Source organism: Mchenga conophoros, linkage group LG8 (assembly GCF_057382185.1).
Source record: "Mchenga conophoros isolate Kocher_MC1m ecotype Shallow Benthic linkage group LG8, M_conophoros_male_GT1.1, whole genome shotgun sequence".
NCBI lineage: Eukaryota > Metazoa > Chordata > Actinopteri > Cichliformes > Cichlidae > Mchenga > Mchenga conophoros.
Genome location: NC_140533.1, coordinates 12,843,468 through 12,911,568, shown reverse-complemented (window position 1 = coordinate 12,911,568; position 68,101 = coordinate 12,843,468). Strand labels below are relative to the sequence as shown.

Sequence of the window (68,101 nt, the reverse complement as noted above, 5' to 3'; positions counted from 1 at the left end):
CTGTGCGATTTTTGGCCCATTTTCAGCCGATTTTTCAGTTGCGCAACCGTTTTGGGGATCGGCCCAAGTTTTGCCTTAATAGTGTGTGCATCGTGTAGTATACATGGGGTAACGAAAAGCAGTTAACACCTCACGACCAGCTCCCAATCATCAATCGTATGGTCGCAAGACAATCAAACCTGTTTGAAATCCTGTCGCGCCTCAACGCAGCCTCTCACACAAACACAGAAATGAAAGAGAAAAAGGTGGAGCAGCACGGCAGTGCAGCGTGTGATCGGGACACAGGAGATGGAGGCACAACTTGTAGGACTTTGGCAAGCTCATCCGAATACGTAAGCGTAGAGCTGCCACCCAGGCAAAAGAAAAATAGAGCTATATTACTTTATAACGTGAAAAGTTTATTGTCATAACGATATACTTTTCATGTTCGTGCAATATACCTTTCACGTTTGAACAATATAATATCACATTCGTACAATATAATATTTATATTGTACGAACGTGATAATTATGTATATTGTAATTAGAGCAGGGCGATATGGCCAAAAATATTTATCACGATATATATTTGAAATTTGCGATAACGATATAACTGACAATATAATTGATGCGAGACAAAATACAACTCCACAACATTACTAGCGCAAAAAGACAACCTTCCATTTATTTTCACTTAAACAAGAAGCTGGTTTTTATGTACATTAAAGCTTTATAAAAATGTAACAGTGCAAATGCAAATTCCTTGCTGAAAGTTTAACCAAAAGTCATTTCCAGTAGAAATGGGCTGACATATCCTGAGCATAACCATGTATAATATCCACTGAAGTTAAAAAGAGGTGCTTTGCAACATTAAACTGCAGTGTGCAGTACGCATTTTTCGGACCATAAGGTGCAAGGGATTATAAGGCACATTAAGCGAAACAAAGCAGTCAGATAAATCAAACTTTATTAAACTCATTCTTCTTGCTTCCTCCACTTCTGTACCATTGATTCATTAATGTTGAATTCTCTGGCAGCTGCTCTATTCCCATGTTGTTGCAGTAATGACTAACCTCGTATTGTGGATGGATTATCTCAGTTGTTCTCCTGACTGAAGTTTGGTCCGTTTACAGTATCCTGCCATGCGATTGCATTTGTCTCTAACTATCAGGAACCTTAACGTTAACTTTTATAAGTGGAAAAGTGTTAGTGTTTGTCCTCCAGCTTCACTGTTTATGTTATGCTAACATAGCTGTGTCACTAGCGATCACGTAGCACATCATTATATACCAGCTAGCCCAACTTCAGTAACCCTACAAACGTCACTGCTGTTTAGTTTCCTGTCTTCATTTATGTTGGAAGTGATAGCAGAGCTGTACGTTTGAATTTTTTCAGAAATCTCTCAGTCAGAACATGCAATATCATGCTTACGTAACTAGCGAAACTAGCGAGCTAACTTCCGCTAGCTTCCTGCTAACTTCTAACTCCGTTAAATGTAATAAATTTTGTTTTCATGGATGCCTGGAAGTTAAACTTCATAGTTACACCTGGTAAAGCAGCAATGCTGATCGTTTTATTAAAGATGAAAGAATTTAGACAGTTTTTAACTCTCAGTGGTGCTGCAGTGTTGTTTGACCTGAAAATTACAGAGTTTTGGACCCAGATTACTCCCAGATTTAAGAGCATCTTAGTCCGACAAATACGACAATAATGACGGCCGCTTGCATGTTCTGCAAAAAAATGTGCTTTGTTGTGTATCTGACGGACAAACACCAAACCAGTTCCACATCACGGAAGTTGCACCATTTTTACAAACCAATTCTGGTTCATCTGTTTCACTCAACAATCGGCCATGTGCGTATGAAAACAAAGGCACTGCGCATGCGCGTTTTACTCATATTCTATCGCGATATTTCATTTTCCTATCGTTGCCTAACATTATACCGGTATTACCGTGAACGGTATAATATGGCCCAGCCCTAATTGTAATAACGTGATATTATATTGTTCAAACATGAAAGGTATATTGTACTAACATGGTAGTATATTGTTAGAACAATAATAATATACTTTTCATGTTATAACGTGATATAGCTCTATTTTTCTTTTGCCTGGGTGGCAGCTCTACGCTTCCGTATCCGAGGCTTTTCAATGTGGCCTCACAAAATTATCACGACTACAACAACCACAAAAAGAGTTGGATGGACATTGCTGCTCAATCACAGCTGCCTGGTCAATGTTTTTCATTCACTCGCAGCTCGAACTCGACACAGCTGCTGTAACATAAGACTGACATCCAGCTAACCACAGCTAAAAAGATATTTAGAGAAAACTTACCGTTTCCTCAGGTTACACGAGTTTGTTTGTTTTGGCTCTCACTAAAGACACCGACACTGAAGACATAGCTGTTCTTTTGTACTGCGTTTAAGAGAAACATTCTTTGTATGTGAGGAAAATGCTGTTCATCCTCTTCAGCTCTAGCGTAGACTCTGCCATGTTTTCGTGTTTCTTCTTTCCGTGTGTCTGCTACTTTGAAACGCTTGGGCTGCTCTGACCGCCACAGTTTCAAACTGGTCATGTGACTGCATGGCCACATCTTACTGGTAAAAAAGTTACCGGAAACTCCACTGCCGGCATGTTATCTAATGTGTTAAATGAATTATTTTTTAAAAAGTAACGAGTCGAATTTTGCAAATGTAGCGGAGTAAAAGTACCGTTTCTTCTTCATAAATGTACTCAAGTAAAAGTAAAAAGTATCGTGCAAAAAAGGTACTTTAAAAGTACGTTTTTTTCAAAAACTTACTCAAGTAAATGTAACGGAGTAAATGTAACTCGTTACTAGCCACCTCTGCTTGCAGGAATGGGGTCTAAAAGACACGTTGATGGTTTGGAGGAAGCAATTACTGAAGTTAACTCAGAAAGATCAATTGGAGAAAAAATACCTTAAAGAAATAATGTTATTTGTATAACACCTTTCAAGATCAAAATCAAAGTCCTTCACAGAAAAGCTAAAACAAAAAACAAAAACAAGAATTAACCAAAAGCAAGTTTAAAAAGATGAGTTTTTAGCCTTTTTTTTTTTTATTTAAAGAGACCACTGAGTCCACAGATCTCAAGCTCAAAGGGAGAGAGTTCCAGAGTCTGACAAAAGATGGTTTTCAGGAAATATTATTAAGTTTTCAGTTTCTATGCCATATGTCAGAAAAAGATCTAGAGTTCGACATGGTCGTGAAAATCACCCACGACAATCATTTTATCTGAGCTGAGCACTAAATCAGATAAAAAGTCTGAGAAATATGGCACAAACTCTTAAGTAGGTCCCAGGTGGATGATAGATAACAAAAAATAAAAAAAGGTTTTTGTGTGTTCCAGCTGGGGTGGAAAAGGCTAAGCATCAGGCTTTCGAATGAATTAAGACTCTGTCTGGGTCTTTGGTTGATTAACAAGGTGGACTTAAGATTGCAGATTTTATGTGTAAATTTAACAGGGGGAAAGAAGCTGCAGAGAGGCAGGTAAGTCTGCAACACTTATTCCTAGTCCCAACTCTGGATAGGCACGTTTACGCAACAGTATAATATACACTCAACAAAAATGTAAACGCAACACCTTTGTTACTGCTCCCATTCCCCATGGGATGGACGTAGAGACCTAAAATTCATTCCAGATACACAATATAACCATCCCTCCCAAACAGTGGTCACAAATCAGTCCAAATGTGTGGTAGTGGGCACATCTGCTATATTGAGATAATCCATCCCACCTCACAGGTGTGCCACATCAGGATGCTGATCTGACATCATGAGTAGTGCACAGGTGTACCTCAGACTGCCCACAACAAAAGGCCACCCTGGAATGTGCAGTTTTGTCTCACAGCAAAATGCCACAGATGCCACAAGCAATGAGGGAGCGTGCAATTGGCATGCTGACAGCAGGAATGTCAACCAGATCTGTCGCCCGTGCATTGAATGTTCATTTCTCAACCATAAGCCGTCTCCACAGGCGTTTCAGAGAATATGGTGTAGCCAGATGGGCTACTCGCCTTCCGTTGTTTTTCTTCTCTCATTCTCTCTCTCTCTCGCTCGCTCTACCACCCTCGCTCTCTTTCCACTGCACTCGCTCCTTGTATCAGGTGATCGGGTTAATTGGGAACCCACCTGCACATTGATTGCAGGGTGGCGCTAGCCTGTATAAAGCTAAGCCGATGTCTTGTTGGATTAATTCCTCCCGAGCTTCTGGTACGATACAGCAGTAAATGCTGGCGTACTGCGACGGATTGATCAGCAAGAGCCGATTATACGACAGCTACAGGTATGCTCTCGCTTAACCTTGGATTCCCTCCGAATACTGGAATTGGTGTTAATATCCTTTTCCGGCCTGTTGTAGCGCAGCAGTCTGTTTAATTCTGCCATTGCGGAGAGAGGTGTTCGTGGTATCTCCACCAATGAGAGTATAGTGCCTCCGGTCCTGGGGTAAGCTGTTAGAACTACTTTTATTAGCATTCATAGCTATAAGAGTTTAAGGTTACACTTATCTGTTTCAGGGTTCACTGCTGTACTCACCTCTCCATGGTAAATTGTCCAACCTAAATTGGAAGAGTGGACTGCCTTCTCAGTTGCTGTTGTGAACTCCTCCTTGGTGGAGTCTGCTGTCTTGTCTCGTTTTGTCTTATCTTGTTTTTATTAAGTAGGCTTACCTTTTTTTGGGTTCGCCTGGTGTTCTATTTTACCCTGGACTGTTGCTCGTACCCACACTTCTGTGATCGGGCTGAAGTGATTCTCTGCCCGAGTGTCGTGCTGGGACTCTAAATCGCCTGGGTGGCCGGTCTCAGCCGGTGGGGAGCCAGACCGGCCTACGCCTGAGAATAATTATTACCAGCACGAGTGGTAGTTTGACCCGTGGGGAATAAGCCTTTCCCGTGTGTGTGTGTGTGTGTGTGTGTGTGTGTGTGTGTGTGATTTCTTTTATTAAAGTTATTAACGTGTGTTTTAGTCTTTTTATGATTTGTAGCGAGCCTGACGCTCAGTGTCCTTTTATTCTTTTAACATACTTTTCTGTGTTTTATTTCAGTGAAGGAGGACGAGCCAGTGGCCCTGGGACCTCAGGTGGTGGGTCGTTTTCACACTTTCTTTTGTACAGCACTGGGTGGTCTGCAGTGATTCTTTTGGTGTGATTTTCTTTTGGTTCCACGGCTGCTGGTAAGTCCAAGTTCCACGATTGTTTATTTTTACTGTAGGACACTGTCAATAATGACGCTACATCTTGACTTTTAATATTTTATTTATAAAATATTATTTATAATATTTTATTTATTTCTATAAATAAAACTGTTTTAATATTGGAAGCCAACCTGCCTCAGTGTGCATCCTTGAATCTGTGCGGTCTTCTTTTATTCCTTTTATTTATTTTTTTTAAATATATTTCCTGGGGGTGTAATTCCCCTAGGTGGCGTTGTCAAGTTTATTTATTTTATTCATAACCCCGCCGACCACTTGGTCACATACTTGGCGCTGTCGACAGGATGCACGTTTGAGGTAGATGTTTGGTTTTGTAAATTGTTTTATTTTTTTTGCAACGAGTCTAGTTCACCTGTTTGAAGGCTCTATTTGTTTTAGAGTGTGATTATAGACAAGACAGCAGTATCCAGGTAGAAGGAAGAATAATAGGATTTTAGCACCTTGCTGATTTAATTTTCTCTTTTTTTGGGGTCAAAATTTATTATGGAGGAAGAATTGCAGCAACTTAGAGACTTGGTAGCGCAGTTAAGGGCAGATAATGAGCAATTGCGCCGGGATGGGGGCGCTGTGCTCGAGTCTGGTGGCGGGGCCGCGTCGTCCTCTTTCGTACCAGCTGGTTGCATACCAAATGTTGGTAGCCAGGCCGCCGTTACAGAGCGTCTGGTGGTGGTGCCTAGGGACCGTAAATGTCCCATGTTCAATGGTAGAACAGGCATCAATATAGCTGAATGGGTCGAAGAGGTTCAAGCATGCATGCGTGCCCGGCACCTGTCTGTTGCTGATCAAGCTTTCTTTATTTTTGACCATTTAGAGGGAGAAGCAAGGGAGGAGATCAAATTTCGCCCTAATTTAGAGCGAGGGGATCCTGCTCGGGTGTTGACCATTTTAAAGGAACTGTATGGCAATGCGCAGTCCTATGTCACTCTGCAGCAGGCTTTCTTTTCGAGGAGACAACGGGAGGAAGAGACTTTGCAGGAGTTTTCCTTAGCGCTAATGGCTCTGATGGAGCAAGTAAAACAAAGTGCACCTGATGGTATGCGTAACGCAGAGGTGCTGCTCCGAGACCAATTTGTAGAACATGTTGTTGATAGTGGTCTCCGCAGAGAGCTTAAACAATACGTTCGCCGTGTGCCCACTGCCACCTTGTTAGAGGTGCGCGGGGAAGCAATTAGATGGGAAAGAGAAGGGTTTTCAGGCGGTGTTCGCGACCGTGGCTATTCTCAACCATCGGCATATGGTTTTCAGTGTGGAGTGCACACTAGCCCTAGGTTCGCTCCTGTTGGTACACCCGAGTCAGAGTGGCGTGAGCTAAAGGAACTCCTAAAGCGCCAACAAGAGCAGTTAAATCAGCTCACTGAGACAGTGGCTTCTTTACAGAACCCCCGAAGAAGTGTTCGGCCTTCACGGGCTGGCTCGGTGATTTGTCGCCGGTGTCAGCAGCCAGGACACTTTGCTAGGGAGTGCACTGGGGAGCGGGCTTCACGCCGCCCTAGAGCAGGTTCTGATTCAGGCCCTCCTTACGCCGCAGTTGGCAATCATCTTCCCGCTACCCAGTCGGAAAACTAACGCCATCTGTGCTGCAGAGTCACAGTTCAGGTGGGGAGTTCACTGGCTCACAGAAAGATAGGATTGGCAGGCTAATTTCATCGTGTCCAAAGATGGATGTGCTTATTAGTGGGGTAACTGTCCCTTGTTTGGTGGATACTGGGTCCATGGTTTCCACCATCACAGAAAGTTTCTTTTTGGCACATTTTGCCCCTTGGGGACAAGAACGCCTTCAGTCATGTCATTGGCTACAGCTTCGGGCTGCCAATGGGCTTGCCATCCCTTACATTGGCTATTTGGAGCTCAGTGTACTCCTGTGTGGCAAGGAAATGCCCTCGTGTGGAATCCTTATAGTGAAGGACCCTCCTGGGGCTACGCCCTCTGTCCCTGGCATCTTAGGAATGAACGTAATCCGCCGCTGTTATCAAGAACTGTTTGGGGCTTTCGGTGGCTCCTTGTTTAATTCTCCTTCTGTGTCACAGGCACCGAGACCAGTTTTGGAGGCCTTACATCAGTGTCACCAGTCTGCAGCCCAAGCCCCAGAGGACCCTGTCGGTACCGTTAAGGTACAGGGCCCGCGGGCCGTGCGGATACCTGGTGGTGTTATGCAGCTGGTGGCCACTACTTGTTCTCAGCAGTTGTCAGGTCAGGCTGTGCTTTTTGAACCTTCTGAGTCCGGGTTGCCAGTTGGGTTGCTGGCCTCTCCATGTTTGGTTCAGGTGGATAAGGGCGTTGCCTACATCCCAGTCACCAATGTAGGGACAGCGGAAGCTGTTCTCCACCCGCGGACCCGTTTGGGAGTGATAAGCAAAGCTACTGTTGTTAGCCTCCCTGCCGGTGTTAGCGAGGAACACTCTTTTCCCGTTACCGTTTCCTCCCATACAACCAGCAGCCCTGCTCAAGAGATGGTGGATACGATTGACCTGTCTGCTCTCGCTGAGTCAGAGCAACACGAGGTACGGTTACTTTTGCGGAAGTACCGCTCTGTTTTCTCCACTTATGAGGGAGACTTGGGCTGCACAAACCTCATTTCGCACGACATACCGCTACTCGATGACGCACCTGTCCGGCAGAGGTACAGGCGAATTCCTCCTTCTGATTATGAGGCTGTCAGGGCTCATATCAACCAGCTACTGGAGGCCCAGGTAATTAGGGAAAGTAGCAGCCCTTATGCCTCTCCCATCGTGTTGGTCCGCAAGAAGGATGGAAGCCTCCGGCTGTGCGTTGACTATCGTTTGCTGAATAGCAAAACAAGGAAGGACGCCTTCCCCTTACCTCGCATCGAGGAAAGTCTGGATGCCCTAGCTGGCGCACGCTGGTTTTCTACCATCGACCTGGCCAGCGGGTACAACCAGGTGCCAGTTTCTGAGCAGGATAAGCCCAAGACCGCTTTTTGCACGCCGTTTGGCCTGTTCGAGTGGAATCGTATGCCATTTGGGCTGTGCAATGCTCCTGGTACCTTTCAGCGCCTAATGCAGAGGATGTTCGGGGATCAGCAGTGCCAGTCATTACTGCTGTACCTAGACGACATCATTGTGTTCTCCTCGTCTGTCTCTCAGCACCTGCAACGGCTAGAGATGGTGATGGCAAGGCTGCAGCAACAGGGGCTCAAGGCTAAGTTAGAAAAGTGTGCCTTTTTCCAGCAGAAGGTTAACTACTTGGGCCATGTAATCTCCTGTGAGGGTGTCTCGACCGATCCAGCCAAGGTTGACGCAGTAGCCAAATGGCAGTGTCCTCGTTCCGTGTCAGAGTTGCGATCCTTTTTGGGTTTCGCCAGCTATTACCGGCGCTTTGTGGAGGGGTTTGCCGCATTGGCGGCTCCCCTGCATCAAGTGGTGGCTAAATCGGCTGGCACAAAGACAAAGAAGGGCTCGGGACAGAGTTTGAGTGCTATTTGGACCCCTCAGTGTGAGGAGAGCTTTGAGGCCCTGAAAGCAAAGCTTGTGTCTGCACCTGTGCTAGCATATGCTGACTTTACGCGCCCATTTATCTTGGAGATTGACGCCAGCCACAGTGGTTTAGGTGCAGTTCTCTCCCAAGATGTAGAAGGTGTCGTTAGGCCAGTGGCTTATGCTAGTCGAGGTCTTCGGCCACATGAGCGCAATATGGACAATTACAGCTCCATGAAGCTGGAGTTTCTTGCACTCAAGTGGGCCATGGCCGAGAAGTTCCGGGAGTACCTGCTGGGGCAGAAGTGTGTGGTTTACACCGATAACAATCCACTCAGTTACCTCTCTTCAGCTAAGCTGGGTGCCACCGAGCAGAGGTGGGCCTCCCAGCTGGCGGCATTCGATTTTGAGATCAAGTATCGCTCAGGCCGCAGTAATAGGAATGCTGATGCTCTCTCTCGACAGTATGAGACGAGCTCCAGCTTGGCCGAGGGTGTGTTGCCTGGGACTTGTGTCCCGACTTCACTTCGGCAGGCTCAGTGTCCAGCCGTTTTGCCCTCCGTTACTCAGTTGGAGATTGGGGCCTTTCCATCTCACTCCCTGGAGGATATTCGTGCTTTGCAGGAGGCTGACCCCCTCCTCAAGGATTTCTTGGTACACTGGAGGAGGCACACCCTGCCCTCTTCGGAGGAAAGGAATCAGCTCCCCAAACCAGTCATGGTTCTGCTGCGTCAGTGGGATCGTCTGGTGGAGAAGGATGGCATCCTTTATCGCCGTATTTTGCGTCCAGGTGGAGGTGAGGAAGCCCTCCAACTTGTTCTCCCAGAGGCTCTGAAGCCTGAGACCTTGAGGCAGCTGCACCAGGACCATGGGCACCAAGGTATTGAGCGCACCACTGAACTGGTCAGGCAGCGTTGCTATTGGCCCGGGATGTCCTCTGACATCAAGCAATGGGTTCAGCGTTGTGAACGCTGTCAGGTCGCAAAGGACTCAGGGTTGGGGCCTCATAGTTATATGGGTCACCTGTTGGCGTCTAGGCCAAATGAAATCCTGGCCATAGACTTCACGGTGTTGGAACCTTCCCGTAGTGGAGTTGAAAACGTTTTGGTTATGACTGACGTTTTTAGCAAATACACTGTTGCAGTCCCTACCCGGGACCAGCGGGCCTCTACTGTGGCCCAGGCCCTGTTAACAGAGTGGTTTTTTAAGTTTGGCGTTCCAAGCCGCCTCCACTCTGACCAGGGTAGAAATTTTGAGAGTTTGGTGATGCAACAGTTATGCGAATTGTATCGGGTAGCCAAGTCCCGTACAACCCCTTACCACCCAGCGGGTAATGGGCAGTGCGAACGGTTTAACCGAACCCTCCATAACCTCCTCCGGACTCTGCCATCATCTCAGAAACGCGACTGGGCTGCATGCTTACCGCATGTGCTCTTTTGCTATAATAGCACGCCACATCAGGGCACCGGAGAGTCACCGTTTCTCTTGATGTTTGGCAGGGATCCTAGGCTGCCTATTGATTTCCTTCTAGGCCGCGTTCAGGACCCAGTGCCTGGAGAGGTACAGGACTGGGTGGCCGAGCACCAAGCCAGGTTAATGGTGGCTTTTGAGGGAGCTCGGGCACGGTTGTCGCTGGCCGCTGACCGCCGTAAGGAACGGCATGACCAGAGAGTCCACCCTGTTCCTTTAAAGGTCGGTCAGCTGGTGTATCTTCGAGATCATAGCACCCGGGGCCGGCACAAGATCCAGGACCTTTGGAGCTCTGTGGTCTATCAGGTGTTGAGGGCACCCCAAGAGAACGGGGCTGTTTATACCATTGCCCCCGTGGGAGACTTGGAGAAGGTTCGACATGTCCATCGTGACATGTTAAAGGCACAGGTCCGCCTAGGACCACCTACACCTGGTCCACCGGTTCCACCCCCACCTGTACCCGCTGACTCAGAGCAGACCTCTCTGAGTGACGACGAGTTGTGGCTCCTTGTCCCTGAGGTACCCTCACACCCTGTCGCACCTGTGGTGTCACTTCCCGATGCCTCTAGAGTTCCATCGGTGGAGCTCAGGTCTACTCCCAGTGTGATTGTAGCACCCTCGACCTCTGCTCCCCCAGGTTCTTCCTCAGGCTCTGTTGAACAGTCTGAGGTGAGTGGGCCACATTTGCGGAGAACAGCACGTTCAACAGCTGGTCATCACTCAAATGTTTATCACTTGCCACGTCCTGTTGAATCTGCGTCAGTTGCTAATGCTCAGCTTGCCATATTCAGGCCATGGTGTTAGGTTCCTTGAGTTATTGTCGGGGCGCCAATACAAAAAAGGGGGGTAGATGTAGCCAGATGGGCTACTCGCCTTCCGTTGTTTTTCTTCTCTCATTCTCTCTCTCTCTCGCTCGCTCTACCACCCTCGCTCTCTTTCCACTGCACTCGCTCCTTGTATCAGGTGATCGGGTTAATTGGGAACCCACCTGCACATTGATTGCAGGGTGGCGCTAGCCTGTATAAAGCTAAGCCGATGTCTTGTTGGATTAATTCCTCCCGAGCTTCTGGTACGATACAGCAGTAAATGCTGGCGTACTGCGACGGATTGATCAGCAAGAGCCGATTATACGACAGCTACAGGTATGCTCTCGCTTAACCTTGGATTCCCTCCGAATACTGGAATTGGTGTTAATATCCTTTTCCGGCCTGTTGTAGCGCAGCAGTCTGTTTAATTCTGCCATTGCGGAGAGAGGTGTTCGTGGTATCTCCACCAATGAGAGTATAGTGCCTCCGGTCCTGGGGTAAGCTGTTAGAACTACTTTTATTAGCATTCATAGCTATAAGAGTTTAAGGTTACACTTATCTGTTTCAGGGTTCACTGCTGTACTCACCTCTCCATGGTAAATTGTCCAACCTAAATTGGAAGAGTGGACTGCCTTCTCAGTTGCTGTTGTGAACTCCTCCTTGGTGGAGTCTGCTGTCTTGTCTCGTTTTGTCTTATCTTGTTTTTATTAAGTAGGCTTACCTTTTTTTGGGTTCGCCTGGTGTTCTATTTTACCCTGGACTGTTGCTCGTACCCACACTTCTGTGATCGGGCTGAAGTGATTCTCTGCCCGAGTGTCGTGCTGGGACTCTAAATCGCCTGGGTGGCCGGTCTCAGCCGGTGGGGAGCCAGACCGGCCTACGCCTGAGAATAATTATTACCAGCACGAGTGGTAGTTTGACCCGTGGGGAATAAGCCTTTCCCGTGTGTGTGTGTGTGTGTGTGTGTGTGTGTGTGTGTGTGATTTCTTTTATTAAAGTTATTAACGTGTGTTTTAGTCTTTTTATGATTTGTAGCGAGCCTGACGCTCAGTGTCCTTTTATTCTTTTAACATACTTTTCTGTGTTTTATTTCAGTGAAGGAGGACGAGCCAGTGGCCCTGGGACCTCAGGTGGTGGGTCGTTTTCACACTTTCTTTTGTACAGCACTGGGTGGTCTGCAGTGATTCTTTTGGTGTGATTTTCTTTTGGTTCCACGGCTGCTGGTAAGTCCAAGTTCCACGATTGTTTATTTTTACTGTAGAACACTGTCAATAATGACGCTACATCTTGACTTTTAATATTTTATTTATAAAATATTATTTATAATATTTTATTTATTTCTATAAATAAAACTGTTTTAATATTGGAAGCCAACCTGCCTCAGTGTGCATCCTTGAATCTGTGCGGTCTTCTTTTATTCCTTTTATTTATTTTTTTTAAATATATTTCCTGGGGGTGTAATTCCCCTAGGTGGCGTTGTCAAGTTTATTTATTTTATTCATAACCCCGCCGACCACTTGGTCACAATGGCAGCACATCCAACCGGCCTCACAACCGCAGACCTCGTGTATCCTCAACTCCACACTTGCTCTCGCAAAGAGACGACTCACCGATTCATCGCTCAGAACCTTTCTCTATGAAGCAGCTGCAATAGTAAACAGCCGCCCGTTGACGACAGACAAGCTCAATGATCCAAACAGTTTGAAACCAATAACTCCAAATCATCTCCTAACTATGAAAACCACAACAGCTTTGCCTCCTCCAGGACAGTTTGTTAAAGAGGATCTGTACGCTTGGAAGCAATGGCGTCAGGTACAATACCTAACGGAGCAATTTTGGAGAATATCTTCACAACATCAGGGTTCGGCAGAGATGGCATGCTGCTAAAAGGAATATGCAAGTAGGTGACATAGTGATGGACAAGGAAGAAATACTGCCACGATCCCAATGGAGACTTGGTAGGGTTGTGGACACCATAACAGACGAAGATGGACTTGTGAGAAAGGTCAAAGTAACCTTTGCAGACAGAAACCTTAGTAAAAGGGGTGAACGTTTGCATAAGATGTCTACAGTGGAACGCCCAGTTCATAAGTTGGTTCTACTGTTAGAAAGTTGTCAAAAGCAAGATGCACTAAGCAGTTAAAATGCAATGAGAATTAGTTGTTGCATATACAAAGGTATTATCATTGTTAAGTTACCTGTTTAGAAATTATTTGTGTTTTATTTTGTTTGTAACAGCAAATAATTTGGTGGGAGTGTAAAGGCGGATATGTAAAGCTAGCGCATATTCACGTAATATAAAATTTGTACTTTTATTGTGGTAACTTCCTGTGTGACCGGAAGTGAATGATGTAACGGTAAACAACTTGATGTGCAAAAGAGATGGAAGAAAACGGAAAACTAATGCTAACGGAGAAAAGGGAGAGAAGAATATAGTTAAATTGTACAAAAACGAATGGTTCTAGCTACAGTCGACAGGGGAACAAGGTTTGTAATGTATGTGATTTAATTTGAGCAATCTGAAATGCATAATATGTTTTATATAGTTTAATAGAAAACGGTTAGACCAGCGTAATGAGCGGTTAAGATGCTGTTACATGAATAATATGGTAATTGTTTTATTTGTTTGTCTAGCTCTTACGTTGGTTCGTTGTCTGATACACGGCAAGGAATAATAAAGGTCATTCAACAACCATCAGTTCTGGCCTTCTCAGTTCGACTGGATGCTACACTGGGTTTTCAGCATTAATAAAGAAACCTGCAACAAGGTGAGTAATGTTTGAGGTCCAAAAGAAATCAACACAGAGAAATTTTTACAGTGCTTTTCTACTCTACCTGAACATTCAAAGCGCTCTATACAGGTTGCCTCATTCACACCTGTTCATAGAAGCCCTTTTTCTGTGCTTTCTATCTAACATTCACACACATTCATACTCTGATGAATGCATCAGAGAGTGGCTTGGGGTTAATGTCTTGCCCAAGGACAGTTAGCATGCAGTCTGGAGCAGCCAGGGATCGACCCAAAAACCATCTGATTAGTAGATGACCTGCTCCACCTCCTGAGCCACAGCCACCCCTTTCAGAGGTAAAGAATGATTTAGAAAGTAAGTACAGTAATTTTTTGAGGTGATTTGATTTTTAAAAAAATCATTTTTGCTTCTAATTACATAATTAAGGTGTAATTACATCTTCCAACAAATTGATACATAAACGTATCATTTATCTACTAAAAATACATAGGAGCTGGCGTCATGTTGTGGAAGCTGCCATCTTGCCCCACCATCATACACTGGCTGAGATGGGCATCGCTGCGCCGCCTTTTCATGTTTTATGTAAGTGGATTTATACATTACTTTGAATTTAAAGATGTCAAATAGCTCTTTCACACTACATATGACTATTTCACATTTGTACATGTATATTTTGGTGATCTCTTTCTCAGTATGTTTTTCTTCTTATGGAAATAAGCTAATTTTAAACCAGTTAATGTTAGGCTCCAGTGTCCTCCACCATTTGACCTTAGAACTGAAGAAGCTTCTCGGATGAGAGGTGAAACGTCTTCAAGCAACTTAAAGAAGTCCAGACGCTTTTCTTTGCAAGCTCCTTTGACTACGATGACCTGGAAGACTGAGAACCTTCACAGACATATCATTCAGATTGTCTACATTGGAAAGAACTACTCCCTCTTCCGCCTTTTATAGTCATGTGTGAAATACGGCTGTATAAATGTGTGGCAGCCTGTGGCGTGCGCACTCACAACAATGGCTGAGCGTAACTGGAGTCATGTGCGCACGTATTTTACATCCACAAACAGCCCAGACGTGGTTTGCGATACATGTGGCAAGAAAGTGAGGTGTTGTGGCAACACCACTAACCTTGTCAAACACCTCAAAGTAAATCATATCACAGAATATGACGAGCTTATGTTGAGGCAAACTGAAGAGGAGGAGAAGGACGGGTGCTGCTAGGGTGAGACAGACGTCTCTCAGGGAGTCCTTTAGTGCTGCAGGCAGGCAAGGTGTTCACATAGTGCACAACTTCAGGTTTTTGATTTCTATATGATGAATTCTGCATTATTAAGTGATAAGAACAAGTAATCTGATGTCCTGTAATGATTATGACGCTATAATTTGAGATACAATAAAAGAGTAAAGTTTTTGTACAAAGTATCGGAGCAGTATCGTCGATACCACCCTGAATTTTACTTGGTATGGGATCGGAAAGGAAATCAGTGGTATCACACATCACTAGTGATCAAATGTCAGGCCAAGCTGGAACTGATTCCTGTCTTCTGTAACTTCTACAACACTGTCCAATAGAGACACATGAATGAACTGCAGCGTCATTAAAAACACTGATGATCTTTATTTAAAAATGTAATACATTTACATCTGAATAAACTTTTAGGCATTACGCTGACGGAGGGATGGATGGACCATGAATGCTTTCTCATCCTTCTTGTCATGCACCATGGAAGTGTCTGAGGGGCTTTTCCACTTGGAATGGGGATACTGTGTCCACACTTCAGAGGTGGAGTTTCCAGCATCTCACCTGGGCCTCATCTGCAAACAATCAGCAGGAGGGCTTCTTAAACCAGCGCTGCCTGCTACTCCTCGCCAGTTTGTTCTGCCATCTCCAGTGGTAACTAGGCTTCCCCTCTGCTCCAGTTCTGGCGTGCTCCTTCCCTGTGTTTAACCTTGTTTTCCCTGTGTTTAGGTCTCCTCTGCCAACATACTCATCCTACCCTCAAACTCCCTTACCCGTCCAGCAACTTCTTCTCCCTCTGTTGCAGAATTCCCGTTGGATTGTTCCCATCAGGAGCCAGGTGTTCAGTCTCTCGATAGCTTTTCCTCTGGTTCCTGCTGTCTGCTGACACTCCTAGCTCGAGCCACGTTCTCCATTCCCTCTCTAAAGTCTCATAAATAGTTTAACCATGTGCATTGAATCTGCATTTGGGTCTAAGCTTTCTATGCAGGGAAGAAATCATCACAGTGACATCTATTTAATTTTCAATTCAATTTTATTTAAAGAGCGCCAAATGACAGCAACAGTCACCTGAAGGCGCTTTATATTGTAAGATATACTTACAAAGAAAACCCCAACAATCATATGACCCCCTATGAGCAAGCACTTTGGCGACAGTGGGAAGGAAAAACTCCCTTTTAACAGGAAGAAACCTCCAGCAGAACCAGGCTCAGGGAGGGGCGGCCATCTGCTGCGACCGGTTGGGGAGGGGCAAGGAAAATAGTATAAAGACATGGAACAGAGACAGAGGTTAATAACAAGTACCATTCAGTGCAGAGAGGTCTATTAAACATAGTGGGTGAAGAAGAAACACCCAGTGCATCATGGGAATCCCCCCGCAGCCTAATGCTGGGCATACACTGTGCGATTTTTGGCCCATTTTGAGCCGATTTTTCAGTCGTGCGATCGTTTTGGGGATCGTCCCGAGTTTGGCCTTGATCAAACTTCTCACCCCTGCGAGTCAATCCTACAGTTTGATCAGGAGCCGAATAACGCGACTGAAAAATCGCAGCACAGTGTATGCCCAGCTTATTGCAGCATAGAGGATTCAGGATCACCTGAGTAGGCCATCAGATTACTGAAAGGATACTGAAAAAACCCGTCGAAGTAGTCTTAGTCTTCATTGCTGCTGGTCGACTCAATTGAACACCTCTGAAGTTTGCACACAGGCAAGTATTCCTCTTCTTGCTCAAAATCCTCTCGGGAACGCTTCCTCGAGCCTCCAGTTTCGTGTTCAAGCTCTTCGTGCGCATCTTCAAATACTTCAGAGTCATCATCGCTCCATCTCATTCTTTTGTTTGCTCCTAAATCTTCTTCATCCCTCTCTCTAGACCTCTTCCTGGAAACACCTGGCTGAGGGTCCTCTTCTGGGATGTACTGGCGAACATCCATGCGGCCTTCAAATGCCTCCTCATTTTCAATGCCACCAACATTGAAAATGATCACAACCACATCATTGTGATCCCCGTGCTGTTCATCGTTGTCACCATTGGCATTATTGTCCCTCACATGAATATTTTGAACATCGTCGTCGTCGTCGTCGTCGTCATTGTCATCGTTGCCGTCGCCGTCGCCGCCGTCATCGTCGTCGTCGTCATCGTCGTCGTCGTCATCGTTGTCGCCGTCATCGTCGTCGCCGTCATCGTCGTTGTCGTCGTCATCGTCGTCGTCGTCGTCGTCATCGTCGTCGTCGTCATCGTCTTCGTCCCCGTAAAGGTAATTGTCATATTGTGCCAGTACTGAAGCTATTAGCTCATCTAGATAGCAACAATATTCATGGAGAGCGCGATACAGTCTGTTCAGGAAGCCATTAGCAGGTTCCTGATCTCCATTTGCCAACATTCGTGGGTTAACCTGTTGGCCTGCAAGATCATTAAATCTTTTAATTAACATCCATAACTATCTGCTGAAAATCTGTTTTTCATCAATTTCAAGACTGAGTACATGTGCTTACCGTTTTGGTTATTTTGTGGTCCGTCTCCACTTGCACTCATTTTGACTACAAGGAACACAAAACAACAATGATCACTAAACCTCAACCCAGAATGTTCAGAGAATTTGCTTTTTTTGTGATGACTTTAGGCTGCGTCCAAACGTACACGGCTATGTTTGAAAACGGACGTTTTTCCTTTTTCGTTTAAAAAAAATAAAAATCCAGTCCACATGTGCAGTTTTGAAAAAATATCTCCTTCCACATCTAAACACTAAAAACAAAGTGAAACGCTGTCAAGAACACGCCAAATCTTAACCGTGTAGAAATGTTGGCCAATCAGAAGTCTAGAAGCCTGGGTGGGAAAACCTCATAAAACCTTACGTACTTCTGAGAAGTTTTTGTCTTTTTCTGGAAAAGCAGCTAATTTTGTGTTACTTTCACGTGCCTTCATCGTTTCAAATGTTAATAACTAAAGACAGACTCACAACTTTGGAATGGACTAAATGCATACAGCATACATAAATGTCATTTTTTAAAATTACATTTATTCCAAACCGACGTCAGGATTTGGGTTGGGAGAGCGTCTGTGTTGAATGTAGAATCCACGTCTGATGTAAGCGTGTAAAAACTGCAGATACTAAGATTAACAGACACAGTATGTTGTCTACATCTGCCATTGTAGAAATTGATCTCATGTAAACAATAACGTGGCCACAGCGTGACTTCAACAGCGGCGCACACTTTTGACATTGCCTGAGTAAATGTCCGTTTTCCTCGTCCACACCTGAACACAAAAACGTCCTTTTTAAAAATCTCACCTTTCAGTGACTCAATCTGCTGTTTAGGTGTGGACGAAAGGCCCAAATGCAGAGACAAAGCTGCGCTTTCAAAAATAGCCGTGTACATGTGCACGTAGGCTCAGTTTCTCAGAAATTCTAATAGTTTGTTTGAGAACAAAACTTACGTCTTCTCTATTTTCCTAAATGAACAAAATAATCTGAGAAATAATCGTGTTAAAAAGAGCTTCTGTCACTCTAAGATATGATTAAGAACATTTTCTAATTTATGTATCATTTGTCAAATATTACATCAGCTGACAAATAGTTAAGTCTTCATTTGTTTTCCTGAATAATAGATCCACATCATCCTCTCTATGATGGAAAATATAGTCTAGTCTTGCACAATGTAAAGTACATAAATACTGTCCTGGCAAGCAGGGAAATCAGGCTTTATATATTTAAGTAAATGATCTTGAGTTTATAAACTGAAATTTGAGCTTACTTTAGTTCTTGGTAGATTACACAGCAGTTAATCCTCAGGGAAACGTCCAAATGTCACTAAATAGTGGTCTGCTTTCATTCGGTTGCAGTGTCTCTTCAGTTTTGTGTTCATATGCTGATGTTTTCATTCAAACATGTTTAAATGCTGTGATGTCACTTTAGCAGCAAAGACTGCGGAATGTGCAGAGATTCTTTTGACATCAAGTTGTTTGCTCAGATTTTGATATCTTTTAAATGGAGACAAAACAAAACGCTATGGCAACAAAACAACAAGCTGTTTCCAGTGCTTAATATTTAACATGTCTTTGTTATAAATTTTATTTGTACAAATCTGTGATGTTGATGTGCACAACGTGGGATTTAGACCTCGGAGGGTTAATCAACAAATCACGAAAAATTAGGTTTAAATTTCTGTTCATGACGGTGCAGATTTCTGACATTTTGTGTACTTGAAGCATTTAACAATTTGATTGTTTTCTAATAAAAACTGTGTGAAACTCAAGTTAGAACTGTGTTTGTAAATGAACCGCCCCATGTTGTGTAGCTTTCTGGATTTTATACTTATTGGGCTACATATTAATTTACTATACAGGCTATACAGTAGATAAAATCTAAACTCACATGTTTTATGTAACTAAAGTGTTTAATCATGTGGGCTACAGACAGTAATCAAGTTATGGACTATATTGATATGAAAAACATGCATACTTAGTGCATTTGAATCATTTTAACCATATGTAACCACCTGCATGTCATGGTCCTGGGACTTCTACCTGGTTTTTTGTGTGTCTTGTATTGTTGTTGTTTGATGTCAGCTTTAGGGTCCCTCGGTTGTTCTGTTAAGATGTTGCTTATTTGATTTCCCCTCGTGACTTTACCCCCTGTGTGCCCCCTCTGTGTATCTGCCAGCCCCCATGCCTCGTTTCTCCTCCTTGTGTTTTATTCCATGTTTTCCCAGCCCGCTATGTCTGTGTTCTCTTCCAATCTGGTCTGCGTCTCTGTGTGCTTCCTGTTTTACTTTGATAGTCTCCCGTCAGTGTTGTGTTACTCCTGCCGTGTCTCGTTATGATTATCAGTGTCGCCTGTGTTCCCCGTGTGCTCCCACTTCCCTCGTTAACCCTCTGTGTATTTGTGTCCACGTCTCCTACATTACCTACATAATAGAGCTATAATAAATGTTTGTTTGGGGTTTTTTTAAGTACAGAAATCAGCTGCTAAAATAATTGTTTTGACTTTTTGGGAATGCTTTACGGTCTGTTCTGTAGGAACGCTGAATTAATATATTGACTGTCTGGCCCCTTCTGGCTATTTAATAGTTGCTGAAGGAGATTTTGTTCATCCCCAGCTAATCTCATCCATATTTATATAAAATCTAGCATACTCCACACCACACAAAGTCAGAAGCCAGTTAAAATCTGTATGTGGTACCTGAGGCGGTGCTGCACTGACCAGTTGTTTCTGGCTATTTGCTGGTTCAGCCTGCCTATCACTGCAACTCTTGGCTCTTATTGGTCAGGCTGGTGTGTGTGTGTGTGTGTGTGTGTGTGTGTGTGTGTGTGTGTGTGTGTGTGTGTGTGTGTGTGTGTGCGTATTGTAAAGACTTGATTCCCACAGTCCAAGTCAGGGTTTTAAAATGCGTTGCTGTCTCCATCCAGCATCAAAGCTGCATTGAAATTTCCTTCAATGAAATTTTGGCTCAAAGAAAAACAGTGTTGTTACTGTCAATCTCCAGTTAAAATAAAAGTGTAATTAAACCAAACGAAAGTAATGTACTAATGCTGGTCAAGACATTACCTGTAGCTGAGTGACATTTCCTCCAATTTCTGTTGGTGTCTGCAGTTTCCACTGGGGCTTAGTGTCACCTCTACTGCTACCCGACTGCACCACCATCCTCCACATTGCTATGCGTCCATTGGTGGTGCCAGCTGCTAGGATTTCTGAGTGTTGCAGAATTTTTAAAAAAGCAACGAGTTTTTTTTTTTTTAACCTATGCATTTGCAAACATTCAGGAATATGGTGATGGGAAAGAAAAAGCTTCTTTTCATTTACAATTCTGTGCAAACTTTTGCCTTTGCCTGCACAGTATGAAACACAGTTGATCATCTCTCCCCTCTCATATCCCAGAGTCTCATCAAGAGACAAAACATAGTTATGTAGCACGTAGCATGTAGAGAAGTTTCTTGATGGAGCCCTCCACACTGAGAAGGACACTCGTCTTACAATACTCATCCACACTATGGACTTTACCTATATGCATAAGACATGGGATTAAAGATGAAATAAGTGGAATATCTGACAGCTCAAACCACAAAGTGTTCATATTTATTAAAGATCAGACTGGATTCTGGATCAATAGCATTATAGCTTGTTGTATTTTCCCCTTTCTGGAGACTCCCACAGCATTACTGCTTCACAGAGGCAAAATACACTTTTGATATAATTTTCAACAAGTCTGCTGGATTAATCAGACTTTCTAAAACCATGAATACTTTAGTCATACTGTTCTTCGTAACTGTTCAAAAATAAAGCAAAGTATCATCAATGCAATTTACAGAACAAACAAATAAAATAAACAGCCTTTATACATTGAGGGCTGTGACTGCAGAAGACTGCTGGCCTCAGACAAAATTATACAAGGCAATGAAAAAACAAATTGTGTCTTAAAGAAAGTATGGTCAAATGCATTGAAAATAACAAATGATTTAATTTTCCAAACTCCAACAGGAATCACAAACTCCTACCATCTGCAGTGCAGATAAAGAATCCAAGTCCCTCCTGTGGCCCCATCTTCAGAGGTGCCCCCTTCCAGCTAAACTTGTCCAGCGCACGCTCATCTCCTCTCACAGATGCTCGAGCTAGCATTGCCACATCACTATAATAAAATACAAAAAATAGTATTTGATTAAAAAAATGTCATACTCTTCCACTTGATATGGGACTTCGAAGGCTGCTTACTCTCCAGGTGTGGACGGTCTGAAGATGCAGCAAGTTAAAGGTTTCTTGTATTCATGTTTTACAAGGTGGTTTCCATGAAGTCTCCCTCTCGCATCCACCTTCCATACTGCCAAAGCTCCAGACTGTCAATAACAATAATAACAGTAATAGTTAACAGTTAATTTGCCTAGCACTTTCAAAACAGTTACAAAGTGTGTTAAAGAACACAATAAAATCTTAGTTAAAAACACAAAAGAAAAGTTCAAAGAGTTAAAACACGAAACGGTTTGTTTTCTTTTTGCATTGAGCCAGGCTGCACAGACAGCTAAGAGTGTCTGATGTGCAGAATGCAGGCAGTGACTTGGTTCATAAAAAGTGACCAAATCTGTAACAAGGCTTGTACCCATGTATCGTATACCCAAAAGGTTGTGAGGAGGAGAATGATGATTTATTTCTTTGAATTTGTTATAAGTCTGGCAGCTGAGATTTAAATGAGCTGGAGGTGAAAGATGGACTTCTGGCTGAGATCCCAGTAGAAGGAATTACAATTATTCAAACACAATGAGATAAAAGGATTTAATGGGTGTGATAAATGTGGTTGCACTCACCTGTTCACGGCACCTGATGTTAATGAGCAGAAAGGTAGGGTGAGCATGAGGCGAAACCTTCTGTTGACTGCAGCTTGAGCGCAGCTTGAATCATTTTGATGCATCTTTTGGTTTATGTATACTTCTGCACTAAGTTATGCAATAGGCCAATGTTGAAATTTGGCATAGTAAATGGTGCAGTTATTTGTGCAGTCTGTGCATTTGTTTAATGGTTTGAGCCCGTGTGCCGATTTGTACAGTGGACAGTTGTATGTGGAATAAAAGTAGCAAATAGTACAGAGGTGTATCTCATGTGTTTACTGTTGCACGTCATCTGTGTCCTCATGTTTAGCCTGCCGCGGCCGTTGGTTGGAGGAGCCGCAATAGTTTGGAAAGGAAGGAAGCAGTAAGGTCAGTTTCCATTCTGGGTTTTCAGCATTAATAAAGAAACCTGCAACAAGGTGAGTAATGTTTGAGGTCCAAAAGAAATCAACACAGAGAAATTTTTACAGTGCTTTTCTACTCTACCTGAACATTCAAAGCGCTCTATACAGGTTGCCTCATTCACACCTGTGCCCTTTTTCTGTGCTTTCTACCTAACATTCACACACATTCATACTCTGATGAATGCATCAGAGAGTGACTTGGGGTTAATGTCTTGCCCAAGGACAGTTAGCATGCAGTCTGGAGCAGCCAGGGATCGATCCAAAAACCATCTGATTAGTAGATGACCTGCTCCACCTCCTGAGCCACAGCCACCCCTTTCAGAGGTAAAGAATGATTTAGAAAGTAAGTACAGTAATTTTTTGAGGTGATTTGATTAAAAAAAATCATTTTTGCTTCTAATTACATAATTAAGGTGTAATTACATCTTCCAACAAATTGATACATAAACGTATCATTTATCTACTAAAAATACATAGGAGCTGGCGTCATGTTGTGGAAGCTGCCATCTTGCCCCACCATCATACACTGGCTGAGATGGGCATCGCTGCGCCGCCTTTTCATGTTTTATGTAAGTGGATTTATACATTACTTTGAATTTAAAGATGTCAAATAGCTCTTTCACACTACATATGACTATTTCACATTTGTACATGTATATTTTGGTGATCTCTTTCTCAGTATGTTTTTCTTCTTATGGAAATAAGCTAATTTTAAACCAGTTAATGTTAGGCTCCAGTGTCCTAAGAAATCACACCTTTCCCCTGATAAACAAATTGATTGGATTCTCTCATTGTGTGGGAATTGATTATCAATTACAACTTCAATGAGCCACTTCAAAGAAAGTTTCACCCGCGTGGGCAGCAACAGAAAGTCCAGATGTGGAAACAGAAGGTTTCCACATTAAAATATCGATATTTGAATCATTTTGGGGTAAATTGTAGTTTTTCATTAACAGGAACACAGTGGAAAGAAACTATCATTCAGATTGTCTACATTGGAAAGAACTACTCCCTCTTCCGCCTTTTATAGTCATGTGTGAAATACGGCTGTATAAATGTGTGGCAGCCTGTGGCGTGCGCACTCACAACAATGGCTGAGCGTAACTGGAGTCATGTGCGCACGTATTTTACATCCACAAACAGCCCAGACGTGGTTTGCGATACATGTGGCAAGAAAGTGAGGTGTTGTGGCAACACCACTAACCTTGTCAAACACCTCAAAGTAAATCATATCACAGAATATGACGAGCTTATGTTGAGGCAAACTGAAGAGGAGGAGAAGGACGGGTGCTGCTAGGGTGAGACAGACGTCTCTCAGGGAGTCCTTTAGTGCTGCAGGCAGGCAAGGTGTTCACATAGTGCACAACTTCAGGTTTTTGATTTCTATATGATGAATTCTGCATTATTAAGTGATAAGAACAAGTAATCTGATGTCCTGTAATGATTATGACGCTATAATTTGAGATACAATAAAAGAGTAAAGTTTTTGTACAAAGTATCGGAGCAGTATCGTCGATACCACCCTGAATTTTACTTGGTATGGGATCGGAAAGGAAATCAGTGGTATCACACATCACTAGTGATCAAATGTCAGGCCAAGCTGGAACTGATTCCTGTCTTCTGTAACTTCTACAACACTGTCCAATAGAGACACATGAATGAACTGCAGCGTCATTAAAAACACTGATGATCTTTATTTAAAAATGTAATACATTTACATCTGAATAAACTTTTAGGCATTACGCTGACGGAGGGATGGATGGACCATGAATGCTTTCTCATCCTTCTTGTCATGCACCATGGAAGTGTCTGAGGGGCTTTTCCACTTGGAATGGGGATACTGTGTCCACACTTCAGAGGTGGAGTTTCCAGCATCTCACCTGGGCCTCATCTGCAAACAATCAGCAGGAGGGCTTCTTAAACCAGCGCTGCCTGCTACTCCTCGCCAGTTTGTTCTGCCATCTCCAGTGGTAACTAGGCTTCCCCTCTGCTCCAGTTCTGGCGTGCTCCTTCCCTGTGTTTAACCTTGTTTTCCCTGTGTTTAGGTCTCCTCTGCCAACGTACTCATCCTACCCTCAAACTCCCTTACCCGTCCAGCAACTTCTTCTCCCTCTGTTGCAGAATTCCCGTTGGATTGTTCCCATCAGGAGCCAGGTGTTCAGTCTCTCGATAGCTTTTCCTCTGGTTCCTGCTGTCTGCTGACACTCCTAGCTCGAGCCACGTTCTCCATTCCCTCTCTAAAGTCTCATAAATAGTTTAACCATGTGCATTGAATCTGCATTTGGGTCTAAGCTTTCTACGCAGGGAAGAAATCATCACAGTGACATCTATTTAATTTTCAATTCAATTTTATTTAAAGAGCGCCAAATGACAGCAACAGTCACCTGAAGGCGCTTTATATTGTAAGATATACTTACAAAGAAAACCCCAACAATCATATGACCCCCTATGAGCAAGCACTTTGGCGACAGTGGGAAGGAAAAACTCCCTTTTAACAGGAAGAAACCTCCAGCAGAACCAGGCTCAGGGAGGGGCGGCCATCTGCTGCGACCGGTTGGGGAGGGGCAAGGAAAATAGTATAAAGACATGGAACAGAGACAGAGGTTAATAACAAGTACCATTCAGTGCAGAGAGGTCTATTAAACATAGTGGGTGAAGAAGAAACACCCAGTGCATCATGGGAATCCCCCGGCAGCCTAATGCTGGGCATACACTGTGCGATTTTTGGCCCATTTTGAGCCGATTTTTCAGTCGTGCGATCGTTTTGGGGATCGTCCCGAGTTTGGCCTTGATCAAACTTCTCACCCCTGCGAGTCAATCCTACAGTTTGATCAGGAGCCGAATAACGCGACTGAAAAATCGCAGCACAGTGTATGCCCAGCTTATTGCAGCATAGAGGATTCAGGATCACCTGAGTAGGCCATCAGATTACTGAAAGGATACTGAAAAAACCCGTCGAAGTAGTCTTAGTCTTCATTGCTGCTGGTCGACTCAATTGAACACCTCTGAAGTTTGCACACAGGCAAGTATTCCTCTTCTTGCTCAAAATCCTCTCGGGAACGCTTCCTCGAGCCTCCAGTTTCGTGTTCAAGCTCTTCGTGCGCATCTTCAAATACTTCAGAGTCATCATCGCTCCATCTCATTCTTTTGTTTGCTCCTAAATCTTCTTCATCCCTCTCTCTAGACCTCTTCCTGGAAACACCTGGCTGAGGGTCCTCTTCTGGGATGTACTGGCGACCATCCATGCGGCCTTCAAATGCCTCCTCATTTTCAATGCCACCAACATTGAAAATGATCACAACCACATCATTGTGATCCCCGTGCTGTTCATCGTTGTCACCATTGGCATTATTGTCCCTCACATGAATATTTTGAACATCGTTGTCGTCGTCGTCGTCGTCGTCGTCGTCATCGTCATCGTTGCCGTCGCCGTCGCCGCCGTCATCGTCGTCGTCGTCATCGTTGTCGCCGTCATCGTCGTCGCCGTCATCGTCGTTGTCGTCGTCATCGTCATCGTCGTCATCGTCATCGTCATCGTCTTCGTCCCCGTAAAGGTAATTGTCATATTGTGCCAGTACTGAAGCTATTAGCTCATGTAGAAAGCAACAACAATCACAGAGAGCGAGATACAGATCGTTCAGGAAGCCATTAGCAGGTTCCTGATCTCCATTTGCCAACATTCGTGGGTTAACCTGTTGGCCTGCAAGATCATTAAATCTTTTAATTAACATCCATAACTATCTGCTGAAAATCTGTTTTTCATCAATTTCAAGACTGAGTACATGTGCTTACCGTTTTGGTTATTTTGTGGTCCGTCTCCACTTGCACTCATTTTGACTACAAGGAACACAAAACAACAATGATCACTAAACCTCAACCCAGAATGTTCAGAGAATTTGCTTTTTTTGTGATGACTTTAGGCTGCGTCCAAACGTACACGGCTATGTTTGAAAACGGACGTTTTTCCTTTTTCGTTTAAAAAAAAATAATCCAGTCCACATGTGCAGTTTTGAAAAAATATCTCCTTCCACATCTAAACACTAAAAACAAAGTGAAACGCTGTCAAGAACACGCCAAATCTTAACCGTGTAGAAATGTTGGCCAATCAGAAGTCTAGAAGCCTGGGTGGGAAAACCTCATAAAACCTTACGTACTTCTGAGAAGTTTTTGTCTTTTTCTGGAAAAGCAGCTAATTTTGTGTCACTTTCACGTGCCTTCATCGTTTCAAATGTTAATAACTAAAGACAGACTCACAACTTTGGAATGGACTAAATGCATACAGCATACATAAATGTCATTTTTTAAAATTACATTTCTTCCAAACCGACGTCAGGATTTGGGTTGGGAGAGCGTCTGTGTTGAATGTAGAATCCACGTCTGATGTAAGCGTGTAAAAACTGCAGATACTAAGATTAACAGACACAGTATGTTGTCTACATCTGCCATTGTAGAAATTGATCTCACGTAAACAATAACGTGGCCACAGCGTGACTTCAACAGCGGCGCACACTTTTGACATTGCCTGAGTAAATGTCCGTTTTCCTCGTCCACACCTGAACACAAAAACGTGCTTTTTAAAAATCTCACCTTTCAGTGACTCAATCTGCTGTTTAGGTGTGGACGAAAGGCCCAAATGCAGAGACAAAGCTGCGCTTTCAAAAATAGCCGTGTACATGTGCACGTAGGCTCAGTTTCTCAGAAATTCTAATAGTTTGTTTGAGAACAAAACTTACGTCTTCTCTATTTTCCTAAATGAACAAAATAATCTGAGAAATAATCGTGTTAAAAAGAGCTTCTGTCACTCTAAGATATGATTAAGAACATTTTCTAATTTATGTATCATTTGTCAAATATTACATCAGCTGACAAATAGTTAAGTCTTCATTTGTTTTCCTGAATAATAGATCCACATCATCCTCTCTATGATGGAAAATATAGTCTAGTCTTGCACAATGTAAAGTACATAAATACTGTCCTGGCAAGCAGGGAAATCAGGCTTTATATATTTAAGTAAATGATCTTGAGTTTATAAACTGAAATTTGAGCTTACTTTAGTTCTTGGTAGATTACACAGCAGTTAATCCTCAGGGAAACGTCCAAATGTCACTAAATAGTGGTCTGCTTTCATTCGGTTGCAGTGTCTCTTCAGTTTTGTGTTCATATGCTGATGTTTTCATTCAAACATGTTTAAATGCTGTGATGTCACTTTAGCAGCAAAGACTGCGGAATGTGCAGAGATTCTTTTGACATCAAGTTGTTTGCTCAGATTTTGATATCTTTTAAATGGAGACAAAACAAAACGCTATGGCAACAAAACAACAAGCTGTTTCCAGTGCTTAATATTTAACATGTCTTTGTTATAAATTTTATTTGTACAAATCTGTGATGTTGATGTGCACAACGTGGGATTTAGACCTCGGAGGGTTAATCAACAAATCACGAAAAATTAGGTTTAAATTTCTGTTCATGACGGTGCAGATTTCTGACATTTTGTGTACTTGAAGCATTTAACAATTTGATTGTTTTCTAATAAAAACTGTGTGAAACTCAAGTTAGAACTGTGTTTGTAAATGAACCGCCCCATGTTGTGTAGCTTTCTGGATTTTATACTTATTGGGCTACATATTAATTTACTATACAGGCTATACAGTAGATAAAATCTAAACTCACATGTTTTATGTAACTAAAGTGTTTAATCATGTGGGCTACAGACAGTAATCAAGTTATGGACTGTATTGATATGAAAAACATGCATACTTAGTGCATTTGAATCATTTTAACCATATGTAACCACCTGCATGTCATGGTCCTGGGACTTCTACCTGGTTTTTTGTGTGTCTTGTATTGTTGTTGTTTGATGTCAGCTTTAGGGTCCCTCGGTTGTTCTGTTAAGATGTTGCTTATTTGATTTCCCCTCGTGACTTTACCCCCTGTGTGCCCCCTCTGTGTACCTGCCAGCCCCCATGCCTCGTTTCTCCTCCTTGTGTTTTATTCCATGTTTTCCCAGCCCGCTATGTCTGTGTTCTCTTCCAATCTGGTCTGCGTCTCTGTGTGCTTCCTGTTTTACTTTGATAGTCTCCCGTCAGTGTTGTGTTACTCCTGCCGTGTCTCGTTATGATTATCAGTGTCGCCTGTGTTCCCCGTGTGCTCCCACTTCCCTCGTTAACCCTCTGTGTATTTGTGTCCACGTCTCCTACATTACCTACATAATAGAGCTATAATAAATGTTTGTTTGGGGTTTTTTTAAGTACAGAAATCAGCTGCTAAAATAATTGTTTTGACTTTTTGGGAATGCTTTACGGTCTGTTCTGTAGGAACGCTGAATTAATATATTGACTGTCTGGCCCCTTCTGGCTATTTAATAGTTGCTGAAGGAGATTTTGTTCATCCCCAGCTAATCTCATCCATATTTATATAAAATCTAGCATACTCCACACCACACAAAGTCAGAAGCCAGTTAAAATCTGTATGTGGTACCTGAGGCGGTGCTGCACTGACCAGTTGTTTCTGGCTATTTGCTGGTTCAGCCTGCCTATCACTGCAACTCTTGGCTCTTATTGGTCAGGCTGGTGTGTGTGTGTGTGTGTGTGTGTGTGTGTGTGTGTGTGTGTGTGTGTGTGTGCGTATTGTAAAGACTTGATTCCCACAGTCCAAGTCAGGGTTTTAAAATGCGTTGCTGTCTCCATCCAGCATCAAAGCTGCATTGAAATTTCCTTCAATGAAATTTTGGCTCAAAGAAAAACAGTGTTGTTACTGTCAATCTCCAGTTAAAATAAAAGTGTAATTAAACCAAACGAAAGTAATGTACTAATGCTGGTCAAGACATTACCTGTAGCTGAGTGACATTTCCTCCAATTTCTGTTGGTGTCTGCAGTTTCCACTGGGGCTTAGTGTCTACTGCTACCCGACTGCACCACCATCCTCCACATTGCTATGCGTCCATTGGTGGTGCCAGCTGCTAGGATTTCTGAGTGTTGCAGAATTTTTAAAAAAGCAACGAGTTTTTTTTTTTTAACCTATGCATTTGCAAACATTCAGGAATATGGTGATGGGAAAGAAAAAGCTTCTTTTCATTTACAATTCTGTGCAAACTTTTGCCTTTGCCTGCACAGTATGAAACACAGTTGATCATCTCTCCCCTCTCATATCCCAGAGTCTCATCAAGAGACAAAACATAGTTATGTAGCACGTAGCATGTAGAGAAGTTTCTTGATGGAGCCCTCCACACTGAGAAGGACACTCGTCTTACAATACTCATCCACACTATGGACTTTACCTATATGCATAAGACATGGGATTAAAGATGAAATAAGTGGAATATCTGACAGCTCAAACCACAAAGTGTTCATATTTATTAAAGATCAGACTGGATTCTGGATCAATAGCATTATAGCTTGTTGTATTTTCCCCTTTCTGGAGACTCCCACAGGATTACTGCTTCACAGAGGCAAAATACACTTTTGATATAATTTTCAACAAGTCTGCTGGATTAATCAGACTTTCTAAAACCATGAATACTTTTCTCATACTGTTCTTCGTAACTGTTCAAAAATAAAGCAAAGTATCATCAATGCAATTTACAGAACAAACAAATAAAATAAACAGCCTTTATACATTGAGGGCTGTGACTGCAGAAGACTGCTGGCCTCAGACAAAATTATACAAGGCAATGAAAAAACAAATTGTGTCTTAAAGAAAGTATGGTCAAATGCATTGGAAATAACAAATGATTTAATTTTCCAAACTCCAACAGGAATCACAAACTCCTACCATCTGCAGTGCAGATAAAGAATCCAAGTCCCTCCTGTGGCCCCATCTTCAGAGGTGCCCCCTTCCAGCTAAACTTGTCCAGCGCACGCTCATCTCCTCTCACAGATGCTCGAGCTAGCATTGCCACATCACTATAATAAAATACAAAAAATAGTATTTGATTAAAAAAATGTCATACTCTTCCACTTGATATGGGACTTCGAAGGCTGCTTACTCTCCAGGTGTGGACGGTCTGAAGATGCAGCAAGTTAAAGGTTTCTTGTATTCATGTTTTACAAGGTGGTTTCCATGAAGTCTCCCTCTCGCATCCACCTTCCATACTGCCAAAGCTCCAGACTGTCAATAACAATAATAACAGTAATAGTTAACAGTTAATTTGCCTAGCACTTTCAAAACAGTTACAAAGTGTGTTAAAGAACACAATAAAATCTTAGTTAAAAACACAAAAGAAAAGTTCAAAGAGTTAAAACACGAAACGGTTTGTTTTCTTTTTGCATTGAGCCAGGCTGCACAGACAGCTAAGAGTGTCTGATGTGCAGAATGCAGGCAGTGACTTGGTTCATAAAAAGTGACCAAATCTGTAACAAGGCTTGTACCCATGTATCGTATACCCAAAAGGTTGTGAGGAGGAGAATGATGATTTATTTCTTTGAATTTGTTATAAGTCTGGCAGCTGAGATTTAAATGAGCTGGAGGTGAAAGATGGACTTCTGGCTGAGATCCCAGTAGAAGGAATTACAATTATTCAAACACAATGAGATAAAAGGATTTAATGGGTGTGATAAATGTGGTTGCACTCACCTGTTCACGGCACCTGATGTTAATGAGCAGAAAGGTAGGGTGAGCATGAGGCGAAACCTTCTGTTGACTGCAGCTTGAGCGCAGCTTGAATCATTTTGATGCATCTTTTGGTTTATGTATACTTCTGCACTAAGTTATGCAATAGGCCAATGTTGAAATTTGGCATAGTAAATGGTGCAGTTATTTGTGCAGTCTGTGCATTTGTTTAATGGTTTGAGCCCGTGTGCCGATTTGTACAGTGGACAGTTGTATGTGGAATAAAAGTAGCAAATAGTACAGAGGTGTATCTCATGTGTTTACTGTTGCACGTCATCTGTGTCCTCATGTTTAGCCTGCCGCGGCCGTTGGTTGGAGGAGCCGCAATAGTTTGGAAAGGAAGGAAGCAGTAAGGTCAGTTTCCATTCTGGGTTTTCAGCATTAATAAAGAAACCTGCAACAAGGTGAGTAATGTTTGAGGTCCAAAAGAAATCAACACAGAGAAATTTTTACAGTGCTTTTCTACTCTACCTGAACATTCAAAGCGCTCTATACAGGTTGCCTCATTCACACCTGTTCATAGAAGCCCTTTTTCTGTGCTTTCTACCTAACATTCACACACATTCATACTCTGATGAATGCATCAGAGAGTGACTTGGGGTTAATGTCTTGCCCAAGGACAGTTAGCATGCAGTCTGGAGCAGCCAGGGATCGACCCAAAAACCATCTGATTAGTAGATGACCTGCTCCACCTCCTGAGCCACAGCCACCCCTTTCAGAGGTAAAGAATGATTTAGAAAGTAAGTACAGTAATTTTTTGAGGTGATTTGATTAAAAAAAATCATTTTTGCTTCTAATTACATAATTAAGGTGTAATTACATCTTCCAACAAATTGATGCATAAACGTATCATTTATCTACTAAAAATACATAGGAGCTGGCGTCATGTTGTGGAAGCTGCCATCTTGCCCCACCATCATACACTGGCTGAGATGGGCATCGCTGCGCCGCCTTTTCATGTTTTATGTAAGTGGATTTATACATTACTTTGAATTTAAAGATGTCAAATAGCTCTTTCACACTACATATGACTATTTCACATTTGTACATGTATATTTTGGTGATCTCTTTCTCAGTATGTTTTTCTTCTTATGGAAATAAGCTAATTTTAAACCAGCTAATGTTAGGCTCCAGTGTCCTAAGAAATCACACCTTTCCCCTGATAAACAAATTGATTGGATTCTCTCATTGTGTGGGAATTGATTATCAATTACAACTTCAATGAGCCACTTCAAAGAAAGTTTCACCCGCGTGGGCAGCAACAGAAAGTCCAGATGTGGAAACAGAAGGTTTCCACATTAAAATATCGATATTTGAATCATTTTGGGGTAAATTGTAGTTTTTCATTAACAGGAACACAGTGGAAAGAAACTATCATTCAGATTGTCTACATTGGAAAGAACTACTCCCTCTTCCGCCTTTTATAGTCATGTGTGAAATACGGCTGTATAAATGTGTGGCAGCCTGTGGCGTGCGCACTCACAACAATGGCTGAGCGTAACTGGAGTCATGTGCGCACGTATTTTACATCCACAAACAGCCCAGACGTGGTTTGCGATACATGTGGCAAGAAAGTGAGGTGTTGTGGCAACACCACTAACCTTGTCAAACACCTCAAAGTAAATCATATCACAGAATATGACGAGCTTATGTTGAGGCAAACTGAAGAGGAGGAGAAGGACGGGTGCTGCTAGGGTGAGACAGACGTCTCTCAGGGAGTCCTTTAGTGCTGCAGGCAGGCAAGGTGTTCACATAGTGCACAACTTCAGGTTTTTGATTTCTATATGATGAATTCTGCATTATTAAGTGATAAGAACAAGTAATCTGATGTCCTGTAATGATTATGACGCTATAATTTGAGATACAATAAAAGAGTAAAGTTTTTGTACAAAGTATCGGAGCAGTATCGTCGATACCACCCTGAATTTTACTTGGTATGGGATCGGAAAGGAAATCAGTGGTATCACACATCACTAGTGATCAAATGTCAGGCCAAGCTGGAACTGATTCCTGTCTTCTGTAACTTCTACAACACTGTCCAATAGAGACACATGAATGAAATGCAGCGTCATTAAAAACACTGATGATCTTTATTTAAAAATGTAATACATTTACATCTGAATAAACTTTTAGGCATTACGCTGACGGAGGGATGGATGGACCATGAATGCTTTCTCATCCTTCTTGTCATGCACCATGGAAGTGTCTGAGGGGCTTTTCCACTTGGAATGGGGATACTGTGTCCACACTTCAGAGGTGGAGTTTCCAGCATCTCACCTGGGCCTCATCTGCAAACAATCAGCAGGAGGGCTTCTTAAACCAGCGCTGCCTGCTACTCCTCGCCAGTTTGTTCTGCCATCTCCAGTGGTAACTAGGCTTCCCCTCTGCTCCAGTTCTGGCGTGCTCCTTCCCTGTGTTTAACCTTGTTTTCCCTGTGTTTAGGTCTCCTCTGCCAACATACTCATCCTACCCTCAAACTCCCTTACCCGTCCAGCAACTTCTTCTCCCTCTGTTGCAGAATTCCCGTTGGATTGTTCCCATCAGGAGCCAGGTGTTCAGTCTCTCGATAGCTTTTCCTCTGGTTCCTGCTGTCTGCTGACACTCCTAGCTCGAGCCACGTTCTCCATTCCCTCTCTAAAGTCTCATAAATAGTTTAACCATGTGCATTGAATCTGCATTTGGGTCTAAGCTTTCTACGCAGGGAAGAAATCATCACAGTGACATCTATTTAATTTTCAATTCAATTTTATTTAAAGAGCGCCAAATGACAGCAACAGTCACCTGAAGGCGCTTTATATTGTAAGATATACTTACAAAGAAAACCCCAACAATCATATGACCCCCTATGAGCAAGCACTTTGGCGACAGTGGGAAGGAAAAACTCCCTTTTAACAGGAAGAAACCTCCAGCAGAACCAGGCTCAGGGAGGGGCGGCCATCTGCTGCGACCGGTTGGGGAGGGGCAAGGAAAATAGTATAAAGACATGGAACAGAGACAGAGGTTAATAACAAGTACCATTCAGTGCAGAGGTCTATTAAACATAGTGGGTGAAGAAGAAACACCCAGTGCATCATGGGAATCCCCCGGCAGCCTAATGCTGGGCATACACTGTGCGATTTTTGGCCCATTTTGAGCCGATTTTTCAGTCGTGCGATCGTTTTGGGGATCGTCCCGAGTTTGGCCTTGATCAAACTTCTCACCCCTGCGAGTCAATCCTACAGTTTGATCAGGAGCCGAATAACGCGACTGAAAAATCGCAGCACAGTGTATGCCCAGCTTATTGCAGCATAGAGGATTCAGGATCACCTGAGTAGGCCATCAGATTACTGAAAGGATACTGAAAAAACCCGTCGAAGTAGTCTTAGTCTTCATTGCTGCTGGTCGACTCAATTGAACACCTCTGAAGTTTGCACACAGGCAAGTATTCCTCTTCTTGCTCAAAATCCTCTCGGGAACGCTTCCTCGAGCCTCCAGTTTCGTGTTCAAGCTCTTCGTGCGCATCTTCAAATACTTCAGAGTCATCATCGCTCCATCTCATTCTTTTGTTTGCTCCTAAATCTTCTTCATCCCTCTCTCTAGACCTCTTCCTGGAAACACCTGGCTGAGGGTCCTCTTCTGGGATGTACTGGCGACCATCCATGCGGCCTTCAAATGCCTCCTCATTTTCAATGCCACCAACATTGAAAATGATCACAACCACAGCATTGTGATCCCCGTGCTGTTCATCGTTGTCACCATTGGCATTATTGTCCCTCACATGAATATTTTGAACATCGTTGTCGTCGTCGTCGTCGTCGTCGTCGTCATCGTCATCGTTGCCGTCGCCGTCGCCGCCGTCATCGTCGTCGTCGTCATCGTTGTCGCCGTCATCGTCGTCGCCGTCATCGTCGTTGTCGTCGTCATCGTCGTCGTCGTCGTCGTCGTCATCGTCGTCGTCGTCGTCGTCATCGTCATCGTCTTCGTCCCCATAAAGGTAATTGTCATATTGTGCCAGTACTGAAGCTATTAGCTCATGTAGAAAGCAACAACAATCACAGAGAGCGAGATACAGATCGTTCAGGAAGCCATTAGCAGGTTCCTGATCTCCATTTGCCAACATTCGTGGGTTAACCTGTTGGCCTGCAAGATCATTAAATCTTTTAATTAACATCCATAACTATCTGCTGAAAATCTGTTTTTCATCAATTTCAAGACTGAGTACATGTGCTTACCGTTTTGGTTATTTTGTGGTCCGTCTCCACTTGCACTCATTTTGACTACAAGGAACACAAAACAACAATGATCACTAAACCTCAACCCAGAATGTTCAGAGAATTTGCTTTTTTTGTGATGACTTTAGGCTGCGTCCAAACGTACACGGCTATGTTTGAAAACGGACAATTTTCCTTTTTCGTTTAAAAAAAAAAAAAAATCCAGTCCACATGTGCAGTTTTGAAAAAATATCTCCTTCCACATCTAAACACTAAAAACAAAGTGAAACGCTGTCAAGAACACGCCAAATCTTAACCGTGTAGAAATGTTGGCCAATCAGAAGTCTAGAAGCCTGGGTGGGAAAACCTCATAAAACCTTACGTACTTCTGAGAAGTTTTTGTCTTTTTCTGGAAAAGCAGCTAATTTTGTGTTACTTTCACGTGCCTTCATCGTTTCAAATGTTAATAACTAAAGACAGACTCACAACTTTGGAATGGACTAAATGCATACAGCATACATAAATGTCATTTTTTAAAATTACATTTCTTCCAAACCGACGTCAGGATTTGGGTTGGGAGAGCGTCTGTGTTGAATGTAGAATCCACGTCTGATGTAAGCGTGTAAAAACTGCAGATACTAAGATTAACAGACACAGTATGTTGTCTACATCTGCCATTGTAGAAATTGATCTCATGTAAACAATAACGTGGCCACAGCATGACTTCAACAGCGGCGCACACTTTTGACATTGCCTGAGTAAATGTCCGTTTTCCTCGTCCACACCTAAACACAAAAACGTCCTTTTTAAAAATCTCACCTTTCAGTGACTCAATCTGCTGTTTAGGTGTGGACGAAAGGCCCAAATGCAGAGACAAAGCTGCGCTTTCAAAAATAGCCGTGTACATGTGCACGTAGGCTCAGTTTCTCAGAAATTCTAATAGTTTGTTTGAGAACAAAACTTACGTCTTCTCTATTTTCCTAAATGAACAAAATAATCTGAGAAATAATCGTGTTAAAAAGAGCTTCTGTCACTCTAAGATATGATTAAGAACATTTTCTAATTTATGTATCATTTGTCAAATATTACATCAGCTGACAAATAGTTAAGTCTTCATTTGTTTTCCTGAATAATAGATCCACATCATCCTCTCTATGATGGAAAATATAGTCTAGTCTTGCACAATGTAAAGTACATAAATACTGTCCTGGCAAGCAGGGAAATCAGGCTTTATATATTTAAGTAAATGATCTTGAGTTTATAAACTGAAATTTGAGCTTACTTTAGTTCTTGGTAGATTACACAGCAGTTAATCCTCAGGGAAACGTCCAAATGTCACTAAATAGTGGTCTGCTTTCATTCGGTTGCAGTGTCTCTTCAGTTTTGTGTTCATATGCTGATGTTTTCATTCAAACATGCTTAAATGCTGTGATGTCACTTTAGCAGCAAAGACTGCGGAATGTGCAGAGATTCTTTTGACATCAAGTTGTTTGCTCAGATTTTGATATCTTTTAAATGGAGACAAAACAAAACGCTATGGCAACAAAACAACAAGCTGTTTCCAGTGCTTAATATTTAACATGTCTTTGTTATAAATTTTATTTGTACAAATCTGTGATGTTGATGTGCACAACGTGGGATTTAGACCTCGGAGGGTTAATCAACAAATCACGAAAAATTAGGTTTAAATTTCTGTTCATGACGGTGCAGATTTCTGACATTTTGTGTACTTGAAGCATTTAACAATTTGATTGTTTTCTAATAAAAACTGTGTGAAACTCAAGTTAGTGTTTGTAAATGAACCGCCCCATGTTGTGTAGCTTTCTGGATTTTATACTTATTGGGCTACATATTAATTTACTATACAGGCTATACAGTAGATAAAATCTAACCTCACATGTTTTATGTAACTAAAGTGTTTAATCATGTGTGCTTAGGGTTGCCAACTCCCTGAAAAATAAATAAGGGACACCTCGTGGCCAGGGCCGGGCGACCCAGTTGTCTTCACCCTTCCCAGTGTGGTGAATTTTCTAGCTCTTTTTTTGTGTGTGAAATTATTTTTTTAACCATTTGACTTGAAGTTGATTTAAGTAGATGCATATTCTATTCTTTGTGATATGAACACATGTGAAACAAATGATCATTTAGCCATTTATTTTTTAGCTCAAAATGACAACATTAACACATAAAACAGGTCTCTTTCTTAAACAGAAGCCTGTCATGCTTAACTTTTGAGAATATAAGTAAATCTTTCTTTAAAAGCACTCTGTCCTGCTTAACTTAAAATAATAGAAAACAATAGAAAGAAAAATATTCTTGTAACAGTGCACATTTAGTGCATTTAGTACAATTGGCTTCAGTTGAGGTATTATTTCAGCTTTTCTAATGCTAATCAGCTGCTCCTGTGTGTAAACCCGCTTGTTCCCATGATTACGCATCATAACTCATCATCATTATTCATCTATGTATTACTTTTATGTATTAGTCATCAATTTGTTGTAATCATCTATCCTTACAGATGTTTATTACACAAAATAAATTATATTATCACACTTCTGGCCACATAGCGCTGATATTCACTGCACATGCCCATATTAACGTTTTCCAGCCAGGTGTTTTCCTTTTCCCATTCTTCCCTTTCTCTGAGGGGAACAAACATTGCTGCTCTAACGCTGGGCTCACACTGTGCGGTTTTTGGCCCATGTTGAGCCGATTTTTGAGTGATCGGACCGATTTTGGCCTTCATCGTGCGTCGTGTAGTATACGTGGGGTAACGAGAAGTGATTAACACCTCACGACCAGCTCCCGATCATCAATCGCTCGTGAGGGTGTCACCACAGGGGCTCACACTGCTCACGCGCAAACGTAAACGTCGGTGAAAAAGACGGAGCAGCACAGCTGTGCAGCGTGTGATCTGGACACAAGCGATGGAGGCACAACTTGTAGAACTTTGGAAAGCTCATCCGAGCCTTTTCGATGTGGCATCACAAAATTATCACGACCACAACAACCGTGAAAACAGTTGGATTTACACTGCTGCTCAATCACAGCTGCCTGATCATGTTTTTCATTAGCAATTTAGCAAAGTTGATGGTAGTGGTTTGTGTGTCTGTGTGAGTGAAAGACAGAGAGAGCGAGCGACAGATTTTCTGTTATAACCTTCATGTTATGGAGGCACAGTGTGAGCTCTCAGGTCGCATCAGAGCATCGGGCGGTATAGTGTGAGAGTACATCGTGACATACGAACGTACGTACGTGCTTGCTTCGGCAAGCGCGTACGCTAAATTGGATACGATACAGAGAAGATTAGCATGGCCCCTGCGCAAGGATGACACGCAAATTCGTGACATACGAACTTCTAACCCCTGCGAGTCAATCGTGCAGTTTGAGCAGGAGCTGAATAACGTGACTGAAAAAAATCGCACAGTGTTTGCCCAGCTTTAGGTGTACTGTCATCCGAGACTTGCACCGCAGTGACGGCGTTTGTTCCCCTGTTGGCCATGCTTCTTGTTGTGGTCATCTGTTGTCTTCCGGTATTTTCTCCGCAAGCGACCTTTCCTCGACCAATGAGATGAGCGGTAATCTGAATTGTCATACTCGAATTGTCATAAGTGTGCTGTCAGCTCATTGGTCACAAAGCAGGAGAGGGGCTGGGAATTATGTTTTCAAACAAAGTGTTAATTCCATTAACATTTATAGACTACTTTTGATTCTCACTGTATTACGGAACAAAGTGCGTCCCTTATTAGCTCAATACGGGACGTGTACTTTTGTTTCGAAATACGGGACGATTCCGTATTTTAAGGGACGGTTGGCAACCCTATGTGGGCTACAGACAGTAATCAAGTTATGGACTATATTGATATGAAAAACATGCATACTTAGTGCATTTGAATCATTTTAACCATATGTAACCACCTGCATGTCATGGTCCTGGGACTTCTACCTGGTTTTTTGTGTGTCTTGTATTGTTGTTGTTTGATGTCAGCTTTAGGGTCCCTCGGTTGTTCTGTTAAGATGTTGCTTATTTGATTTCCCCTCGTGACTTTACCCCCTGTGTGCCCCCTCTGTGTATCTGCCAGCCCCCATGCCTCGTTTCTCCTCCTTGTGTTTTATTCCATGTTTTCCCAGCCCGCTACACTGAAAAAAGTGATATTGTCTCCTTTTAAATATAGCATATTATATTTTGGTATATCTTTTCAATTCAAATGAGTAATTCCTGTCTACATATATAATTCGAGTAACTCCAGAATACATTCCCTGCGTTTTAATCCAATTAATTTTAGTTAATTAAATGTAGCTCAAAATGCTTAAGTATGTTTTTCATAGCATCCTGCTGGGCCATTTTGCGCATGCGTTAGGACAGGCCACCATTTTGCGCGCGGACTGAAAAAGTGGACGCTTTGTGTGCTGCAAGCAGGCTCAAGTTAATCGCACAACTTCATATAAAGGTGGTCTAGCTTCGGTAAGTAAACCTTTTACGGTCGTTTTTGTTTTAGTTTTTTTTACCTCAGTCAAAGCATGTTGACTCTTTAAGACGTGTGCACATGGAGAAAGAAGTCTAAGTAGTTGTACACCTCTGAACTTTGTTGTGATTTGACTTAAGCTAGCTATGTGCTCTATTAGCTACTGCTCTATTAAAAGAGTAATTGTATTGATGCGTTAAAATGTCATATGTTTTTAGCTTAGTTCTGGTGGCACACTTTGTACTAACAAATTATGGAACGAGGCAATTTCTCTGTAGTTAGCTGTAAAGTTCACTGTACAGTCGCCTGCAGTTTTAAGTGGAGAAATCGTCCCTCCCGCCACAACATTGGCATTAAGGAATAGTCGGGCGGGGGAGGGGGCTTCTGAACGCACCTGCACAGTCAGGGGTGCAGTAGGAAATAAGTAGGATTGGCGTTGCACAACGTCTTTTGTGCAGAAAAAAATAATGGTTGTAAACTGTGGAGGAGAATAACTCAGTGGTTGCCAAAAATGTGAGATCAAAAGGTACTGAGAGTGATGTTTGTCAGAACTGAAATTAACTCAGAAAAGAAGTTGCTTCACTTGATAGAGCTGTTGAGTGCGAGACCTGTCAGCGGTCTGGTTTAGCATTTGAAGCCTCGCTACGTGCTTCCAAACCGCTGCATTTAATCTCAGAGAAAACTAACACAGAGAAGTAAAGCAAGTGTGTAAGTTCATCTCTTTATGTTTGCATAGTATTTTCATGTTGAGCTTAACAACCGATGTATGGAGCCACAGCTGGACTGGCTGTCGGAGTTTTGTATTGAGGGGGAAAGGAAGCGATTTGTTTCGTACTTCAGCTAGAATGAAAAAAAGACACAAAGCTGGAGTTATTCGGTGTCTTCATGCTGAACAGCTAAAACTTCTTCCCTCATTCTCCCCCCTCCCTCTCCTGTTGCTACTTCAATCATGAAACTGATCGATTATCAGGTGATCGGCTTTTCTGTCGCTAGTCTCTCTCATTTGTTATTCACCCAGTTTGCGCTAGAAAGAGGAAAACGGCAGATAAACAACAGCAGCACGTTTAAGCTTGATAAGCTGTTGCTATAATTTTTTTAATATTACTTCTAGTATCCGCTTATGTTTTCTGGAGCCACAGCCGTAATAGCTGCTGGTCATGATAGTTTGGATATGTGGTGAGAAGGAAACATGAAGGTGAAACCAGGAGAAGTTTTTACTGAATCATTAGAGCTGAACAGGTAATGAAGAAACAGGTTTACATTTTAGGTCACATGAATGAGTTGAAGGGAAGTTATGAACTGTTTCTGAGAGACAAATAACTCCAGGATCCTTTTTTAGGTAGCTGACAGCTGGTAACTGTGCAGGGGCGGATCTAGCAAAGTTTTGCCAGGGGGCCAGGTAGGGCATTAACAGGGAAAGGGAGACACAAAGACATAATTTTCTTTCTTATTCTCATTTAAAATGTCTAGCTTTTAATAAATAATTATTCTAAATCTTACTACCAAAGTGGCGATCTGGTTAAATGTATAGAGATCCATTATTGTATGTAGTAAATATTAAGTCTAATATATGCCCTAGTAATAGTAGTACATATAGCACTTTTTCCTTTGGGAAGGTACGCTGTCTGCGCTGTCTGCCACTGTATTGAAGAAAAATGTTGAATCTAATTATTATAGAAAAATAATTGATTTCTGTGCATTAAAGTAGATTACGTCAATTAAGCATTATCAGGCGGAGGGTGCGGGGTGGTTTCCTAATATTTTTGCTGGGAGTTGGCAGCCCTATTAGTTAGTTTAATATTTCTATGTACTGTTTAGAATACCTGAATAAGGAGGATGGTGTAAGTTTTTTAGGTTGATCAGTATTGCTGAAGTATAAAATATTTTGGGTGCAGTGTATTTTTTGCATACAGGTATAACAGAATAGCTTTAATGTTTTGTTTTTAAAACTGAGTATGAACTTATACAAAATGCAGTAAAATATTTATAAAAACAGTTTTATTTATTATAAAATACACTATATCGGATTCATATTGGCAGATAATCAAATTTATGATATCGGTATCGGACATAAAAAAGTGGTATCGTGCCATCTGTAGTTTGCACAGAGGCACAAGTAAGATTTGTTTTGTTACAAGGGAGTATCATGAAGTAATGCACTAATGGCTTGGAAACGGTAATTGTTTGTCTTTCTAAAGTTTTTTTTTTATTTTTATTTGTCTTCCTTTTCTGGCAGATTTTCTTCCCCTTATGTGTTACTGTTTATTCAAGAAGATGGTGTTATTTTGGTAAGTACATGCAAATTCCTTACATAATTTATCACAACAGTATTTGTCACAGTATTGCAGGGACAAGTTTATCTATCTCATCTTAAGGGTTCTTGTGATTATTAATATTGATATTAATTAATATCAATTAATATATATGATTAAATTTCTTTTATCCAGGACAAAAGAAAAAAAAAACTTGCGAAAGTGAAATGAAAAACAGGAATTTAGTTCTTGTGAGTTAAGAGGATGCAGAGCATAGGGTTAGATGGAGGTGGATCATTCACTGTGGTGATCCCTGAAGGAAACAGCCAAGAGAAAGAGGATCAGATTGCAAAAAAAATGTGGTTTGTGTGCATACATGAGTCTTTACGGTACTCACAGGACTCCTGAAGTACAAGTACTCTGAAGTTTGCAGAGCAATTTCAGAGATGTTTGGGGCTTACATGGCAAGCATGTTTTTAGTTGCACATCTAAATTTTCTCTGCTCTCTGTTGCTGACAGCAGAGTTCTGCCCCGCTGACCTCACAGGTGAGACACTCCCACCAGTGGACAAAGAGCACAGGAAAATGTGTTGCCAACCACCTGAAACAGACAAATATCTGCTTTTTAAAACCCTTTAAACCCATTAAATGGACTGATGCCATTCATTTCTTCTTTGATTAACAGTAGTAACATCCTTCATGCACTGTATACTAACCCATATGATAATCATGCTTTATGAAGTGATGGCAATTGCATTGTAGCATTTAATGAAGAAATAACAAAATAATCATACCAATGATTAAGCACCAGTCTTCTTTTTTTCTGTGTGTGTGTGTGTGGTGTGTGTGTGTGTGATACAGGTAAATGCTGAATTCCAGTGTATTACAACACTTCAACTGGAGACGACCTTCGCGGCACAGTTGGACAGAATTACACCTCAGTTGATGACAGTTTTCCAGAAGAAGGGCGGTGTTTCTGGGCAGAAACTTGCCCACCACTTGCAGATCATGCAACAGGTAAATCTGAATATTGCAAATTCTATTTGGATTTCTTTTGTCTTAAGTGGCAGGTCACTGGTGAGTCCAATAAGCCGTTTTAGGTGACCAGCCAAACAATCTAAATTTTGAAATTTCATATATAAATTGTATTTACTATGTTTGAACTGACATATGATAAAATTTACTTATTGCGGATTTCAGACATTGTTCTTTTTTCCAAATTGGTTTAATCAGCAACTCTCTTTAAACAGGCTGAAAGTGATGTTAAAGTGAAAAGGGAAGCAGTTCTCAGGGCACTTTGCCTCTACCTTGGTGAAGAGGACGGAAGCCTTATTCGGGAGTTCTTTGTAAGTCATTGTAAGCAAGTCATCTATATATATACACACACACACACACGACTAGATTGGAATTTAATTGTAGAGTTAATTGTTTTTTCTTTTACCTTTTTATTAAATGTTTAGGACATTGAAGGAGATGATATCCAGAGAGACCTGAAGAAGCACACCATGGGCATTTATGTCATCAACAGGGAGGATGGACAAAATGGACATTATGATGACATTGGAATATTTGTTGAAGGGGAGATAGTCATGGACAACATTGGATCTCTGGCCCAAGCTTGTGCATTGATGCTTGGAGTAATCTATGCACTAAACCTAGCCTTCCCCAAGGAATTGAAGGACTATTATGAATTCATTTAGAAAGTGTTGATGGGATTGGATGGTGAAAAGCTCTCCCCCAAAGTCTTTGGGCTGAAGAACAAAATTGCTACTGGATAGGAAGATTTCTAAAACCACACATCAAGAGAATGCTGTTATGTAAATTACCAATGACTGGTGCTCTTGCGAATAGGAGTGAAACTCTTGTACAACCATCATTTGTTCTGTGTTATGTTTTGATTGAACATTTTAACTTTCAATAATGAATGTTTCACGTGTGGTACATTTGAGTAGCTTGAAGAGCAACTTTGTAATTATTCAGTTATAGCTGCTGCCCTGCGTATAATCAGTGTTAACTCAACCGGATAAAAAAAACAAAAAAAAAACATTCATGATTACCACACTGCAGCACACTGGTAACACTTTAAAGACTATTAATTGTTTTGAAGCGAGTATGTTAGGTCAGAAAATATGTAAAACATTCAGAATCTTCAAGGAAGGACTAGAATGGAAAGACAGTGGTCAATAAGCAGTAAGGAAAACACAAGTTTAATTTTAAGTCTAATTACCTTATTAAAATGCAATTTCTAAATATGGATCGCAGAATAGCAAGTCTGAAACTGGTTAGTTTGTGGATGCATCAGTTTCTAATTGTGATACATTATACTGCTGGCAGTATTTTATTCTTTTATGTAAGGAGTTTTTTTTTTTTTTTTTTTTTTTTTTTAATAGAGGAAGAGAAACATTGGTTAACATTTCCCTTGTCTGTTGTTTCTGTTTTGTTTGAATACAGCTTTTTAAAGCTACTAGTTCATAGGCAAAAGTTTTGTAATTTGTATTATACAAATTGCAGCAATTTTTCTTAGAGATGTGGATTCTTATTCTGTTTGCAACAAATTTTGCATTAATAAATGATGTGAAAGAATGTTGTAGTTTTCATTATTGACGTTTTTAAAAACTACAAATCAGGGTAAGCAATATTTTTTAAGTAAACTTAACTTAATTGAAATGGAGAGAAATTAACAATTTGATTTGAATATAAGTTTGGGACATAAGTGTAAAGGAAACAAATTATTCTGGTACATTTAACACGACCTTAGTCAAATATTATTAGTAATTCCAACTAAGTCGTATCCACAACAGTTAAGTTAAAGTAGCTTAAAGATATATGTTGGTTTTACTCGCTTAAATTAAATTCAGTGTACTTAAAAAATATTTCTGGATTCAAACAAATTTATTTCGTGCAACCACTTGTCATAAAAGAATTGAGTAAATTGAACAAAACATTTTTTTTCAGTGTATGTCTGTGTTCTCTTCCAATCTGGTCTGCGTCTCTGTGTGCTTCCTGTTTTACTTTGATAGTCTCCCGTCAGTGTTGTGTTACTCCTGCCGTGTCTCGTTATGATTATCAGTGTCGCCTGTGTTCCCCGTGTGCTCCCACTTCCCTCGTTAACCCTCTGTGTATTTGTGTCCACGTCTCCTACATTACCTACATAATAGAGCTATAATAAATGTTTGTTTGGGGTTTTTTTAAGTACAGAAATCAGCTGCTAAAATAATTGTTTTGACTTTTTGGGAATGCTTTACGGTCTGTTCTGTAGGAACGCTGAATTAATATATTGACTGTCTGGCCCCTTCTGGCTATTTAATAGTTGCTGAAGGAGATTTTGTTCATCCCCAGCTAATCTCATCCATATTTATATAAAATCTAGCATACTCCACACCACACAAAGTCAGAAGCCAGTTAAAATCTGTATGTGGTACCTGAGGCGGTGCTGCACTGACCAGTTGTTTCTGGCTATTTGCTGGTTCAGCCTGCCTATCACTGCAACTCTTGGCTCTTATTGGTCAGGCTGGTGTGTGTGTGTGTGTGTGTGTGTGTGTGTGTGTGTGTGTGTGCGTATTGTAAAGACTTGATTCCCACAGTCCAAGTCAGGGTTTTAAAATGCGTTGCTGTCTCCATCCAGCATCAAAGCTGCATTGAAATTTCCTTCAATGAAATTTTGGCTCAAAGAAAAACAGTGTTGTTACTGTCAATCTCCAGTTAAAATAAAAGTGTAATTAAACCAAACGAAAGTAATGTACTAATGCTGGTCAAGACATTACCTGTAGCTGAGTGACATTTCCTCCAATTTCTGTTGGTGTCTGCAGTTTCCACTGGGGCTTAGTGTCACCTCTACTGCTACCCGACTGCACCACCATCCTCCACATTGCTATGCGTCCATTGGTGGTGCCAGCTGCTAGGATTTCTGAGTGTTGCAGAATTTTTAAAAAAGCAACGAGTTTTTTTTTTTTTAACCTATGCATTTGGAAACATTCAGGAATATGGTGATGGGAAAGAAAAAGCTTCTTTTCATTTACAATTCTGTGCAAACTTTTGCCTTTGCCTGCACAGTATGAAACACAGTTGATCATCTCTCCCCTCTCATATCCCAGAGTCTCATCAAGAGACAAAACATAGTTATGTAGCACGTAGCATGTAGAGAAGTTTCTTGATGGAGCCCTCCACACTGAGAAGGACACTCGTCTTACAATACTCATCCACACTATGGACTTTACCTATATGCATAAGACATGGGATTAAAGATGAAATAAGTGGAATATCTGACAGCTCAAACCACAAAGTGTTCATATTTATTAAAGATCAGACTGGATTCTGGATCAATAGCATTATAGCTTGTTGTATTTTCCCCTTTCTGGAGACTCCCACAGGATTACTGCTTCACAGAGGCAAAATACACTTTTGATATAATTTTCAACAAGTCTGCTGGATTAATCAGACTTTCTAAAACCATGAATACTTTTCTCATACTGTTCTTCGTAACTGTTCAAAAATAAAGCAAAGTATCATCAATGCAATTTACAGAACAAACAAATAAAATAAACAGCCTTTATACATTGAGGGCTGTGACTGCAGAAGACTGCTGGCCTCAGACAAAATTATACAAGGCAATGAAAAAACAAATTGTGTCTTAAAGAAAGTATGGTCAAATGCATTGAAAATAACAAATGATTTAATTTTCCAAACTCCAACAGGAATCACAAACTCCTACCATCTGCAGTGCAGATAAAGAATCCAAGTCCCTCCTGTGGCCCCATCTTCAGAGGTGCCCCCTTCCAGCTAAACTTGTCCAGCGCACGCTCATCTCCTCTCACAGATGCTCGAGCTAGCATTGCCACATCACTATAATAAAATACAAAAAATAGTATTTGATTAAAAAAATGTCATACTCTTCCACTTGATATGGGACTTCGAAGGCTGCTTACTCTCCAGGTGTGGACGGTCTGAAGATGCAGCAAGTTAAAGGTTTCTTGTATTCATGTTTTACAAGGTGGTTTCCATGAAGTCTCCCTCTCGCATCCACCTTCCATACTGCCAAAGCTCCAGACTGTCAATAACAATAATAACAGTAATAGTTAACAGTTAATTTGCCTAGCACTTTCAAAACAGTTACAAAGTGTGTTAAAGAACACAATAAAATCTTAGTTAAAAACACAAAAGAAAAGTTCAAAGAGTTAAAACACGAAACGGTTTGTTTTCTTTTTGCATTGAGCCAGGCTGCACAGACAGCTAAGAGTGTCTGATGTGCAGAATGCAGGCAGTGACTTGGTTCATAAAAAGTGACCAAATCTGTAACAAGGCTTGTACCCATGTATCGTATACCCAAAAGGTTGTGAGGAGGAGAATGATGATTTATTTCTTTGAATTTGTTATAAGTCTGGCAGCTGAGATTTAAATGAGCTGGAGGTGAAAGATGGACTTCTGGCTGAGATCCCAGTAGAAGGAATTACAATTATTCAAACACAATGAGATAAAAGGATTTAATGGGTGTGATAAATGTGGTTGCACTCACCTGTTCACGGCACCTGATGTTAATGAGCAGAAAGGTAGGGTGAGCATGAGGCGAAACCTTCTGTTGACTGCAGCTTGAGCGCAGCTTGAATCATTTTGATGCATCTTTTGGTTTATGTATACTTCTGCACTAAGTTATGCAATAGGCCAATGTTGAAATTTGGCATAGTAAATGGTGCAGTTATTTGTGCAGTCTGTGCATTTGTTTAATGGTTTGAGCCCGTGTGCCGATTTGTACAGTGGACAGTTGTATGTGGAATAAAAGTAGCAAATAGTACAGAGGTGTATCTCATGTGTTTACTGTTGCACGTCATCTGTGTCCTCATGTTTAGCCTGCCGCGGCCGTTGGTTGGAGGAGCCGCAATAGTTTGGAAAGGAAGGAAGCAGTAAGGTCAGTTTCCATTCTGGGTTTTCAGCATTAATAAAGAAACCTGCAACAAGGTGAGTAATGTTTGAGGTCCAAAAGAAATCAACACAGAGAAATTTTTACAGTGCTTTTCTACTCTACCTGAACATTCAAAGCGCTCTATACAGGTTGCCTCATTCACACCTGTTCATAGAAGCCCTTTTTCTGTGCTTTCTACCTAACATTCACACACATTCATACTCTGATGAATGCATCAGAGAGTGACTTGGGGTTAATGTCTTGCCCAAGGACAGTTAGCATGCAGTCTGGAGCAGCCAGGGATCGACCCAAAAACCATCTGATTAGTAGATGACCTGCTCCACCTCCTGAGCCACAGCCACCCCTTTCAGAGGTAAAGAATGATTTAGAAAGTAAGTACAGTAATTTTTTGAGGTGATTTGATTAAAAAAAATCATTTTTGCTTCTAATTACATAATTAAGGTGTAATTACATCTTCCAACAAATTGATACATAAACGTATCATTTATCTACTAAAAATACATAGGAGCTGGCGTCATGTTGTGGAAGCTGCCATCTTGCCCCACCATCATACACTGGCTGAGATGGGCATCGCTGCGCCGCCTTTTCATGTTTTATGTAAGTGGATTTATACATTACTTTGAATTTAAAGATGTCAAATAGCTCTTTCACACTACATATGACTATTTCACATTTGTACATGTATATTTTGGTGATCTCTTTCTCAGTATGTTTTTCTTCTTATGGAAATAAGCTAATTTTAAACCAGTTAATGTTAGGCTCCAGTGTCCTAAGAAATCACACCTTTCCCCTGATAAACAAATTGATTGGATTCTCTCATTGTGTGGGAATTGATTATCAATTACAACTTCAATGAGCCACTTCAAAGAAAGTTTCACCCGCGTGGGCAGCAACAGAAAGTCCAGATGTGGAAACAGAAGGTTTCCACATTAAAATATCGATATTTGAATCATTTTGGGGTAAATTGTAGTTTTTCATTAACAGGAACACAGTGGAAAGAAACTATCATTCAGATTGTCTACATTGGAAAGAACTACTCCCTCTTCCGCCTTTTATAGTCATGTGTGAAATACGGCTGTATAAATGTGTGGCAGCCTGTGGCGTGCGCACTCACAACAATGGCTGAGCGTAACTGGAGTCATGTGCGCACGTATTTTACATCCACAAACAGCCCAGACGTGGTTTGCGATACATGTGGCAAGAAAGTGAGGTGTTGTGGCAACACCACTAACCTTGTCAAACACCTCAAAGTAAATCATATCACAGAATATGACGAGCTTATGTTGAGGCAAACTGAAGAGGAGGAGAAGGACGGGTGCTGCTAGGGTGAGACAGACGTCTCTCAGGGAGTCCTTTAGTGCTGCAGGCAGGCAAGGTGTTCACATAGTGCACAACTTCAGGTTTTTGATTTCTATATGATGAATTCTGCATTATTAAGTGATAAGAACAAGTAATCTGATGTCCTGTAATGATTATGACGCTATAATTTGAGATACAATAAAAGAGTAAAGTTTTTGTACAAAGTATCGGAGCAGTATCGTCGATACCACCCTGAATTTTACGTGGTATGGGATCGGAAAGGAAATCAGTGGTATCACACATCACTAGTGATCAAATGTCAGGCCAAGCTGGAACTGATTCCTGTCTTCTGTAACTTCTACAACACTGTCCAATAGAGACACATGAATGAACTGCAGCGTCATTAAAAACACTGATGATCTTTATTTAAAAATGTAATACATTTACATCTGAATAAACTTTTAGGCATTACGCTGACGGAGGGATGGATGGACCATGAATGCTTTCTCATCCTTCTTGTCATGCACCATGGAAGTGTCTGAGGGGCTTTTCCACTTGGAATGGGGATACTGTGTCCACACTTCAGAGGTGGAGTTTCCAGCATCTCACCTGGGCCTCATCTGCAAACAATCAGCAGGAGGGCTTCTTAAACCAGCGCTGCCTGCTACTCCTCGCCAGTTTGTTCTGCCATCTCCAGTGGTAACTAGGCTTCCCCTCTGCTCCAGTTCTGGCGTGCTCCTTCCCTGTGTTTAACCTCGTTTTCCCTGTGTTTAGGTCTCCTCTGCCAACATACTCATCCTACCCTCAAACTCCCTTACCCGTCCAGCAACTTCTTCTCCCTCTGTTGCAGAATTCCCGTTGGATTGTTCCCATCAGGAGCCAGGTGTTCAGTCTCTCGATAGCTTTTCCTCTGGTTCCTGCTGTCTGCTGACACTCCTAGCTCGAGCCACGTTCTCCATTCCCTCTCTAAAGTCTCATAAATAGTTTAACCATGTGCATTGAATCTGCATTTGGGTCTAAGCTTTCTATGCAGGGAAGAAATCATCACAGTGACATCTATTTAATTTTCAATTCAATTTTATTTAAAGAGCGCCAAATGACAGCAACAGTCACCTGAAGGCGCTTTATATTGTAAGATATACTTACAAAGAAAACCCCAACAATCATATGACCCCCTATGAGCAAGCACTTTGGCGACAGTGGGAAGGAAAAACTCCCTTTTAACAGGAAGAAACCTCCAGCAGAACCAGGCTCAGGGAGGGGCGGCCATCTGCTGCGACCGGTTGGGGAGGGGCAAGGAAAATAGTATAAAGACATGGAACAGAGACAGAGGTTAATAACAAGTACCATTCAGTGCAGAGAGGTCTATTAAACATAGTGGGTGAAGAAGAAACACCCAGTGCATCATGGGAATCCCCCGGCAGCCTAATGCTGGGCATACACTGTGCGATTTTTGGCCCATTTTGAGCCGATTTTTCAGTCGTGCGATCGTTTTGGGGATCGTCCCGAGTTTGGCCTTGATCAAACTTCTCACCCCTGCGAGTCAATCCTACAGTTTGATCAGGAGCCGAATAACGCGACTGAAAAATCGCAGCACAGTGTATGCCCAGCTTATTGCAGCATAGAGGATTCAGGATCACCTGAGTAGGCCATCAGATTACTGAAAGGATACTGAAAAAACCCGTCGAAGTAGTCTTAGTCTTCATTGCTGCTGGTCGACTCAATTGAACACCTCTGAAGTTTGCACACAGGCAAGTATTCCTCTTCTTGCTCAAAATCCTCTCGGGAACGCTTCCTCGAGCCTCCAGTTTCGTGTTCAAGCTCTTCGTGCGCATCTTCAAATACTTCAGAGTCATCATCGCTCCATCTCATTCTTTTGTTTGCTCCTAAATCTTCTTCATCCCTCTCTCTAGACCTCTTCCTGGAAACACCTGGCTGAGGGTCCTCTTCTGGGATGTACTGGCGACCATCCATGCGGCCTTCAAATGCCTCCTCATTTTCAATGCCACCAACATTGAAAATGATCACAACCACATCATTGTGATCCCCGTGCTGTTCATCGTTGTCACCATTGGCATTATTGTCCCTCACATGAATATTTTGAACATCGTTGTCGTCGTCGTCGTCGTCGTCATCGTCATCGTTGCCGTCGCCGTCGCCGCCGTCATCGTCGTCGTCGTCATCGTTGTCGCCGTCATCGTCGTCGCCGTCATCGTCGTTGTCGTCGTCATCGTCATCGTCGTCGTCGTCATCGTCGTCGTCGTCGTCGTCATCGTCTTCGTCCCCATAAAGGTAATTGTCATATTGTGCCAGTACTGAAGCTATTAGCTCATGTAGAAAGCAACAACAATCACAGAGAGCGAGATACAGATCGTTCAGGAAGCCATTAGCAGGTTCCTGATCTCCATTTGCCAACATTCGTGGGTTAACCTGTTGGCCTGCAAGATCATTAAATCTTTTAATTAACATCCATAACTATCTGCTGAAAATCTGTTTTTCATCAATTTCAAGACTGAGTACATGTGCTTACCGTTTTGGTTATTTTGTGGTCCGTCTCCACTTGCACTCATTTTGACTACAAGGAACACAAAACAACAATGATCACTAAACCTCAACCCAGAATGTTCAGAGAATTTGCTTTTTTTGTGATGACTTTAGGCTGCGTCCAAACGTACACGGCTATGTTTGAAAACGGACAATTTTCCTTTTTCGTTTAAAAAAAAAAAAAATCCAGTCCACATGTGCAGTTTTGAAAAAATATCTCCTTCCACATCTAAACACTAAAAACAAAGTGAAACGCTGTCAAGAACACGCCAAATCTTAACCGTGTAGAAATGTTGGCCAATCAGAAGTCTAGAAGCCTGGGTGGGAAAACCTCATAAAACCTTACGTACTTCTGAGAAGTTTTTGTCTTTTTCTGGAAAAGCAGCTAATTTTGTGTTACTTTCACGTGCCTTCATCGTTTCAAATGTTAATAACTAAAGACAGACTCACAACTTTGGAATGGACTAAATGCATACAGCATACATAAATGTCATTTTTTAAAATTACATTTATTCCAAACCGACGTCAGGATTTGGGTTGGGAGAGCGTCTGTGTTGAATGTAGAATCCACGTCTGATGTAAGCGTGTAAAAACTGCAGATACTAAGATTAACAGACACAGTATGTTGTCTACATCTGCCATTGTAGAAATTGATCTCATGTAAACAATAACGTGGCCACAGCATGACTTCAACAGCGGCGCACACTTTTGACATTGCCTGAGTAAATGTCCGTTTTCCTCGTCCACACCTGAACACAAAAACGTGCTTTTTAAAAATCTCACCTTTCAGTGACTCAATCTGCTGTTTAGGTGTGGACGAAAGGCCCAAATGCAGAGACAAAGCTGCGCTTTCAAAAATAGCCGTGTACATGTGCACGTAGGCTCAGTTTCTCAGAAATTCTAATAGTTTGTTTGAGAACAAAACTTACGTCTTCTCTATTTTCCTAAATGAACAAAATAATCTGAGAAATAATCGTGTTAAAAAGAGCTTCTGTCACTCTAAGATATGATTAAGAACATTTTCTAATTTATGTATCATTTGTCAAATATTACATCAGCTGACAAATAGTTAAGTCTTCATTTGTTTTCCTGAATAATAGATCCACATCATCCTCTCTATGATGGAAAATATAGTCTAGTCTTGCACAATGTAAAGTACATAAATACTGTCCTGGCAAGCAGGGAAATCAGGCTTTATATATTTAAGTAAATGATCTTGAGTTTATAAACTGAAATTTGAGCTTACTTTAGTTCTTGGTAGATTACACAGCAGTTAATCCTCAGGGAAACGTCCAAATGTCACTAAATAGTGGTCTGCTTTCATTCGGTTGCAGTGTCTCTTCAGTTTTGTGTTCATATGCTGATGTTTTCATTCAAACATGCTTAAATGCTGTGATGTCACTTTAGCAGCAAAGACTGCGGAATGTGCAGAGATTCTTTTGACATCAAGTTGTTTGCTCAGATTTTGATATCTTTTAAATGGAGACAAAACAAAACGCTATGGCAACAAAACAACAAGCTGTTTCCAGTGCTTAATATTTAACATGTCTTTGTTATAAATTTTATTTGTACAAATCTGTGATGTTGATGTGCACAACGTGGGATTTAGACCTCGGAGGGTTAATCAACAAATCACGAAAAATTAGGTTTAAATTTCTGTTCATGACGGTGCAGATTTCTGACATTTTGTGTACTTGAAGCATTTAACAATTTGATTGTTTTCTAATAAAAACTGTGTGAAACTCAAGTTAGAACTGTGTTTGTAAATGAACCGCCCCATGTTGTGTAGCTTTCTGGATTTTATACTTATTGGGCTACATATTAATTTACTATACAGGCTATACAGTAGATAAAATCTAACCTCACATGTTTTATGTAACTAAAGTGTTTAATCATGTGGGCTACAGACAGTAATCAAGTTATGGACTGTATTGATATGAAAAACATGCATACTTAGTGCATTTGAATCATTTTAACCATATGTAACCACCTGCATGTCATGGTCCTGGGACTTCTACCTGGTTTTTTGTGTGTCTTGTATTGTTGTTGTTTGATGTCAGCTTTAGGGTCCCTCGGTTGTTCTGTTAAGATGTTGCTTATTTGATTTCCCCTCGTGACTTTACCCCCTGTGTGCCCCCTCTGTGTATCTGCCAGCCCCCATGCCTCGTTTCTCCTCCTTGTGTTTTATTCCATGTTTTCCCAGCCCGCTATGTCTGTGTTCTCTTCCAATCTGGTCTGCGTCTCTGTGTGCTTCCTGTTTTACTTTGATAGTCTCCCGTCAGTGTTGTGTTACTCCTGCCGTGTCTCGTTATGATTATCAGTGTCGCCTGTGTTCCCCGTGTGCTCCCACTTCCCTCGTTAACCCTCTGTGTATTTGTGTCCACGTCTCCTACATTACCTACATAATAGAGCTATAATAAATGTTTGTTTGGGGTTTTTTTAAGTACAGAAATCAGCTGCTAAAATAATTGTTTTGACTTTTTGGGAATGCTTTACGGTCTGTTCTGTAGGAACGCTGAATTAATATATTGACTGTCTGGCCCCTTCTGGCTATTTAATAGTTGCTGAAGGAGATTTTGTTCATCCCCAGCTAATCTCATCCATATTTATATAAAATCTAGCATACTCCACACCACACAAAGTCAGAAGCCAGTTAAAATCTGTATGTGGTACCTGAGGCGGTGCTGCACTGACCAGTTGTTTCTGGCTATTTGCTGGTTCAGCCTGCCTATCACTGCAACTCTTGGCTCTTATTGGTCAGGCTGATGGCACGCTCACTCAGCACAATATGAAATAGAAGAGGACAACAATAGAAACATTAGTGCTGTTAGTCTGCTCCATTATAGCTACAGCGGTATGAAAACTGCCTTTTCATTGTCACTCACTCACTAGTTTTCACCTTCCCAGTTTATCACCCTCTATTTTCAGCATACCCCCTATGTAGCACTATATGGTGTGTGTGTGTGTGTGTGTGTGTGTGTGTGTGTGCGCGCGTGTGTGTGTGTGTGTGTGTGTGTGTGTGTGTGTGTGTGTGTGCGTGCGTGCGTGCGTGCGTGCGTGCGTGCGTGTGTGTGTGTGTGTGTGTACAGAGAGGCAGCCAGGTTCATAATGGATATGAGGAAGTGTTTTCTTTCTTCTTTTTTTTTTAAAGTAGCCACATTCAGGTAAAAGTGTGAAATCAAATGATCCATCAATAAAGGATAATGTTGGATCAGTGTTTCAATATTTATGTCCTTTATTAGATGTACATGTGGTTTGGTTATTTGCCTTTTGGTTAAAAGGAAACTGAGAGAGGACTTTTTTTATTAGTGATCTTAATAGTATTTTTTAATCTAATTGAATACAATCTATTTGTGTATGATAGTCAGTCAAAAGAGGGAGAGAGGAAAGAGGAGAACATGAGGAGAAAGTACAAGGTCAGGAAGAACCAGGTAAGAAAACAGACAGGGAGTACTAACAGGCACAACACAAACTGTTAAACTGGCAAAGAAAAAACCAACTAATTTTACTCGTACAATCTGGAAGTTGTGTTCTGCTGTACAGAATCTGCAAAACAAAGTGGGTTGTCAGCCCTGGCCTGGCACTGCATTACCATGTTGAACTTCAGTCAGAGGAAGTCACAGTTGCCAAAAACTTTTTGAAGCTCAAGAGTGAGGCTGGTGCCATTCCAGATATGTTAACATTGTACAATCTTCTGGATAATCAGATCTTCCCCACACTGAAAACTGTTATTCAGGTTGCCCTAACAAACCCAGTTAGCAGCTGTAGCTGTGAGAGGTCTTTTAGTGACTTGAGTCAGCTCCATACCTGGCTGAGAAGGACCATGGGTCAAAGCAGACTCCAGCACCTGGCTGTGATGTCAGTTGAGAAAGAGATGCTTGAGAGACTTGACCACCAAAATGTGATCGACAGATTTACCAACCTCAAGGTGAGGCGACATAGGATAAAAGAAAAGAACAAATCTGCAGAGCCATAGTAGTATCTGCAGTAAACATCTTTTCATACATTGTACCAAAGGCCAAGGTGTCTCCATTTTTGTAATTTTTTAAATAATATTTTGTACAGTTTGGAGTGTTTTTTATGTATCTGTATTATATTAAACACACACTTTAAAAGTGAATCTCTGTCCAAAAAATGCACTCAGTTTACTTTTTACTCACTATGAGCATCATTCATTATTCTCCCGCAGTAATTAAGGTTAGGATATGTTGTTTGTTTTTTTTAAATTTCCAATCCATTCTTCTTTAGCAGCATTTAAATAACCTTTATCACATTTGATGGTTTTCTTACATCTTTTCAAAAAATGTGGGATTAAATTGTTAAAATGTACAAAACAGTGATGTCATGTTTTGTGACGAGGACCCAGGCACAGAGAGACTTGATGAATTTAAGAATCTTATGATTTAATAAAGAAATTTGCAGACTTGCACAGAGATGGTAAAATTATGACTGATAATGGAGATGAATACAACAGACGACGAGGACAGGGAGGAACAGGGGTTTAAATGCACCAAGGAGACAGTCAGAGGGAACTCGGGACATCTGGAGACATTTAAGGATGCAGGGACCGACAGAGACAGGGAAGAAGTCTCATCGTGACGAGTACAGTTTACCTTGCCTGGATGGGCAGCTCTCTGGGTGCTCAGCACCCCCAAAGCTCTGATCTCAACTTAACAGAGCTGCTTTTTAGTTGCTGAAGACAAAACTGAGAGAGTAACCCACAAATAAGCAGCAGCTGTTTGGCAATGGAATCGGGGAAAGGATTTTCATCCAAGTATTAAAAACAGTCCTTATATCTTAAATCGTTAGTTTGTCTGGTTACTTATATAAAAGCCAGCTAATGTCATATTCATTTGAATTAAAGCTGAAAGTCTGCACTTCAGTCATATAGTTTGAATTGAATCTACTGAGTAGTGGCGTGCACAGGTAAACCCACAAAATAACAAATGCCTCTATTCAAAAACTTAAAGACCAAACTACATATTGTTAGTTTTTGTCAAAACCTAGGCATATTTAATTTTTATTTCCTTGTTTAGCACTAGTATATTTATACATGGCAAAACACTGAAATCCCAATCATTTCCCATCATCATCAGATTTAATTATTTGAAAAAAACAAAACAAAACCCTACACTTTCTCTCAATAAAAATAAATTTAGAATATTTTTAATGTACAAAACTGTCAGTGTAACCTTTAGATAGAACAAGGAATACAGTTGTCTGAATTATAAAACATTTTAACTTTTTAACAATGAAAATAATTAATGTAATTAACCATATGAATTCAAACAGACTAATAAAAAAGACGTTGTAGTTTCATTTTATCAGACAATGCAGTGGTGGACTTTCCTCTGACCATGACAACAGGAAGTACTAATAGTATTTCCATTATTTGTCAGAGTGATATTCATGTGAATGTTCACAGGATGTCCTCTGCAAACAAACAACCAAAGTACAGAGAGTACCCATACAGGAAAGAAGCAGAGAAAGGATATCCTCATAACAAAATATTTTAATACATTTTAAACATTTTTTTTATTTAAGGAAAACTTCATCTTCCATCTAATATTTCATTTGGTTTGTAAATCGGACACTGAACACACAAACCAGCGTATGTGCCATTAGTGCATGTGTGAGAAGATGTTTTCTGGTTGGCACTATGCTGCAGGATATTTTTTTAAAAAAGCAGCACCTGCAGTAAGTAGGATTCATGCCTGAGCTAAAGGAACATCTACATTAAAGACGCATTTCTCTTCATGTGTGGGTTTTCACACACCCAGAATGTCATTGTGCATTGCTGACGTTGTGTCACGTCTCCACAGTCGGCGCTTGTGGATCCTGTAGCTGCTTCTTCAAGCTCTTATCCAGCAGCACCAGGCTCTGCACCGCCAGACTCCTGCAATCTGCATCCAGGTCTCCTTCAGCAACATCTGTGGACAGTAACATTATTATTATTAGTAGTAGTATTGACAATTTGCAACCTGTAAAACGGAAGTTGTGACCCCTCTGACCTGTATCACTCAGCTCTGAGTTTTATTCCCATTGGGATAAAAAAAAAAAAGAAAAAAAGAAAAGCCAATCAAATCACGGACACCCCTGTATTACAGGACATCCTGGTTCCTCATCAGCTTCCCAGAAATGTCCAGTCCAGCTGTGAATGACTGTGCACTATCTTTTTGTGTGTTTGTAAAGACAGATTGCTGACAGTTATCAGGTGCAGGTGTGGCATCGGGCTTTTTCTTTTCTGTCATTAAAATGTCACACCACATTTTTTTTAATACCTGCCAGCCAAGACCTGGTCTCAAACAGCTGATCACTGATGTCCACCAGCAGGTTCTGACTGGGCATGCTCAGAAACACAGAGCAAACAGCGAAGAGGACGCCTCGTCTCACCATCCTTTAACACACAGAATTCAGGTTAGATGACAACAAAGGTCCACAGATATTATTCTGTGTTACACTACAGAGACAAACAGAGATAATGAATCACACATACTGGTCAGCATGGTACCGCACTGCCCACACAAAGTCCAGCAAAGCGCAGCCCATCTGTGCGGCTATCTGAAGCAAAATAACAGAGGCATTGTAAAACAAATACAGCATCTATAATAGGCCAGAGAAGGAGAAATTCATGTACCGGTGCATTGACTGCTAGATGCATAAAGAGGCCCAAAGTGTGGATCAGCCTGCCCAGTACCAGGTGGTCACTGCCCAACAGGTCAAAGGTCACCTGAGGCCTAGCAGGAAGGTATCATGTATTAAACAAATGTTCTCTTACAGCTGAGTTCATGGATTTGAAAACAAGGATCATGCTTACTTGTCATAGTTTTTAAGCAGAGGGAAAAAGAAGTGCCCGGCAACAGGGGCGTAGCGGTTTGGTGTTGCCTTAGTAACAGGTTGGTTGACTTTCTGTGGCAAAAACACACAAAATTACTTTTCAGAGTGAGCTTGCACTCAAATTCCAAATCACAAGAGAGACTGGAAGTACCTTAGTGAGGCGTTTTGTCTTGCTTTGGATTCGCTTTTCTACCACCTGTTGCCAGTGAACAGGGTTGTCACCGAGGTATGGAGTCGACTCAGCTGTTGTAGCAGAGCTTATGGATGCAGCTTTCTTTTCAGTGACTGGTTTAGAGAGCTCCTGAGCTGCTAAGGCAAGAACCTGTGATATCAAATAATGGAGGCCATAATTACATGATATGTAGCAATGATCAAAGACCATCACGCAGATAACCACTATGACCTCTCGTTTTACCTCCAAGATATCAAGTCTCTGGCGCAGACTGTAGTTCAAGGAGTAAAACTCTGTGGTTAAATAGTGAGCCACCTACCAAAGGACACAGAAATACAGTTTGGTTATGAGTGAAAGTTTGTGGAGCTGTGTGTAGTTTGTTAAGAGAAGGCAAACATACAGGAATACAGTCAGTGACAGTGAGAGCCACCATCGTCGCCTGCCTGAGGTACAGGAAGCCGTTAATGTTGTATTTGTCGTCCATATGAAGGAGGACTTTGGACATCTGGACACTGATCTGAAAACAAGAATGAAAACACCTACATTATAACATCAATTCATTTTACCCCTATCTTCCAGAGGAAATATTCAAATCTTAGAGCCTCTCTTATTCCCGTCGTACCTCTCTGGCTGCAAAACTGTTCTTTCGCACCAAACTCTCAGCAGCTTTCAAAGCAAGCTCCACGCGCACTGGGTCCTCAGAGGATATTAAAACTAGATAAGTTTGAAACATGAGGACATGCTGGAGTGAGAATACGACACAGGTGATCACATAAGGCAAACAGGGATGAGATGGGTGAAGTCATACTTTCCAGGCAGTCTCGTAGGTAGCGAGGCGGGGACGCCTTACTGATCTCCTGATCTCCAGACATATCGTACGGAGTGAGCTCATCGTCACTGGAGTGATAAAAGGTTAATCGTGCACTTTTATATATGCTCTAAACATGTAAAAGTTGGGTTTAAAAAAAAAAAAAAAAATCTTTAAAGGATGTCATTCTTACTGAATGCTTGACATACCTATCGAGATCAGAGTCTGGATCCGTTTTTAATGCCTGAGCTCCTGATGTAGTTTGCGATGCATTCTGAGCTGACTCAGCTGTCTCTTGAGGACCGTCAGCTCTGGAGATGACAGATGACACAATATTTTTGTATTTGTATTTAATACATATTGCATACATTTAAGATGAATCAGATCATTTTTAAAATTTTAGGTAAAACATTTCAGGATCCTTAAAAAATAATATTCTCATCACTTAGCAAGTCAGCTGATTGGCAGTTTCATCTTTTTACATCTTTAAGCAGAAGTGACAGGGAGTACGACCTACCTATTTACGGGCTCAGCCTCTGGTTCGTCACAGGCGCCGGGAGCCAACAGAGACAGCAGCTCACGAGTCTCTTCGTCCTGATCGTACTAGAACACGACACAGCATCACCTCACACACGAGCCTCACAGTCCAGTACAAACAATGACAGGCTGCCTCGTGGTGGCTTGTTATATTTGCTCCTGCTATAAATGAACCGTACCTCAAATTTAAGCTTGGTTCCATTGATATCCATGCGGGAGCTCAGGTACTCTCCAATCACCATCCCCATATGCCTGATCCGCACCACGTTGCTGTCAAGGTGGGTCTGCATGCCGCCAAGCATACACTGAAGTAACTCTGAGAGAGACGGATTCAACCGGTCAGTGTAACTGACTTCAGTTTAATCAAGTATTTTATTACTTCAGTAGCTGTTTTGTAGTATCTGATTAGTATCAGTAGTAATTTTACTGCTGAAAACTCTGACTGATTTTTATTTAATGTGCACAAATATGAAGATGTAAAAATATATAACTAATAAATCATCTAGTAAGGGTCATGCAGAAGCTCCAGAATAGTTAATAATGGAGTTTGAAGTGATCTTATGCTCCGTGAGGTCTTTCTTAATTAAAAAACAAACAAAAACAGACCAACAGTCAGGGTTTATTTCATCCTCAGGGGCACAAAGCAGAAGGCTTTGTTATACCTGAGCGCAGCTCCTGTATCTCAGAGTCTTTCAGCAGGCTCACACTCAGCAGGAGGGCTTTGCTGACGTATAACTGCTGCTCCAGAGGCGTGTGTTTCACTGCGCTGGAGTTAGCCCAGGCCTGGGACACAGACCGTAAAACCTGAAAACACCAAAATCATTAACTAACACATTAGCACAGCTGAGTGAGGGTGTGAAGTGGTTATTTATATTCTAATATGTTTATAATATTAGGCTGCTTAACTTCACGTCCACCCACCTGGATAAGAAGAGGTCTGCGATCCCTGTCTGCTGCGAGGTAACCAAGAATAATTCTCAGAACACGAGTCTAGGAAAAGAGCCGCAGATTAAAGCACGATATTCATAACACATATAACTGTCAGGGAGGAAGTTACTGTAGTACCTCATACTTATATTGCAGTAACAGAAGTTTATGAGTGATGACAAACTGAGCCTTTTTATTTGTCAGCACTAGGTTTCCGATGATCCTGCCCAGTGAGTCCGGCCTGAAGAAACAAAAACACAACAAACGTGCGCCATTAAACACAGATCTGACAGCTGGATAAAATAAAAAGACTTTCCCAGATTCTCTGAATCTGCAACAGTCTCACCCACTAACAGCCTGCACCAGCCCAGTGAGCACGCTCTCCATCCATCGCTGGGGAACGTTTTCCAGCAGCTTCCAGCAAACCCTCTGCCACACCATGTCTGAGCGCGTGCACGCGGACAGACGAGGAGCCATCACAGCCAAGACCGAACCTGCAGCAGGACAAAAGTGAAGAAAAAAAAATGAGAATGGTCTGAATTTATACAAGTTCTGATGGCAAAAGAGAGCAAAGCTAGTAGTAGCAAAATGCATTTAATAAAGTAGCTGGGGAGTATAAGTAATAACAGGATGTTCTGACAGCAAAAGACATGCAGGAGGTTGTGGCACAATGGGAGGACACACTGCAGAGGTTTGCAAAGTGTGGGGAGCAGAGCCACTGGAAAACTAGGTGAAAAATAAACTGATATTTTTATTTTAGGAAAAATAAGTTTTCTAATGCGCTGATCTTTATTTAATTTAGCGTGAGTATGAATTTTTTTCAGGTTCTGAAGGCTGGCTTTCAACCTGAAAAAGCTTAAGGACTCCTGCAGTACAGAGACAAACAACTATAACCAAATACATCCTTAAACTCACCGCCGTGCCCCTGGATACACACTTTTCCAAGTGTTTGAGCCACAAAAGTCAAATTACAGTCCGTTCCAGCTACAAATTACAAACACACAGAATGAGAGATTACGATGTCTCCTGGCACACACTGTAGTATTCCTAATAATGTGTCATCATTGCTTTACAGATGCCCTTCACCTCTGAGTGCCTGGCAGGTGTGCTCCAGGGCAGTGAGCATTTCTGTGGCCAGCAGTGGGTAGTACTGCTGAGGACGGAAAAGAGCTCTGTTGTTTAGCTGTAGCTTGTTCGCGGTAATGTCTGGCAACGCGCTAATACGCCCCAGCAGCGTCTCTCTGAGCTGCTGCGAGTCAGAGGGCGCTGCCTCCAGACAGTAGGACCAGAGCAGCTCAGCCAGGCGACCACGCTGAAGGAACTTCTCAGTGATGCTGACCACGTGGTCCAGATTTGAGGTGGGTCTGCAGGGGCGAGACACAGGCATTAAGGTTATTAAAGAAGATGATGATGATAAGCACGTCACACCCAGCACCACCCACCTCAGCTCTCCTATTGCATCCATCAGCACCAGGAGCGCCTGCTCTGGAGGTCCTGCGAGGAAGAGGCCGTCCCACAGCTCTGCGCGCTGGGCTGCTGTCAGCTGGTGTAACCAGTCAGCCTGAATGTTGCTGACCAGCAGCTGCAGAGCGGAAGAGTAGTGAGCTCTCCTGAACTCTGCACGCTCAGCTGAGGTGGCTGTGCTGTCCGGTCCTTCATCCAAGTAGGAGTGGAGTGTCCGAAGAGCCGTAATGATGTCTGAGCTGTCCGTGGATGACTTGAGTGTGCGGAAACACCGGGTCACCGTTAGTCGCACGTCAGTATTTGTAGTTAGCGACTCCATTTTTTTATAACGGTATTATAACGACAAGCAGCAGTGTTTCTACCAAGGTCTAGCCTCCAACTTACTAAGAAAAGTAGAGAAATAAAAACTTGTGCTACAAAGTATGAAGTCTAGTAGAGTCCCATATGTTGAATAGGTTAGCTTCAGCTGTTAGCCTGTCAAGCTGATGTGCAGCCGCACATTTTTATAACGACACGAGCTTTCATGAGCACGATTTACACTCACAGTAAAATGAGGACTTTATTTTCAGGGGAAATTATCCGTCCCCACGGACAGCTGTGGATTCAGCGAGAGAATCATGCCGCCGTAGCTGTTTGCGATTCCGAGAGTGCAGCACCAAAATACGCTCGTGGTGAGCAGGATAGCATTGGTTCCGGGTATAATCGGTCCGATGTGGCGTTCAAGAAACCTACGATTTATTTAATCTATTTTGGTAACGTTGCAGATTGTCTAATCAGTGGATAACCTCCCTCATATCGATTAACAACACACTTGTATACGCATAACTTATTGTAAATATAACAAGAAATAAAATAATGACTTCGTGCCTTAATGCCAACATCAAAAGGCGAAGATATAAAAGTACATTTCAACATTACTGACGTTTCAGCAGCTGGTAACTGGAGTATCTGATCAGAGATAAATAGTGTAGCAAACTGACGAATCTTCACGTACTTTATTTAGGTAAAAGTCTTTATGCTACATAAGTAATAGTACACAAGTATTGAAAACTGCAAAAGATTTGTGGTCAGCAAACGAGTTTTAAATTGTATCTGTAGTTAAACCAAGCATCTGGACTTTCAGTTGATCATTACGGTTCATCACATCTTCAGAAATGGTCTCAAGAAGCCTGGAGAACCATTTCTGAAGACTACTTAAAGAAACGACAAATTAAGCTAAGAGTGACCTTTCGCTGTGCAGAAGAGTAAAGGTGGTCATGTCAAATACAGACTCATTAGAACTGGACAATTTTATGTTTGTACAGGTCTCTTTGTTGGTGTCTTGGTCGCTACTCGGGGGAATAAGGAGACAGCCGCTCCAATTTTGGTGTGTTCTGGGAAATGCCGACAGAAATGGTGTTGGGGTGTCAGCACAGGACATTGGCACCTCATACCACCTACATGGAGTTTAACTGATTTATGCTGTACTGTGGTGATCAAGTACTCCTCTAATATTTCTGAGCAGTGTAAAATACAATCAGTGGCGTGTCTAGAAAATTTTTGTTGGGGGGGCCAGGTAGGGGCACAGATTTGGAGAAGGGTGGCAGATTTAATTGGCAGATAATGTTTTTAAAAAAAAATTCTACCAACCCTTAACCATAATTCAATAATCCTATAAACCTAATAACCAAATGCACTTTTAACTCTTATTAGAATGAGATTTTAACCACTACGGTGCAAAGTTTTTAGATACTGCGTTGATAAAGTACAAGAGATACAATCAGTGCTTTGTCAGTGTTTACTCAGCATTCAAGGACAGCAATATTTGCATAGTATTTTTACTGACATATACTGCACATATGTTTTGGGCAAAAACATTTTTGAATATTAAAATACGAACATTTGTAGCAAACAATTGACAAATTAGCCATTCCAATGCAAAACTTTCTCTGCCTGTTAAAAAAAGAAGATAATCTTCTCACAAACTGGTGTTTGATTTTGAAACAGGAAAAAAGTGGAGAAACAACTGAAAAGACTAATATTTGAATAAAACCTGAAAGCAAGTAAATACTTTCTATGCTGCCTTATGGTAAACTTTGGTAATATTGATAAAGAACAACACTGGCTGATGATGAAATACATTCAGCTGGCATGGTGACACTGCCAGTATAACCTGCAGGGCTGGACTGGGACAGAAAATCGGGCATTTTGACTACAGACCGACCCACCAGGTATTAAAGCCATAAAGCCTTTGAATGAAAACAAACCCTGTTGTGACAGTGATGTACAGTCTTTTTGGTATATGTATGATTTCTATACATTTTACGTCAGATAAAAACTTTGGTTGTAAGATTTAGATAATTATTTAATAAAAGCTAGATATTTTAAATGAGAATAGGAAAGAAAAGTATTTCTTTGTGCCCCCTTTCCCTGTTAATGCCCTACCTGGCCCCCTGGCAAAACTTTGCTAGACCCGCCCCTGCACAGTTACCAGCTGTCAGCTACATAAAAAAGGATCCTGGTGGGTGGTCTTCACGTTTCCCTCTCACCAGATATCCAAACCGACATCATGACCAGCAGCTTTACAGCTGTGGCTCCAGCAAACATCAGCTGATACTAGAAATTAATATTAAATAAATTCTAACAACAGCCGATCAAGCTTAAACGTGCTGCTGTTGTTTAGCGCGACATCTGCTGGTTTCGTCTTTCTGGCGCAAAGTGGGCGATAAACAAACAAGAGAGAAAAGCCGATCAGCTGATCATCGATCAGTTTCATGATTGAAGTAGCAACAGGAGAGGGAGGATGAGAGAAGAGGCAGCTGTGCAGCGTAAAGACAGAATAAATCCAGCTTTGTGTCTTTTTCCATTCTAGCTGAAGTTCGGGACAAACTGCGTCTCTTCTCAGCTCAATACGAAACGCGTAATATTTTCTCTGATTGAGGGACCATTCCATTTTTTTAAGGAGCCGTTGGCAACTCTACTAACTAACCTTATGAATAAAATAAAGTTCACTATCAGTAACATCATAGCAACCGAACAGCTGTATAAAAACTCCAAGCTGGCTAGAACGCAGTATGAGTTATTGCAACTGACAGTAAAAAGTCAGCACAACGAAAATAAACTCCACCTAAACTTAGTTCATATCTGACCCAGATAGACTGCAGGTCATAACTTCTTACCTGAAGTTCAGTTCACCTGACACTCGGACTGGCGGCTGCCTCGGGGCTCTCCTCCTGCCTCCCCTTCCCTCATCCACCTGCTGCCTCTGTGGAAGCCCCGCCATAGCCACCACCAAACAACGGAGTTATTTCTACACATCGACCTGCATCTGGCCAATCCACCACCTCTCATTGTTCATGCCGTTACAAAAAAAATAAAAAATAAGTCAAATAAGCCCGATGGCCAGTCCAGCTATGTTAACCTGCAACCAAATCTGCAGCTCCATACAGCAATGTTACGACTTAGATTACATCTTATAACTCATAACTCTTATGTTAGCTCCACTATGGAACGCCAGGACTGCCATAATGAATTAATTAAATACACCATTAAATAATTAATTAAATGTGGCAATAATTAATTAAAATTGGAATTAATTAATTAAATAAATAGTTATGACACATGTAATTAATTAATTATTGACACATTTAATTAATTATTTATGTATTTCACATTTTAATTAATTATTGACACATTTAATTAATTAATTATTGACATATTTAATTCATTATTTATGTATTTCACATTTTAATTAATTATTGACACATTTAATTAATTATTGACACATTTAATTAATTATTTAATGATATATTTATTTATTTCATTTTGGCAGTCCTGACGCCTGGCTCTCATCATGAAATAATTTTATCTGTCAGCCTCACCCATCAAACTCAGGGGGCGGGGTTAACGCTGATCGAGTCAAAACCATTGCTTTGGCCTGGTGGCCATTGTTTCTAGCACACAACCGGCATGTGGAAGCTAACAGAACTGAGCTTTGAAAAACCCTGTTTGTGTGTTACCAAATACCGTTTTAATATTTTTTTAGCCGAGAATGTAGTGGTTTAATCTTCATGTGTCTGGTCGGTTTGTCAAGATACAGCCTCTTTGCAAAAGTGTTTCGATGATTTCGGAGATGTCGTCCCAGTCTCACGGCAAAGCGTGGGATAGACCCGCTCGCCTCGTAAGCAATCCCACCGACAAAGCGCAGGCCCCGGTACACAGCTGTAGTAACCCCCGCTGACTTCTTTTACTGAGGTTATATTTATCGGTGTTTTATTTCCTGATGTTCTTATGTGTCCTACGTGTTTCAGTCGCCAATTCTGAATTATAACTAACATTAAAAACATGTTTAAGGAGGAGAGAGAGCAAATAAATCTGTTTAACATCTGATCTTTGGGTGTTTGTTCAGTAATCAGAGTGACCTGTGTATAAACGCATAAAAGAGATAACGTTGGTGTTTCCGTCATGTAGTAACTGCTGGCTTTAACTGTACAAAGGTTGTTCGACACTATGAAACACATACAGACTTCATGATGTTCGGCTAATATTTTTATTGTGAATATTAATCATGCTGACCTCGCTCTGTACACCACGCAGCGAGGTCAGCATATCCACGATATCCTCAGCTCCATGAGTTAACGCAAAGTTTCCCAGCTGACTATCTAACTGCCAACTATTCCAGAGACGTGAAAATATACAGCATAAAGAAAAGTGTAAGAGACTCAGCAGCAGATTAGAATAACAGTTTGTGGCGTGAATAAGACACGGCGGGACCACGGAACAACGTTCAGAGTCATCTTTATTTACATCTCACCACACCACAACACCCCCAAACCCCTCAGTCCCCGTGTTTTTAACTAGGCGGGCGTGATTAAGGATGCCGTGCAGGTGCGTCCGCCCTCCCTGCACGGCACCGCAGACCACGCCCCACCACATACCCCCATCGCCCGATTGAGGCCGGGGAGCCATCCGGCCGAACCTACTCCCCCACCGCCAGTGGGAGAGGGAATCAGCCCGGACAGCTGGCACCCCCAGGCCCCGGCCAAGCGACGGGGAGGTGCGAGTTCAGGCGGCCGCCCGCGAATCCAGCGGCGCAGGCAAAGCTGGTTCGGAAGTCGGACACGTGACAGGTGCACCCGGCGCGGCCGGCACAAGCGTGAGCCCCAGCTCACAGGTGGCTGGGCAGAGGTGTGGCGTGTACAGGCCTCTGGTGGTGGTGAGGCCGGTCTGGCGAGCACGGCGATCTCAAGCGTGGCGCCCGCCTCGCTCGCCAGTTCCACTCGAGCAAGCTCCCCTGGCACTGGGACCTCCAGCTCCTTGCGCGGCCCCTCCGTCACCGCTGTCGCTCCCTGCTGGAGCAGCCCATAGCGCGACTCCTCCGTCACTACTGCTCCCTCCGCCGCCACTCCCGGCTCGAGCAGCCCCTCGTGCAGCTCCTCTTTCTCCAACCGGCGCAGACCCTCGCGCACCTCGTCTG

General features: G+C 41.9%; 6 protein-coding genes, 7 long non-coding RNA genes and 1 other non-coding gene across 18 annotated transcripts; 6 read left to right on the top strand and 8 right to left on the bottom strand.

Moving 5' to 3' along the window:
- The first annotated feature begins 13,267 nt into the window (after positions 1-13,267).
- Positions 13,268-15,993, top strand: LOC146568296 (uncharacterized). 3 transcript variants are annotated; one of them, XR_014893597.1, is made up of 6 exons: positions 13,268-13,410; positions 13,558-13,691; positions 13,875-14,008; positions 14,164-14,255; positions 15,331-15,564; positions 15,640-15,993. It is a non-coding gene; the product is annotated as an uncharacterized LOC146568296 (long non-coding RNA). The 3 variants fall into 3 exon arrangements; XR_014893598.1 differs by having other exon boundaries at positions 13,875-14,027; XR_014893599.1 differs by having other exon boundaries at positions 13,268-13,419.
- LOC146568295 (uncharacterized) lies at positions 15,925-18,808 on the bottom strand. The gene is made up of 3 exons (XM_085284256.1): positions 18,662-18,808; positions 17,402-17,446; positions 15,925-17,309 (listed from the first exon to the last, which is right to left on the bottom strand). The coding sequence occupies exons 2-3, from the start codon at positions 17,439-17,441 to the stop codon at positions 16,561-16,563; spliced, it is 789 nt and encodes a 262-aa protein (XP_085140382.1). The 5' UTR covers positions 17,442-17,446; positions 18,662-18,808; the 3' UTR covers positions 15,925-16,560.
- A 2,019-nt stretch (positions 18,809-20,827) lies between these two features.
- On the bottom strand, positions 20,828-21,758 carry LOC146568294 (uncharacterized). Its single transcript, XR_014893512.1, has 3 exons — positions 21,616-21,758; positions 21,402-21,532; positions 20,828-20,907 (listed from the first exon to the last, which is right to left on the bottom strand). It is a non-coding gene; the product is annotated as an uncharacterized LOC146568294 (long non-coding RNA).
- A 1,095-nt stretch (positions 21,759-22,853) lies between these two features.
- Positions 22,854-25,026, top strand: LOC146568293 (uncharacterized). Of its 2 annotated transcripts, none has more exons than XR_014893595.1 (4): positions 22,854-22,951; positions 23,105-23,196; positions 24,364-24,597; positions 24,673-25,026. It is a non-coding gene; the product is annotated as an uncharacterized LOC146568293 (long non-coding RNA). The 2 variants fall into 2 exon arrangements; XR_014893596.1 differs by having other exon boundaries at positions 22,864-22,970.
- On the bottom strand, positions 24,958-27,824 carry LOC146568292 (uncharacterized). The gene is made up of 3 exons (XM_085284255.1): positions 27,678-27,824; positions 26,420-26,464; positions 24,958-26,327 (listed from the first exon to the last, which is right to left on the bottom strand). Exons 2-3 carry the CDS (start codon positions 26,457-26,459, stop codon positions 25,594-25,596), a joined length of 774 nt encoding a protein of 257 aa, XP_085140381.1. The 5' UTR covers positions 26,460-26,464; positions 27,678-27,824; the 3' UTR covers positions 24,958-25,593.
- A 1,999-nt stretch (positions 27,825-29,823) lies between these two features.
- LOC146568291 (uncharacterized) lies at positions 29,824-30,754 on the bottom strand. Its single transcript, XR_014893511.1, has 3 exons — positions 30,612-30,754; positions 30,398-30,528; positions 29,824-29,903 (listed from the first exon to the last, which is right to left on the bottom strand). It is a non-coding gene; the product is annotated as an uncharacterized LOC146568291 (long non-coding RNA).
- A 559-nt stretch (positions 30,755-31,313) lies between these two features.
- Positions 31,314-34,030, top strand: LOC146568290 (uncharacterized). Its single transcript, XR_014893594.1, has 5 exons — positions 31,314-31,638; positions 31,853-31,974; positions 32,109-32,200; positions 33,368-33,601; positions 33,677-34,030. It is a non-coding gene; the product is annotated as an uncharacterized LOC146568290 (long non-coding RNA).
- LOC146568289 (uncharacterized) lies at positions 33,962-36,853 on the bottom strand. Its single transcript, XM_085284250.1, has 3 exons — positions 36,707-36,853; positions 35,446-35,490; positions 33,962-35,353 (listed from the first exon to the last, which is right to left on the bottom strand). Exons 2-3 carry the CDS (start codon positions 35,483-35,485, stop codon positions 34,596-34,598), a joined length of 798 nt encoding a protein of 265 aa, XP_085140376.1. The 5' UTR covers positions 35,486-35,490; positions 36,707-36,853; the 3' UTR covers positions 33,962-34,595.
- Positions 36,854-38,679: 1,826 nt separating this feature from the next.
- Positions 38,680-38,787, top strand: LOC146568288 (U6 spliceosomal RNA). The gene has a single exon (XR_014893702.1). It is a non-coding gene; the product is annotated as a U6 spliceosomal RNA (small nuclear RNA).
- Positions 38,788-39,759: 972 nt separating this feature from the next.
- Positions 39,760-44,799, top strand: LOC146568287 (uncharacterized). 2 transcript variants are annotated; one of them, XM_085284252.1, is made up of 5 exons: positions 39,760-39,889; positions 42,127-42,178; positions 43,003-43,158; positions 43,392-43,487; positions 43,602-44,799. In XM_085284252.1, the coding sequence occupies exons 3-5, from the start codon at positions 43,087-43,089 to the stop codon at positions 43,839-43,841; spliced, it is 408 nt and encodes a 135-aa protein (XP_085140378.1). In that variant the 5' UTR covers positions 39,760-39,889; positions 42,127-42,178; positions 43,003-43,086; the 3' UTR covers positions 43,842-44,799. The 2 variants fall into 2 exon arrangements, with proteins under 2 accessions (XP_085140378.1, XP_085140379.1); XM_085284253.1 differs by having other exon boundaries at positions 42,665-43,158.
- A 1,479-nt stretch (positions 44,800-46,278) lies between these two features.
- Positions 46,279-47,209, bottom strand: LOC146568286 (uncharacterized). Its single transcript, XR_014893592.1, has 3 exons — positions 47,067-47,209; positions 46,853-46,983; positions 46,279-46,358 (listed from the first exon to the last, which is right to left on the bottom strand). It is a non-coding gene; the product is annotated as an uncharacterized LOC146568286 (long non-coding RNA).
- A 559-nt stretch (positions 47,210-47,768) lies between these two features.
- LOC146568285 (uncharacterized) lies at positions 47,769-50,485 on the top strand. The gene is made up of 5 exons (XR_014893593.1): positions 47,769-48,093; positions 48,308-48,429; positions 48,564-48,655; positions 49,823-50,056; positions 50,132-50,485. It is a non-coding gene; the product is annotated as an uncharacterized LOC146568285 (long non-coding RNA).
- Positions 50,417-53,294, bottom strand: LOC146568284 (uncharacterized). The gene is made up of 3 exons (XM_085284251.1): positions 53,148-53,294; positions 51,888-51,932; positions 50,417-51,795 (listed from the first exon to the last, which is right to left on the bottom strand). Exons 2-3 carry the CDS (start codon positions 51,925-51,927, stop codon positions 51,053-51,055), a joined length of 783 nt encoding a protein of 260 aa, XP_085140377.1. The 5' UTR covers positions 51,928-51,932; positions 53,148-53,294; the 3' UTR covers positions 50,417-51,052.
- A 4,101-nt stretch (positions 53,295-57,395) lies between these two features.
- On the bottom strand, positions 57,396-63,334 carry telo2 (TEL2, telomere maintenance 2, homolog (S. cerevisiae)). Its single transcript, XM_085284249.1, has 20 exons — positions 62,625-63,334; positions 62,269-62,546; positions 62,098-62,166; positions 61,529-61,676; positions 61,321-61,423; positions 61,177-61,245; positions 60,918-61,059; positions 60,435-60,571; positions 60,236-60,321; positions 59,928-60,029; positions 59,719-59,807; positions 59,533-59,624; positions 59,311-59,427; positions 59,154-59,225; positions 58,890-59,060; positions 58,719-58,810; positions 58,539-58,638; positions 58,398-58,462; positions 58,183-58,298; positions 57,396-57,831 (listed from the first exon to the last, which is right to left on the bottom strand). The coding sequence occupies exons 1-20, from the start codon at positions 62,963-62,965 to the stop codon at positions 57,710-57,712; spliced, it is 2,511 nt and encodes an 836-aa protein (XP_085140375.1). The 5' UTR covers positions 62,966-63,334; the 3' UTR covers positions 57,396-57,709.
- Positions 63,335-68,101: the final 4,767 nt, after the last annotated feature.

Bases quoted from the DNA above. Each gene is read 5' to 3' on its own strand.
- LOC146568295 (XM_085284256.1), bottom strand. From the start codon at position 17,441: ATGAGTGCAAGTGGAGACGGACCACAAAATAACCAAAACG. The intron at 17,310-17,401 runs GTAAGCACATGT...ATGATCTTGCAG, and splicing joins ACCACAAAATAACCAAAACG to GCCAACAGGTTAACCCACGA.
- LOC146568292 (XM_085284255.1), bottom strand. From the start codon at position 26,459: ATGAGTGCAAGTGGAGACGGACCACAAAATAACCAAAACG. The intron at 26,328-26,419 runs GTAAGCACATGT...ATGATCTTGCAG, and splicing joins ACCACAAAATAACCAAAACG to GCCAACAGGTTAACCCACGA.
- LOC146568289 (XM_085284250.1), bottom strand. From the start codon at position 35,485: ATGAGTGCAAGTGGAGACGGACCACAAAATAACCAAAACG. The intron at 35,354-35,445 runs GTAAGCACATGT...ATGATCTTGCAG, and splicing joins ACCACAAAATAACCAAAACG to GCCAACAGGTTAACCCACGA.
- LOC146568287 (XM_085284252.1), top strand. From the start codon at position 43,087: ATGACAGTTTTCCAGAAGAAGGGCGGTGTTTCTGGGCAGAAACTTGCC. The intron at 43,159-43,391 runs GTAAATCTGAAT...CTCTTTAAACAG, and splicing joins ACTTGCAGATCATGCAACAG to GCTGAAAGTGATGTTAAAGT. The intron at 43,488-43,601 runs GTAAGTCATTGT...TTAAATGTTTAG, and splicing joins GCCTTATTCGGGAGTTCTTT to GACATTGAAGGAGATGATAT.
- LOC146568284 (XM_085284251.1), bottom strand. From the start codon at position 51,927: ATGAGTGCAAGTGGAGACGGACCACAAAATAACCAAAACG. The intron at 51,796-51,887 runs GTAAGCACATGT...ATGATCTTGCAG, and splicing joins ACCACAAAATAACCAAAACG to GCCAACAGGTTAACCCACGA.
- telo2 (XM_085284249.1), bottom strand. From the start codon at position 62,965: ATGGAGTCGCTAACTACAAATACTGACGTGCGACTAACGGTGACCCGG. The intron at 58,463-58,538 runs GTACATGAATTT...ATTTTGCTTCAG, and splicing joins ATCTAGCAGTCAATGCACCG to ATAGCCGCACAGATGGGCTG. The intron at 58,299-58,397 runs GTATGTGTGATT...TGTGTGTTAAAG, and splicing joins GTGCGGTACCATGCTGACCA to GATGGTGAGACGAGGCGTCC.